Genomic DNA, 68221 nt, shown 5'->3' on the forward strand with positions numbered 1-68221 from the left:
GGCCAGCCGAGACCATTGAAAGGGGAGGTAATGAGCCACCAGGAGCAGCCTTCTTGAGCATCCAAAGAGAAAGAGCGAGTACAACGTGTCAGCCATGGAAGTATGGTGGAGGAGCAAGTCCAGGATGAACTGTCACCTTCACATTAAATGCCCACAACTAACGTCCTGGCCGCATTAATGAGAAGATGACCCCTGAACAGCATTGCCTTGGTTGCTGCAACCCACAGGAAGAATAGAAGGCGGCTGATAGGACAAGCATTCAAGTAGCGGCCTGGCTGATCAACAAATGTAGGGCTAAGATTAATTGAGAGGGGGATATATAATGTAAAGAATCTCTCTGGAAAGAGGGGGGAAAATCGGAAAGAGAGAATACGGTAGCGACCTGTATTTTCCAGAAACTCTTGTAACCAGTCACGAAGGAATTAATAAGAGCCGCAAGCTCCTGAGAGAAGGGCCGAGGAGCACCATTGCACATTCTAACTCAAGTTCATGCTATTCAATCCACATGCAACCACGCTTGGCCATTGCATCCCTCACTAGGACCTAGTTCTTAAACCCACTCTCTACAAATTCATTGTACTGGGCTAACTGGGCTTGAGTCCACCCTCTCAACAGTAGAAGTACTCAAACCCGACCCTACATATATATATATATATATAAAATCAAAACCTCTAAGAGTGCGTTTGTTTTGGCTTCAAACCACTTCCGAAAATGCTTTTCCGTAAACTGTGTGTTTGGTAGTTACTGAAAATTGGGTCAAACTGAAAATGTTTTCTGTGTTGACTGTAAAATAAGGGCTCATAGGTGTAAATGTTTTCAGGTTTTATTTTCACTTCAAACTAATTACACTCCTCACACAACACTCTCAGCTTCTCTCACACGTACTCCTCACAAATCACTGGTACTCTCCAAGCTCACTCACACCGAGCTCCACCCTCTCCATCACGTCAAACGCAACCGATCCTCTCCCTCACGCTAGTCCGAGCTCCACCCACAGTCCAATGAGCACCAAAGATCCACCCACGGTGAGTTTCCTTTTCCAGTTGAGTTTATTTCTCAGTCTGACAACCTTACCTCACCTCCGATCCACCCTCTATTTGAGTCTGACGACCTCACCTCACCTCACCTCTGATCCACACTCCTCCGACCCCCCCCTCTACAAAAGCCAATCCACATCCCTCAAACCCATAAACAACCCATCCTCCGACCCACCCTCTCGAATCCGAGCTATATATATATATATATATATTATATTTATTTATTTGTTTATTTATTTATTTATTTACTTTTTTTAATTATCCATTTTTTATTTAATTATTGATTTAAGAATTTAACTTTTGTTGGTGTTACAATTATATAGAAATAGGATGCAATGTGATTTGTTGGTGTAAATATTGATTGTGATGGTATTATGTTGTAACTTTTGTTGGTGTTACAGTTATACAGAAATAGAATGCAATGTGATTTGTTGGTGTAAATATTGATTGTGATGATATTATGTTGTGTACGTTGTTGATGTTACAATTATACAAAAATATATGTGCATAAATATTTTGGTACTCGTTATCAATGTGGTTTGGATGTTTTCTGTTTGTGGCTGTTTTTATATAATGTGTAATCAATAACATGCTTGTTTACATACCTCTTAGACCACAGTGTTTGTATTTTTTTAGATGAAGAAAAAAACCAAGCCGCAATTCTTGCCTCAGTTGCATCTGTCCTCCTTGTAGGGGTTGCATTGTTAAGGAAATTGCGGCGTAGACAACTGCCTAGAGCACCTTATGTTAATCATGCAACCGAGAGAAAGCATTACATAAATAGTATTTTGCATGGAAGTGAGAGACATTTTGTGAGTCAAATTAGGATAAAGCCTATAGCTTTCCACCACTTATGTCACATCCTCACTGAGAGTGAGCACGTACGCCCGACTATTCACGTGTCTGTTACGGAGCAAGTGCTAATTTTTTGTCATATTATTGGTCATAATGTGAGATTTCGTGTAATTGGTAGTCGGTTCCATAGATCGACTGAGACTGTTCATAGATACTTCAAGGTCGTCCTTAGGGGGGTCCTAAAATTATATAGAGCTCTAATAAAACTGCCTAGCGAAGATACACCCCCAGATATAAGGAATAGCAGAAGGTTCTACCCATATTTTAAGGTAAATATTGCGACTTGTGTATTTTTGTAAATTGTGAAGATTTGTGTAATTTTAAACCATTATGTCTGTAATTAGGATTGTGTTGGAGACATGTTCATGCATCTGTGCCACCTGAAATACAAGGAAGGTTTCGTGGTCGCAAAGATGGAACCACACAAAATGTGTTAGCTACCATTAGTTTTGACTTAAAGTTCACTTATGTATTGACTGGATGGGAAGGCAGTGCACATAATTCATGTGTGTTAAATGATGCATTTGCTAGGCTAGGGGGATTTTCAATTCCCGAAGGTATTATAGGATTACTTCACTTTTTTGGTTTATTAGTTTAATAAATATTGTGCATTTTCCTAAGCATAGTAGTGATTTGGTTTTATTTTTGAATATATGTAGGTAAATATTATTTTGGTGATGCTGGGTATGGTAATAAAAATGAAATTTTGTCACCTTATCGGAGTATGCGATATCACTCAAAAGAGTTTAGTAATCGTCCTCCTGAGAATGAGCAAGAATTGTTCAACCTCCGACACTCTTCATTGAGAACTACCATTGAGAGAGGGTTTAGAGTGTTAAAAATGTTTTCAAGTATTGGATGCATAACCATTTTAGTCTTTTGAAACCCAAGTGAAAGTAGTGTTAGCATGTTGTGTGATTCATAATCACATTATGGGGTTGAACCAAATGACCATATTATGGAAGCTGCAATGAACCAAGTAGAGTCTAGTGGCCCCCAACAAGAAACATTGTCACGTCGGGACTCCATTGAAGACAGTAGAGTGTGAAATGCTAAGAGAGATCAAATATGCCAAGCTATGTGGTATGATTATACCAGGAGTGGAGAGTAGTACTTTATTTAGATTTCTATGATGGTAATATGTGCTATTTTTTTTTTTTTTTTTCTGTAAGAACAATGTATTTACTATAGACTTCTGGTGGTGTAAGGAAAAAGTATTTTCAACATTACATTGTTATTTCCAGCATTACATTGTTATTTCCAGTGTTAGCATGTTTTATTCTGTTGTGCACATCTATAAGCGTGGTTGTATGTGCGTTTGATTTGTTGTTCATATTCCAAGCGTAATTACTAAATGCTACTCTCATTTTTAAATGCTACTATCACTATACAATTTTCATATGTAGTAATGTCGAAGGGAAAAGAGAAGGTGGGTGGCATTAAGCAGTTCAGGTGGCTGCTCCCCATGCACACGACTATGCTTAGGCTACTTGCCGAGGAGGCTGCGAAGGGCAACAAGCCTTCTAACACTTTCAAGGTCGGCTTCTTTGCTCTTGTAGCGAAGGAGATATCTGCTTAATTTGGGGTTGAGTGCCCCCCTCTTATGTAAATAATCGGTTGCAGACTCTGAGGACCATTTGGACCACTATTCAAACTATTAGGAAGAAGAGTGGTTTCGACTGGGACGATAACTTAAAAATGATAACATGCAATGCGAAGACATATCAAGAAGAAGTCATGGTATGGCTTCCAACTATATTTTCTTAATATAAATGATAATATATGTTTTTGGCTTTTATAATCTATGAATTGAGAACAAGACAATGCTGCTTAAGTACCCTCTTTATATGAAATTTATAGTGTCATTCTTTTTAGGATTCCATTGCTTTTACAAATTTTCAAATATAACTTTCATGTGTGGATCTATTGTAAAATCTGGTCTTAGCATTTGTACATTGTATTTTCTGTTGTACTTATCTTCAAAATCATGGGTTATGTCTCCTATTCCCTAACAGATTTTTTTGTTTATCATTGACCTAAATCATCTAATGGCATCTATATTGAATTGAATATTAAATTTATGAGTGAAGTAATTATTGCATTGTTATTATACGTTCCTTTCTCCCTTACAGGCGCATCGTAAGCATGCAGAGTATCTGAACAAAAAGATTGAGATGTATGATGAATTAGCTATTGTAGTGAGGAACGATACAGCACGAGTAGCTTTTCTAAGTGAATGTGGATATTGAGAATAAGCGAGATAATGGGGACAATACTGAGTTTGTGGCGGACAATGGGGAGGAAGGTGTGTTGGACAAAGGGAAGAATGCGGTAGAGTCATCCACCACTGGGTTGAGAATTTCCAAGTCCAACAAAAGAGGGCGTGCACCTCCCTCTGATGATAGTGTGCTGACTGATCTGTCTGATTAGTTGAAGGAAATTGTTGTGGCTCTGAAAGAAATCAACCGAGGGCCCATTGATTACACAGCTCTTTACTTTAAGGTCATGGCTATGGTGGCAGATTTAAGATTTAAGAATTGAGGCTAGATATTAGTTCAAGTTTATTTAAGATTTAAGTAATAAGTTGGGTTTGAAAGATAAGGGTGATGTGTTTGATGTTCCGTGCACCAATCCTTTTAATGTATTCCCTATTCAAGATACTCATGCTATCGGGAGTGGTATCAATCTAGATAAGGGAAGAAGAGCCCGAAGTGCAACTAAGAAAGTGGAATACATTTGGAATGATTTAAGGTCAACCAAAGCGCAAAAGAGTGTATAGTAAACCTGCTCACATAGTTATTATAAATTAGATTCTAAAAACAGAGTTATATAAAAATTCAAATGGTTTACGTCTTTGTAAAAAAAAAAACTTACTAAATAGACTAATTTGCAGCCCTCTGTTTGTGTCTTTGTACCTTACCCCTCGGAATCGTTACTTCTCTAAGAATTTGATTTTTGATAGATAGATTGCACGCGCTAAGAACTCTTTGGCTTCTGTAATCAGATTCCAAGTTAGAATATAAATATTTGCAAACTTCTACTTTGTCCATTTCCTATTTTTAATATCATTTTTATTTTGAGAACGAAGATGTAACATATGCTAATGTATATAAGTATTAAAATAAAATATTGGGTCTTATGAAAAAGTTCCAAAATTCTTTGATATGTCAAGTTGACTTATGCACAAATTTATTGGATTGCATTGAGGAAGCATTGGAATGGAATATTAGATAAGTTCAGATGAGATTCAAACCTCACATGAAGTGGTTGTTATCTAAGAAATTGTTGTAAGAAAATTTTCTTTTGTAACAGAAACTATATTTATCATTTCTATAATTCTATGTGAAATTCAATTTACATTTTTTTTTTAATTATTAATTTACTATTCCATCAAAAATGTTATGTACCTTTTCTTAGTTTTAAAGGTAGTTGATAAATTTTAAATTTAAGCTCTTTGTAACTTTTGTTATGGATTTGTAGTGACTGGCTAACTTTTAGGATTAAAAAACTAAAATTTTGAATTAAACAAAAATTGATAACTGTGAGCCTTTCCTTTAACAAAAAAGAAAAAAGAAAAGAAAAGGGAACAACACCACCTAAAAGAAAAAAGAAAAAAAAAACGTGGATGCAGCATTCATCTAAATTTTAGGATTTAAGCTCTTTTAAGCATCCTGGAGCCTTTCCTTTAACCAAAAAAAAAAAAAAATCAAAACAACAAAAATTTGAGCTTTTACCGTACAAGAAAAAAAATGGTAGTTACAAAATTTTAAATTTAAGCACTTTTAAGCTTTTTGTTATGGACGTGTAGTATATGGCTAAATTTTAGGATTAAAACACTACATTTTAGAATTGAACAAAACTTGATAACTGTCATAAATATATATATATATATTTTAAAAAGCATAAATAAAAACAAAAACAACAACACTCCAAAAAAAATTTTAAATTTAAATTTCAAATTTAAGGTCTTTTTAACTTTTGTCATCAATGTGTAGTAAGTAGCTAACTTTTAGAATTAAAAACTAAAATTTTGGATTAAACAAAAATTGATAACTGTGAGCCTTTCTTTTAACCAAAAAAAAAAAATTGTGAGCCTTTTGCCGTTAAAAAAAAAAAAAAAGTAGTTGCAAATTTATAAATTTAATCTATTATTTACTTCTTTTATGGATGTGTAGTAAGTGGCTAAATTCTAGAATCAAAAAACTACATTTTAGGATTATAAATGAATTTATAAGGATGTGTGAGTGGTGGGAAGGAATAAACTGTTTTAATAGATTTTTATTTTATTTTATAGGAGTATTGAGTAAAGGACGTGGGGTAGTCTTTTTTTTTTTTTAATAGGAATATTTTAAATTTTTTGCCAATTTACAATTCTAACCTCATATCTATATCTTTTTTTTTTTTTAAATGAAAATTTAATTAAATTATGAGTATTTGTTACAGTAAAAAAGACAATAACTATTTGTCTGAATCCTCTCAACATAGACTAGCCTCATCACACGCGCTTCGCGCATACTATGAGGCTCTTTTTTTCTGTTAGTGTTTAGTGTCATAATTTTTCATTTATTCCAATTTGAAGTTTACATATTTGTTCGTCGTATTATGCATTTAGAACTGCTAATACTGTTAGGAGTGTGATGAGGCTAGCTCCAAAAAATGAACATATCCAATACTATTTAGGTGTTCATTTTTGGGAGTTAGCCTCATCACACTCCTAACAGTATTAGCAGTTCTAAATGCATAATACGACGAACAAATATGTAAACTTCAAATTGGAATAAATGAAAAATTATGACACTAAACACTAACAGAAAAAAAGAGTCTCATAGTATGCGCGAAGCGCGTGTGATAAGGCTAGTAAATACTAAATAGGATGGAGATTTGGTCAATGGTAACCTATTGGGCCAAACCTAAGCCTGACCAGAAAGCCCAAAACAGGTTTTTTTTTTTTTTTTTTTAATTTCCCAAAGTTGAAAATTCATGGCCTTTGATCTGTGGTGTTCTGGGCTGAACTTTTAAGATTAAGAAGCCTATGGTATATAGCCCAATCTAGTGGTTTAAGGATTTTGATTGCGGCAGGAGTGTACATTGTAAAATTAGAATTTTCAAGCCACACTGATTGAAATGTTATAGGTTGGATAGTAAAGAGGGGATAATTTTGAGTCCATAATATTGAAATTTTTTGCAATATAATTGATTGTCATATTTATACTATTTATAAGAGGATTATTCTCTTTGGACTAAACTTTTATATAATTCAAAAATACCTTTAAACTTTATGTTTAATAAGGAAAAAATTTTGAAGACAAGCCGGTAAAAATATATCTCTAACTCCACTTAAAATACCTACAAAATATGACATTCTCCCACTAATCCATGTTTTCATAATAAACTTATCCAATTTTTATTTTTATTTTTATTTTTTTAGAAAAAAGGGAAATTATTATTAGAATTTGATGGCCTTTATTGCACTCCTTCATCAGCCCAACCCAAGTTTAATATCCAACCACAGACGTTTTACAGCCTTGTTTTTCGTTTGCTAATATGAGAACTGTTATTTAAAATTTGTATTTCAATTTTTTTTTTTTTTTGAAAACACAAATTTCCTTTTTTTTTTTTTTTTTTTAAGAACCGATTTTGGAAAACAAGTTTTTCTTTTTTTTTTTTTTTTTTTTTTTTAAGAACCGATTTTGGAAAACAAGTTTTCAAAACTGAAAAGACAATATATATTGTTTGGTCACAATGTTATTCCCAGAACAAAAATATAGGGAAATAAAAATCATTAGGTTATTATTTCCATCCAAAATAGTTGTATTGAAATGAGTAAAAAACAATGCCATGACAAGTGATAATATACAGGGGAGTGCTGATGTAATTAAACTTGGGTTGCTAATTTTAAATTCTCCTTAAGAATTATAACATCACTCATCTTTCTTATATGGGAAGTAGGTTGGAGATTCTAAAGACTGGGTTCAAATTTAGGGTCACCTATTTTGAAACTACGACAAAATGTAACTTTAAACTTAAAATTTGAAACAATGTCCAGTTTATCATGTATCTTGATGTAATTGAGCATAATTTCTTTGTTCAAGTGTTTAAATTTGTGACAAATACTCGAGAAAGTTTAGGTAAATTTCTTTCCTTTGTACTCTACAGAGTTGTAACAAAGATTTCTATTTTCTAGCCTTTAACCTTTAATTCTAGAAACCAAGACCTAACAAAATACTATTTCTTCTATGACCACAACTTTTGTATTGTAACGTTTGTCACAAATCTAACATAGTTAAGAGTGAGTGGTTGTCTACCACTTTTACTTGGATCAACCACTTTTTCTTCACGAAAGGAAATAAATTTGAGTGAGTGTTTCTACTTTGCTCACATGAATTATATTGTTAGTTTCATTGATGGCTATTTCCTTATCCAATAGCTCACAGAGCCCCTTAACAGCTTCCAGACGCTCAAAGGCTTTTTTGTATTTTCATTTCATTCCAATTTAGGACTTAAGCGTTTCTCCATTCAAGTCCCAAAACTAATTGAGGATGTCAAAAAATAAAAGCATAATTACATCCAAACGAATTTCTATGATTACAAAGCAAATGTAGTGAATGTGCATATATTTGGGTAGTATTATACGAACTCAATGAAGTTGGTGCAACTGATTTTGTGTAGAAAGAGTAGTTGAGAATTTTATAAGATCAGATAGAAGCATGAAAAACCAAGCTCTGTATGGATCTTAAATGAGTTTAACATGCCACTAGAGCCATTTGAGATTGTTTTAATCAATGATAATAGTGTCATGCAGGCTCCACATGTATTTTTTCGGTGTTGTAAAAGAAAAAATAAGAGAGAAATAAATCAAGTAAGAAAACCAAGGTTTTATATTTGTAGCGGGATCATTGTCCAAGTGAAGATCAATGCAAGCAGTTAAAAAGAGTGAATTAAGCATAACCTATTCCACAAGCACTTCAATATTCAAAGTTAGATTTTTTAAATTAAGGATCAATTTGGGTATTTCTCAAAGTTGTGTGGCTTCTAATTTCAGATTAAAAGATCAGGGGTTTAGTTTGATTTTGACAGAAAGTTCAGGAGGTTTTTTGCACTATTCTCTTAATCTTTTAGCTTGTACTTAATGTGTTCCCTTGTTTTCAGCTGCCTTCTCCACTATTTCATTTTTGTTTTCAAAATTTTATATTATTAGAAATCAATAATCTTCCTTCTCCATTATTTTGCATTCCTTTGACATCTCATCTCCTTCATTGTAGCATTCAATTATAGGAAACCACCCTAAAATTCAATAATCAACAAAAAAGGAAAGAAATTAACCCACCTAGTTTGAATCAATAGGATTGCTGAAATAATTTTGAAGGTGGATGGATCAATCATGATGACATCAAATTGAGAACTCAAATATGCCATATTAAGCCTAATTGATCATATATTTTTTTGGCGGGTTTGTACATACAGCAATATTGACCAATTAGTAAATTAAACCAAAAATGCGCCTTCCATTAAAGACAAGATAGAAGATATGTTTGATCATACCCAAGCTGTGAAAGTGATCTACTAATATTACCAGCTTGCTTTAAACCTGGCCCTGCTGCACCTAGTTGACTTTTGTTGCTTTGAACTAGCTAGATCAAGAAGATTTTTGCTTGTTTTGCACGTGCTTAAACCATCTGCCTTGCTCTACTTTGTGGCATAGAAATAATAAAGAAACAGAGGTATTTACAGTTTGTTTGGTTTGTTTAAGCATCCAATCCAAAATACACAAGAGTAAGGAACTGGGTACAAAATATATGCTAATTAGGGTAACGTAACACACCCCCTTCCTGGCAGGCCTGCCTAACAACCGACACCGAATTATGAGTCTTCCAAAGATAGATCAAAAGACAGCCCTAATAGAGAGTTCACATAATTTGAACCAAAGACATCTAACTAGGCTCTGATTCTGTTTTAACAAACAACTAACTAAAAAGACCAAAGCTGTTTGAAAGTAGGCCAACCAAGTTTTTCTAGTCAGGCAGGAAAGAGTATCCATGTACCAAAGATGGATGATCTGAAGGCTTTTCCTTGGTTTCACTCTCTGAAGCGGCGTGGCACAAAGCACATTCCTAGCTCAGTAGGAAAAAATAGTGTTTGGAAGAATTTTGTTATACATTCTGACATTCTTAGTAACAAGTTCATTATCAAATGCTGAAGTTAATAACTTCACAAAATGCCTGCTTACTAGGCTAGAAAAGCCCTGTGTTTTCATATTTTATAAATCTACATTTTCAGTCCTCTAATAGAACAAAATTTGACTCATGCACCAAAAAAGAGCAAATAGCAATTAATGACCCAATCATCTATAATTCTCAAGCATGGATAGTATTTAACTTGCATCGGGATTCAACACAAGTAAAAATAGCATGTGAGCAGGAACTCTAATTATTAATACTAACATTAATACAATCTTTGAGAAACAGTGGATCATCTTTTACTTCATTGCAAGTTCACACGCGCCTTATGGAGTGAAGTGTTTTTGATGTTTGGTTTGTAGTGGGTGATGCAAATGACGGTTGTTTCTCTTCTTTTTGCATGGGAGAATTATCTGGGGTTACACTCTTCTTCGGTCTGGAATATGGTTCCAGCCTGTTTGATGTGGCTAATTTGGAGGGAACGAAATACCCGCACTTTTGAGGACATTGAGAAATCTGCAGATTCTTTGAAGTCTTTGCTAGTTGGGACATTATTTGGGTGGTCTCGTGCTTGGGGTTTTACATAATGTATTTTCATTTTTGATTTCGTGCATTCTATCTCTGTTTGATTTGTTTGTATTTGTTTCTAGTACATTTTGTTCATCATCATGAACATGATGTACTTTTTTTAATGAAGATATCTATTACCTATCAAAAAAAAAAAAAAAAAAATCTTTGAGAATAATTGGAACAAGTTATGAAAAGTAGGAGCTATTAGCTTGAAATACTCTTTCTTAATAACAACTCTTTTTTTAATTAATCTCGCAAATGGCAAGCCTTATGCATAAACCTCATAGAAGAGTAATGAAACCAGATGTGAGACATGATGTTAGCTTGACCATATTTTTATGTTTTAATCTCATCCATGAAATATAGCCTACAGTTTAAGATGCTTGAGCCCTACACCTGGACATTCCAACACTTAAAATCTTGGGGCCCGGGGGACTTTAAGTTTTTATCCTTCAATGTCACAAAGTGATGAAGCAAAGATATGTTTTTTTCAAAAAAAACAACCTTCCAATCAAAATTTTGACATTCTTTCCCCTCCCCCTTGGATCTAAAACTAACTTAAATTATAAAAAATAAACCCTGAGATCTCCATTACCTATTTTTAATTAATATAAAGCCTAAGTATTAAGCTTCTTAGCATAACACTACAGCAACATTCTGCATCAAGGTAACTCCTTTATCAGGGATAAGAGCCTTGAATCACCATATTCAATTCTCTAACTTTGGTCAATTCCTTCCCTTTTTTTCTATTGTTAATAGGTAATTTAGGGTGCAGGAGTAGAATTTAAAGGCAATATTCTCCCATACAAAACTTGATGACAATTAGCACCATCATTCAAATTAATCTAAGGAAGCATCAATACCAACACAAGATAAAATAAGCATACGGATAAATGGCAACTCCTAAAAACAATATTCATCAACCCCCATGACCAGGAAATCATGATCAATTGATGAGTAGGTATAAGATCAAAGTGTATGTGTGTGTGTCTAAGAGAGAGAGAGAGAGAGTCTACTGAAAAACAAGAGAAGGGTTTTGACTCGTTCAAAGTGAAACCAACTAGTTTTTTTTCCCCAATTTAAGCAACTCCCGCATCAAGATCGTATCAAGGCCGTGTCTTTGATCGCATCCACAACATATCAGACTGTGTCCAAAATTTAAAATATTTTTTAATCTCTAGATACTCTTTGGAGACCGTATTGGATACATTTCCAGCCATGAGAGATACTTCAAACGAGAGGCCAATTTTCTATCTAAAGTCCAACACATGCATATTGGAGGTACTTCAAATTTGTCCTACTTCATTGTTACATCAACACCTACTAGTAATATTAACGTAATTTTGGTTTTTGCTACTGTTAACTTATGGTCAATTAGGATTCCATTGTTTTAAACATTTGAAAGGAAGCAAAATTTCAGCTATTGCTAGTTGTTGGACTTGAGAACAAGTGACAACTATATTCTATCACAAATAGCCATGGAACTAAATATTGCTAAGCGGGCCACTTAGACTAAAGGGTTTTGGTATGGTCAATAGCAAAAGCACAATAGAACAGAATGGCTTAGCCATCTGAAATCCCCATTTGATCATTCCTCAAATGTAATTTAGCTAACTTCCATTCATATTGAGAAATTTCTTAAACTCGAGGAAGGAAACATTTACAACCTTAGTTTCAGGATCATATGTACTAGCTAATTAGCTAAAGTTATATACAAATTAAGCAATACTGGCTAAAGTTAATTTTCACAATGATGGTGGCAAAACTGAGAGTGATAGAATAGCTAAAGTGAATTTTCACATTTACTTACCACCATCGAGTAAAATCAAGCTCTCCATTGAATTAGCTGTGCAACCCACCCAATCAGCATCTTCAATTGCAAGAATGTTTTGATTTCGACTCTCAGGGTCAATTGAAACCAGCCCAGTGGCAGTCTTAATCAGAAGTTCACCATTATCAGTGCAGCCATTACAATAGAAATGACTATTCAAAATCATTGGTACCATATATTTTTCAATCCAAGACTCGGCCACACCATACTCCTCCATAACCCATATGTGACAGAAGACATCCGAAAGATCATCAGTGTAAATGAAAACAGCCAGGGATCCCTTGAACACTGCAAGTTCAGTACAACATACACCATCCAAGTCTAAGAGATCAGGAGGCAACATCATCTCACGGAAGCTCTCATCATTGACGTTAAAGGACAGAATGAAACAGTGGCGACTAGTGGTTGCTACAGCGTGCAAAGCTCCATTAAAAAATATACCCTCATCAATAGTTCCAAACTTGGGTTCATACCCTCTTAAGGACTCCATCGATATTACAACCTTTCTCCACGAATCTGTACTCAAGCTGTAAATCTCGGCTTCAGCCTCTTGTCCCACAATAAAAGACACAAGTCTAAGAATCTTGAAGTCATTGTTTTGAAAATTATAAGCAAGTCCAATAACGCAGGTGTCTCCCTCGCCAGTAGAGGGAGTAGCTAGAAGCTTCTTAAACATTCTAATACTTGGGTTCCACAGATAAATAATGTGACAAAGTTTTTTATCATAATTAGCTAGGCAGAACAAGCCATTACAGAAACCAACTATGTCGCATTCGTCAAAATGCGAGGGCATTTCAAACCTAGAAACCTGGGTCAAAGTGCGGTCGTTGTTGCAAACAACAGTACACAATTGTTTAGAAGATGATAAACTATTCTTATCCTTTGTAGTATATAGCAAATACCCACTGTGAGTGTTTGTGGATATTAATGATTCGGATTGCTTAAGGCTGAGTTTCAAGTGTTTGGTAATGAAAGTGGGGTCAGTGATGATGGAGTCACAAGATTTAGAAACGCACCTGAAGCGGGTTAAGGATTTCACTGGTAGCTGACCCAGGATGTCTTCCACGACGTCTTCTGGAAGAAGCTCACGCGTTGTTGTTGTAGTGTTCTGAAACATCAGGAAGATTCACGAAGGGACCAAGTTTAGGGTTTTAGGATTTTTTCTGTCTCTTTCCCCTGTATGTTGCTATGTTGTCATACATAAGGAGGGGGAGGATGAAGATATGATAAGGATAAGTGAATCTATGGCATTTGAACTGTGGTGTCCTGGGCCTAAGCGGTTAGGCCTTGCCCAAAAGCCCAATGATATATTTTTTGACACAAGCATTGTAAAAATTAAATGGCCAAGAAAAACAAGCTCTTTCCTTGTTATATGTGGATTAAGAGTAAGCAGCTAGAGGCATATAATTGGACATGGCAGCAGAAACTTTATCAAAATTTAAAAGGTTTTAGAGACTGTGCTTGCAGAATTATCCCTCACATTTTTGCTTGGTAAGGATTCAGAAATTTATTCATAGATGAGCTAAGAAAATATTTTGTGACCTCAATGACTTCCATTTGATGAGCTAAGAATATATTTCTCTTTAATAATTCTAGACATTATGTAATGTCATTGGACAATTGAGGCTAGACTATGAATCATGACTCTTAGTGACTTCATTTGAGTCATGGGAGTTGTAGTCATTTGCTTTAACTCTACCTAGTTCATTTTGTTGATTCATTTCCCACATGTTCAATTTTGTGCATTGAGAAACACAAAAGAATTTAGTTACCACTAGCCGCTCAAAGGATTTTTTTTTGTTTTTCTTTGCCAATTTTTTCCTTTCATCCCCATTTACTGCTTGCATTGATGTTTTTCTTTATTTTCTAACTCGATATATTTTTCTCTTGATTTTCTATCTCGATATATATATATATATATATATATTAGTTTTTGTTCTACAATACCCACTACTTACATGTGGAGTCTGCATGAAACAATCATTAACTAAAATAATTTTTGATGGCTCTAAATTTTAATGGCATGTCAAACTCATTTAAGATTCATATAGATCATAATTTTTCTTGCATCTATCTGATCTTATTGAATTCTCAAGGCTCCTACCACACAAATTCAATTGCACCAACTTTAATGAGTCATATAATGCATTCACTACATTTGCTCTGTAATTGGAGGAATTCACTTTTCTTTTCTTTTTTCGATATCTTAAATTAGTTATGAGACTTGAATGGACAACTGCATAAATCCAAAAAAGAGTGCAATAAGCTGAACCTATTCCATATGCACTTCAATCCTTAGATTTTGATCCTTAAATTAATGATCAATTTCGGTATTTCTCAAATTAGAAGCTAGTGTTAAGTTTTACTTTGACCGAAAATTCAGGAAGTTTTGCACTATTCACTTCATCTTTTAGCTTACACTTAATGGGTTACCTTCTTTCTACAATTTTTCATTTTTATTTTCAAAAAATTATATCATTAGAAGTTAATAATCTTCCTTCTCCATTATTTTCCATTCCTTTGACATCTCGTCTTATTCAATGTAGCATTCAAATAATATAACATCAAACTCCATTCACACATTCTGTATCAATAGGATTGCTGAAATAATTATAAAGGTGGATGGATCAATCATATTCATATGATGACTTCAAATAGAGAACTCAAACGTGTGCTATGCCATATTAAACCTAATTGATCATAGATATTTTTGACAGGTTTATACATACCAATTGGTAAACTGCACAGAAAATGCATTTTCACATGAAAGAATATATATACGTTTGACCATACCCAAGCTGTTAAAAATGATCTACTAATATTCCTAGCTTGCTTTGAACTTGGCCCTGCTGCACCAGTTAACTTTTGTTGCTCTGAACCAGCTAGATCAACAAGATTTATTCTGCTTGTTTTGGTGCTTAAACCATCTGCCAATTGCTCTACAAAAACAATGGTTTACTTTAAAATCGAGAACAAATTATGAGTCTTGCACACATAGACCAAAAGACATCACCAGTAGGGGTTTCACATGATTTGAACCAAATAAATGTAGCCAGGCTTTGATTCTAGCTTATAAACAACTAACCAAAAAGACTAAAGAGCTGTTTGCAAGTGGATCAAACAAGTTTTTTGCTACTCATACAGGAAAGAGTATCCATGTATCAAAATAGGACGACCTAAGGGCTTTTCTTGCATTTCACACTCTGAAATGGCATGGCACAAAGCCCATATCCAGCTCAGTAGCACAGAGTTAGGCAGAATTTTATTACACATTCTAAGGAACAAGTTTATTATTAAATGCTGAACTCAATGACTTCACAAAATGCTTGCTTACTAGGCTAGAAATGTCCTGCTCTATTTTTGTTCAATACTTCCATGTTTTCACAAAAAGTACACTCTCTTTATTCAAATTTTCATTAAATTTTGATTCTTTTTGTGAGTTTTTGTCTGAGTTCTAAATGATTTATGAAAATTTATCTTAAAACATTAACACAGGATAATTGCAGCTTAAGTGTTTGATAAAATTCCCCAAAGAAGCAAACACACACACATATATCCTTTTATAAGTAGATCAGATAAAAAAAAAAAACCATGGTTGTCTTTGGGTTAATCTAGAGCTACAATATGAAGGGTTAGGCTATAAGAAATTTTATAAGCATTTGGGTTTGAGTGTATCTCGCACCCCTCACTCGAAATCCTAGCTCCGTCCCCGTTCTAGTTGCTGATCTAGTTGCTAATTGTAACATTGATAACACCTACAATATGCACAAAATTTCTGGATATTCCAGGCAATAATAACCAGATCCACACAAAACAAGTAGATGCTACTCAACGAAAATTTCCCCAAACCCCATTGACACCCACAATTACTTTCACCAGAACTCAGACAAAAACAGCTAAACAATTAACCCTCCTTTCTATATACATTATACAGTGCAAAAACACAGCAAAACAACTTAACATTTAAGACTCTAAACAAACCCAATACAGAAAGAAATCAGGCAAACAAACAAAAAAAAGCTAATCATTATTACGAAATGAAAAGAAACAAGGTGAACAAAAATAAGCATAAGTGTTAGTGGAAGTTAATGATTCGGATAGGTTAAGGTTGATGTTGAAGTGTTTGTTAATGAAAGTGGGATTGGTGGTGATTGAGTTACCAGATTTAGAAACGCACCCGAATCGGATTAAGGATTTTTTTCACAGTCAGCCGATTCAAGTGCGTTTCCAAATCTGGAACTCACTCACGCTTGAGAGACATCAGTGCCTTACTATGTTTGGAATGATAAAAGGATTAGGGTTTTTAAGGTTATAAATAGGATGGAGATTTGGTCAGTGAAACCTGTTGGGCCTAACCTAAGCCTGACCAGAAAGCCTAACAAGGGATTTTTTTTTTTTTTTTTTTTTTAATTTCCCCAAAGTTGAAAATTCATGGCCTTTGATCTGTGGTGTTCTGGGCCTAAACCAAACCTTAAAAGCCTAAAAAGGATTTAAGAGTAAGAAGCCTATGGTATATAGCCCAATGTAGCGGTTTAAGTGGATTTTGATTGTGGCAGGAGTGTATATTGTAAAATTAGAATTTTCAAGCCACACTGATTGAAATGTTATAGATTGGATAGTAAAGAGTTGGTGATTTTGAGTCCATAATATTGAAATTTTTCGCAATATAATTGATTGTAATATCTATACTATTTATAAGAAGATTCATCTCTTTAAATTGAATTTTTATGCAGGTTAAAAATACCCTTAAACCTTATGTTTAATAAGGAAAAAATTTTGAGGACAACCCGATAAGAATACATCTTTAATTCTACTTAAAATGCTTACAAAATATGACGTTCTCCTACTAATTCATGTTTTCAAAATAAACTTATCTTTTTTTTTTTTTTTAAATACAAGATAGAAATTCTACTCTAGCATAATCTAAGTGTATATGTGTGTGAAAACTCCTTTCTGGAGACTTAAACCCCGACCCTTATTCTATAAGCACTTATACTTGTAGAATTACCGTCGCACCAAAGGGTGTGTGGTGGTTCCAATTTTTATTTTTTATTTCTTTTATAAGGGGAAATAATTATGAGAATTTGATGGCCTTTATTGCCATCCTTCATCAAGCCCAGCCCAAGTTTAATATCCAACCACAAACGTATTAGAGCCTTGTTTTTCGTTTGCTAATATGAGAATTGTTATTAAAAATTTGCATTTGAAATTTTTTTTTTTCAAAAAACAAATTTCCTTTTTATTTTTTATTTTTTATTTTTTAAGAACCGATTTTGGAAAATAAGTTTTTAAAACTGAAAAGACAAAATATATTGTTTGGTCACATTTTATTCCCAGAAAAAAATATGGAGATATAAAAATCATTGGGTTATTATTTCCATCCTAAATAGTTGTATTGAAATGAGTGAAAAACAATGCTGACAAGTGATATTATACATGGGAGTGCTGTCATAATTAAACTTGGGTTGCTATTTATAATATAGTTGTTCTCTATTCAAAATTTTAAATTCTCCTTTAGAATTATAACATCACTCATCTTTCTTTACATGAGAAGTAGAGTGGAGAGTCTAAAGATTAGGTTCAAATTTAGGGCCACCTATTTTGAAACTATGATAAATATAATTTTAAACTTAAAATTTGAAACAATGTCCAGTTTATCATGTATCTTGATGTAATTGAGCATAATTTCTTTGTTCAAGTGTTTAAATTTCTGACAAATACTCAAATAAGTTTAGGTAGATTTCTTCCCTTTGTACACTACAGAGTTGTAACAAAGATTTCTATTTTCTAGCCTTTAACATTTAATTCTAGAAACCAAGACCTAACAAAATACTAGTTCTTCTATAACCACAACTTCTGTGTTGTAACGTTTGTCACAAATCTAACATGGTTAAGAGTGAGTGGTTGTCTACCACTTTCGCTTGAATCAACCACTTTTTCTTTACGAAAGGAAATAAATTTGAGTGAGTGTTAAACTTTGCTCACATAAATTATATTGTTAGTTTCATCGATGGCTATTTTCTTATCCAATAGCTCACAGAACCCCTTAACAGCTTCCTCATCTATTTTCATCTCTTCATTACCATCGTTATTGATACGACGTAATGTCAAATTCAAACTTCTACAAATCCATGACATTGAGTGATTTGCATTTGAGTCACGGGAGTTGTAGCCATTTGCTTTAACTCTACATAGTTCATCATGTTGATTCCTTTACTTAAAGTCATAGCCACATGTTCAATTTTGTGCATTGGAAAACACCAACCAAAAAAAGTTACTTCTAGATGCTCAAGGCTTTTTTGTTTTTTTCTTTTCATTCCAATTTAGGACTTGGCAGCTCTAAAGGGTAAGCAATTGATGCGGTCACCTCAGGCCCTAAGTAGAAAAAATGCCACAAATTTTAATTTAATTAAGCTCAATATTAGCCATTACATAATTTTTTTTTTTATAAAGTAGAAATGTTATATTCGTAACATTTTTCACAATATTTTTACAACAAATTTTAAATAATAGATTATTAGAGGCTCTTACTTATTGATAACAAAATATATAATTTCAGAACTTAGTTCAAATTAGAACCAGTAACAAGTTATTAGAGACTATTACTTATTGATAACAAAATAAATAATTTCAATGGTGAGTTTAAATTAGAACCAATAATAACTTAACAATTAGGATTTACTGTGAAAAATATTGTGAATGTAGCACACCTAAAAAAAAAAAAGCAATGCACCAAAAAAATTCACAACGTTTTCCACAATAATTTAGTTGACAAACTTTTATTAGTTTTTACCAAGGTCCACCACATATTACTCTTTTACTTATCACTATCAATGTACCGTATCAACAGGTGTGAAAGTTTTATCTATTTTTTGTGTCTAAAGACTTTCTAAAAAAAAAATTGACATTTTTTTTTGAGATTGTAAAATGGAGGCCTTTATGGTTATATTACATCCCCGGATAGGGCGCCAAGTGGCAACCGAGTCAGTGGGTCCTTCTTAGGTGCCGGCCTTCCCTTTACACACTTGTGTGAGGGTTACCCACCAAGGATGCCCACCAATGGACTCCTGCTGGTAGCGGAATTCGAACCTAGGTGTGGTGTACGAAGCGTCCGAACCTTGCCAGCTGAGCCAAGCCCTCGTTGGCCAAAAAAAAAAATAATAATAATAAAATTTTAAAATTTAAAATTTAAAATAAAAAAAAAAAATTGACATTGTTCATGTTTATTAGTAATAATTTTGCATTTAAAACAAAATAGTAGAATTTAAGTAATATTTATTTTTTTAAAGTCATATTTAAATATATAAAATGCCTCAATTTTAGTTTTTGCCTTAGGCCCCCAAATGCATCAAGCCGCCCTATACTTAAGCGTTTCTCCATTCAAGTCCCAAAACTAATTGAGGATGTCAAAAAATAGAAGCATAATTACATCCAAACGAATTTCTATGATTACAAAGCAAACGTAGTGAATGTGCATATATTTGGGTATTATTATACGAACTCAATGAAGTTGGTGCAACTGATTTTGTGTAGAAAGTGTAGTTGAGAATTATATAAGATCAAATAAAAGCAATAAAAACCAAGCTCTGTATGGATCTTCAATGAGTTTAACATGCCACTAGTTGTTTTAATCAATGATAATAGTGCCATGCAAGCTCCACATGGAAGTAGTCAGTGTTGTAAAAGAAAAACTAAGAGAGAAATAAATCAAGTGAAGATCAATGCAAGCAGTTAAAAAGAGTGAAGTAAGCATAACCTATTCCACAAGCACTTTAATATTCAGAGTTAGATCCTTAAATTAGGATCAATTTAGGTATTTCGCAAAGTTGAGTGGCTTCTAATTTCAATTTTAAAGATCAGGGGTTTAGTTTGATTTCGACAGAAATTTCAGGAGGTTTTTTGCATTATTCTCTTCATCGTTTACCTTATACTTAATGTGTAAACTTCTTTTCACCTGCCTTCTCCACTATTTCATTTTTATTTTCAAAAAATTATATTATTAGAAATTAATAATTTTCCTTCTCCATTATTTTCCATTCCTTCGACGTCTCATCTCCTTCAATGTAGCATTCAATTATGAAACCACCCTAAAATGCAATAAGCAAAAAGAAAAGGAAAGAAATCAACCCACCTATTTTGAATCAATAGGATTACTCAAATAATTTTGAAGGTGGATGGATCAATCATGATGACATCAAATTGGGAACTCAAATATGCGCTGTGCCATATTAAATCTAATTGACCATATATATTTTTGGCAGATTTGTACATACAGCAATATTGTCCAATTGGTAAACTATAACAAAAATGCACCTTCACCTTAAAGACATTAACGAAGATATGTTTCACAATACCCAAGCTGTGAAAGTGATCTACATTAATTCTTAGCTTGCTTTAAACGAGGCCTTACTGCACCAGTTAACTTTTGTTTCTCTAAACTAGCTAGATCAACAAGATTTATTCTGCTTGATTTGCAGGTGCTTAAACCATTTGCCCTGCTCTACTCTGTGGCCAACAAATAAACAGAGGTATTTACAGTTTCTTTGGTTAGTTAAAGCATCCAATCCAAAATACACATAAGTAAGGAAGTGGGTACAAAATATATGTTAATTAGGGTGACAACATACCTCCTTCCTGTCAGGCCTACCTAAAACCTGAGATCGAATTATGACTCTTCCACAGATAGACCAAAAGACACCCCTAATAGAGAGTTCACATAATTTTAACCAAAGACATCTAACTAGGCTCGGATTCCATTTTAACAAATAAGTGAATAACTAACGAAAAAGACCAAAGCTGTTTGAAAGTAGGCCAACAAGTTTTTCTAGTTAGACAGGAAAGAGTATCCATGTACCAAGAATGGATGGCCTGATGGCTTTTCCTTAGTTTCACTCTCTGAAGCGGCGTGGCACAAAGCATATTCCCAGCTCAGTAGCATCAAACAGTGTTTGGAAGAATTTCGTTATACATTCTGACATTCTAAGTAACAAGTTCATTATCAAATGCTAAAGTCAATAACTTCAGAAAAATGCCTGCTTACTAGGCTAGAAAAGCCCTGTGTTTTCATATTTTACAAATCTACATTTTAAGTCCTCTAACAGAACAAAATATGAGTCATACACCAAAAAATAGCAAATAAAAATTAATGACCAAATCATCTATAATTCTCAAGCATTATAGTATTTAACTTGCATCCGGATTCAACACAAGTAAAATAGCATGTGAGCGGGAACTCGAACCATTAATACTAACGGTAATACAATCTTTGAGAATAATTGGAACAAGTTATGAAGAGGAGGAGCTATTAGCTTCAAATACTCTTTTTAAATAATAGCTCTTTTTTTTTAATTAATCTCACAAATGGCAAGCCTTATGCATAAACCTCATAGAAGAGTAATGAAATCGGGTGTGAGACATGATGTTAGCCTGACCTTCTTTTTATGTTTTTATCTCATCTATGAAATATAGCTTACGGCTTAAGATGCTTGAGCCCTACACCTGAACATTCCAGCATTTAAAATCTTGGGGCCTGGGGGACTTTAAGTTTTTATCCTTCAATGTCTCAAAGTGATGAAGCAAAGGTATGTTTTTTTCAAAAAAAAAAAAAAAAAAAAAAAAAGAAAACCTTCCAATCAAAATTTTGACATTCTTTCCCCTCTCCCTTGGGTCTAAAACTAACTTAAATCATCAAAAATAAACCCTGAGATCTTCACTACCTATTTTTAGTTAATATAAATCTTAAGTAATAAGCTTCTTAGCATAACACTACAATGACATTTTGCATCAATGCAACTCCTTAATCAGGGATAAGAACTTGAATTACCACAATCAATTCTCTAACTTCAGTCAATTACTTCCTTTTTTTTTTTCTATTTTTAATAGGTAATTTATGGTGCAGGAGTAGAATTTAAAGGCAGTATTCACCCATACAAAACTTGATGACAATTAGCACCATGATTCAAATTAATCTAAGGAAGCATCAATACCAACACAAGATACAATAAGCATTCGGAGAAATAGCAACTCCTAAAAAAAAGAATATATATAATATACCCAACATCAATAGTGAGATGAGGAAGTGCCATTTATAACCAATACTCATTGGCTTTATAACTAGGATATACAACAATTAATTAACTCATCTATCCTTTTAGGTATATTTTATGTTATCAGATTCAAAAATAAATTACAAGCATCGAATCCTTCAAAAACATATTCAAAATGCACAAACTCCTTCAAAGTGCAAACACAGATTCAACAATATCCATCAACCCCCATGACTAGGAAATCATGATCAATTGATGAGTAGGTGTAAGATTGGAATGCACGGATGCGGCTCCAGAAGAGCCGCACCCGCGTTCGACTTGGCAGGACGCAGGGACGAGGGAGGGACGCCGCTGACCGCGTGTCCGTGCCACGTTGGGCCGCGTCCTGCCACGTGGATTCCCCGACTCACGCCGACGCGGCTCAAATCGAGCTGACTTGGGCCGTATTGGCCTCGTCGGCCGAAACCGTCGAAATGGCCTAGTCAGGCCAATATTAAAAAAAAAAAAAAAAAATGGTGCAAAACGCATTGTTTGAACTTAACCTAAAACCCTAAGACTCTCACGCACTCTCACTTCGTCCCTCATCTCTCTTCTCTGTGCTCTCCCTCTCTGCGAGTCTGTGGTGTGCTCGGCTTCAAGTGTGCTCTCTCTTCTCTGTGCTTCCGTTTTACTCTCTGTTTTTTACGATTTCTCTCTGTTTCTACTGTGTTTGTGTGCTTATTTTTTTACGATTTCGTCCAAACACTCTCTCTCACTCCGTCCAAATTTGTGTGCTTGCTGTGTTTTTTTTTCGCTTGTTTTTTCGATTCTTGTGGGAGTTAAAGGGTTTTGTAGTTGCAGGTTGTAATTTTAATTGTAGATTGGTGACAATGTTTGACTGCTCTGTACTGGTATTGTTGCAACAAATAAAACGATGGTGGGATTTGGGCCTTGTTTTTTGGCTTGAACCAATGCGGTATGTTTTGTTATTAGTCAGCTGACTCATCCCACAATCAGTGTGTATTGTTATTCTACTACATGTAGAGCTGATCCTCAATTCTTTCTTTTTATTTATTGAATGACTAATATGGCTGTTGAAGATTTCTAAATCTCTCTATCTCTTAAGTAATCTAGTTTACTTATCAATTATGTAAAAAACAAGTGCATTTTCTTAACTTTTCTGTAACTTTTATTTCAGGCTTGTAGGGTGAGAACCTGAGGTTTTGTTATTAATATGGCTGTTGTGATTTACAAATTTTATCAGTTAGGATAAGAATCTTATCCTAACTGATAAAATTTGTAAATCAGTTAGGATAAGATAAGATTTAAAAGTGATTTGTGAACCTGTGTATCTGTGATTTTTGAATCTTAGTTTTATTTAGTTAATAGTTATTACTTATTACTCATTGTGATTTGTGAATCTGTGAACTTGGGTTTGATTTATTATTAATTTATTTAGTTAATAGTTATTATTTGTAGGTTAAATTGAATCTATTGAATTTGCAATGGACGAAGTTACTAGCATTGAAACTTCACCTTCATCTAATCAATAAGTGCCAAATGATGAATCTCCTCTTTGGCAGTATGTGACTAAAGTAGAAAAACCACCTGGTGCTTCTGTTAAATCAAGTGGAAACACATACTTTAAGTGCAATTGTACGTCACCCTACACCAGAGCCCATTTGGGCCTGGGGACCTAGTATGGGTGAATGGCCCATGGGCCGTGCCCCTTTTTGCTAAAAATCACGTCCTGCAGCCGCACAGGTCGCAAGCCCATAACGTATCACTTCGAATTTTCTCGGCAAGTCGTCTGTCCCGTTCCCCGAGCATATGTGGACCACCGACGTTTGCCCGACCATTGAGTGTTCGGCAGTTCAGATAGCACCTCCACCGAGGACACATGTCGATGGGGAAAAACAAGTTCCCAGGTCACTCGCACCGCCTCCCACTACCACCTAACCACCCACTTATGAACAATAGTATTAGACCGCTTGGGGCACTAAATCCAAAATTAATCATAGCCACCCCACTCAGTAGGAGCTATAAATAGAATGGACAAAGGAACGAGAAGGAGCTGGGGGAAAAGAGAGCCAAGTAGAGAAAGAGAGGAAAGTGACCTTATTGGGTCTACGTATTGAGAACTACCCCATGTAGGAAACCCAAGCCCACCACACAAATAAGTTGTCAGCCCAAGTGAGCCTCAGTCTAGTCCAGTGGTCTCGCTTTCGGTGCGCACAGCAACTATTGTGGTATAGTTTATATGGGATCCTATTTTAGGGTTAAGGCTCATTTATTAGGAATTTTTGGAAAATGTATTAAAGCATGCCTTAAGGCGAAGAGCCATAGGCAGGAAATGCAGCGAATGCATGATCAAGTTGAGAATGATAAGATAAAGAGAGAACGGAGAAGTCAAATTCCCTTACCCCCACCTCCCCTAGGCTGTGAGCCTGCTATACCTATTTCCCCATTTTGAAGATAGGAAGGGAGTGATAGTACAAATCCGGTTGATGGTAAGAGGAGGAAGGTGACTACGAATTCTCCTTTGGAGAAAGCATTCCAGAATAATGTTAGACATGATTTGGATAGCAGAATTCCTAGGATGTTTTACATTGGTGGGCTTCCCTTTAACTTTGCAAGGAACTCACATTATCGTAGTTCCTATGCGTATGCTACTACCCATAACATTCTGGGTTATCTTCCTCTTAGATACAATGCCTTCAGAACAACACTTTTGCAAAAAGAAAGATCTCATGTTGGAAGACTTTTGAAACCAATTAAGGACTCTTGGCTTGAAAATGGTGTAAGTATAGTTTCTAATGGATGATCAGATCCACAAAGGAGGCCTCTTATTAATATTATGGCTGTATCAGATGGGGGTCCAATGTTTATAAAGGTAGTTAATGGGTCAGGTGAGTTCAAAGACAAACATTATATTGCTGGGGTGTTGAAGGATGCTAATCTTCGACTCTTGGTATATGTGCATTCTAATCTTCGCTGAGGATTTGGTATATGTGCATTGTAATCTTCGACTCTTGTTATGGCGCAATGAGGAGTACGTACATACATCAACAAAGATGTGAGATATTGTAGGAGACTCTTGGAACGAGAGCGACATACATAGAGGAGCTGGAATTGTTGAGAATGCAGCCCTTACACTTGATGAGCCAACGTTGGAGGCTATGGTTATTAGGAATGCTAACACTAGTACTACTACTAATGAAAGTGAAGTTTGAAGTGAAGCTATTGATATTGAGGATGATGATGTTGGTGTTTGATTGTCTTGTTAATTATCTTTTATTTTGTTTTAGTTTCAAACTTGTGAATTGTATTCTAATTTCCGAACATCATGGAATGTTTTAGTTTCAATCTTGTGGGTTGTATTTAATTTATGAACATCATGTTTTAGTTATTATCTATTATTACTCTTAAATTTGGTATATGTTTATATAATATGAAAAAGTATGCATAGCAATATATTAAAAATATAAATAAAAATATTTTTAATAATTTTTAATCGCCGAGTCCCGCCACACCCGCACCCGCACCCACACCCACCTTTTTCAAAAATTGCCGAGTCCCACACCCGAGTCCCGAAACGCACCCGTGCTTCCTAGGTGTAAGATCAAAGGGTATGTGTGTGTTTCTAAGAGAGAGAGAGTGAAAAACAAGAGAAGGATTTTGACTCATTCAAAGTGAAACCAACTAGTTTTTCTTCCCAATTTAAGCAACTCCTGCATCAAGATCGTATCAAGGCCGTCTTGACCACATCCACAACATAGGTATCCAAAATTTAAAACACTTTTTAATCTCTAGATACTCTTTGGAGACTGTATTGGATACATCTCCAGCCATGAGAGATACTTCAAATGAGAGGCCACTTTTCCTATTAAAGTCCAGCACATGCATATCGTAGGTACTTCAAATCTGTCCTACTTCAATGTTATATCAACACATACTAGTAATATTAATGCAATTTTGGATTTTGGCACTGTTAAATTATGGTCAATTAGGATTTTATTGTTTTAAACTTCTGAAAGGAAGCAAAATTTCAGCAACTGCTAGTTGTTGGACTTGAGAACAAGTGACCACTATAATCTATCACATATAGCCATGGAACTAAACATTGCTAAGCGGGCCAATTAGACTAAAGGGTTTTGGTATGCTCAATGGCAAAAAGCACAATAGAACAGAATGACTTAGCCATCTGAAATCCCCATTTGATCATTCCTCAAATGTAATTTAGCTAACTTCACCCATTCATATTGAGAAATTACTTAAACTCAAGGATGGAAACAATTACAACCTTAGTTTCAGCATCAAAAGTACTAGCTAAAGTTATATACAAATTAAGTAATACTAGCTAAAGTTAATTTTCACAATGATGGTGGCAAAACTGAAAGTGATATAATAGCTAAAGTGAATTTCCACATTTACTTACTGCCATCGAGTAAAATCAAGCTCTCCATTGAATTAGCCGTGAAACCCACCCAATCAGCATCTTCAATTGCAAGAATGTTCTGCTTTTGACTCTCAGGGTCAAATGAAATCAGCCTAGTGGCACTCTTAATCAAAAGTTCACCATTATCAGTGCAGCCATAGAAATTAACAACCCTAACTTGAATAATTGGTACAGTATATTTTCTATTCCAAGACTCAGCCACACCATACTCATCCATAATCCATATGTCGCATAAGACACCCCCAATACTCCGAGCGAAAGCGAAAACAGCTAGGGATCCCTTAAACAATGCAAGTTGAGACTTTGTAACCACATCTAAGTAATTAAAAGGCAACATTATCTTGCGGAAGCTCTCGTCATTGACATCAAAGGACAGAATGAAATGGGGGCGGCTAGTCATTGCTACAGTGTGCAAAGCTCCATTCAAAAATATACAGGGTGGATCAAACTTACCAATCTGAAAAATTCTTCCAAAGTTGGGTTCATTCCCTCTTAAGGACTCCATCGATATTACAACCTTTCTCCAGGAATCTGTACTCGAACTGTAAATCTCGGCCTCGGCCCCTCCCCAGATTACAGACCGAAGTCTCAGAATCTTGAAGTCATTGTTCTGAGAATTATAAGCAAGTCCAACAACAGACCTCTTAAATTTCTTATTAGCCTCGTCAATAAAGGGAGTAGCTAGAAGCTTCTTAAACATTCTAATACTTGGGTTCCACAAATATATAATGTGATCAAGATCATAGACACGACTAGCTAGACAGAACAAGCCATTACAGAAACCAACTATACTATATTTCTCAAAAAGTGAGGGGATTTCGAACCTTGAAATCTGGGTCAATGTGCTGTCACTGTTGCAAACAAACGTACAAAGATGTTTGGAAGATGGTGAACTATTCTCATCCTTTGTAGTATATAGCAAATACCCACTGTGAGCATTTGTGGATATTAACGATTCGGATTGGTTAAGGATGAGCTTGAAGTGTTTGATAATGAAAGAGGGGTTAGTTATGATGGAGTCCCAAAATTTCGAAACGCACCTGAATCGGATTAAGGATTTCACTGGTAGCTGAACCAGGAAGTCTTCCACGACATCGTTTGGAACACGCTCACCCATTGTCGTTGCAGTTCGAGACATCACGAAGGGTCCAAGGTTTGAGGTTTACTGTGTAAAATGAAGAGCAAATCGGCAATATGTGTCTGAGTCAAAGGGACTTGGGAGGAGAAAAAGGAAGAAAAACAGGGATGGAGATTGGGAAAGTGAACCCATTGGGCCTAATCTGAAAACCCAACAAGGCTTTTATTTGTTGATTATCCAAGGCATTTGATATTCGGTGTCCTAGGCCTAAGTCTAACCCAAAAGCCCAACAAGTCTTTATTTAGAATATTTGGGCAGTGCTACAGCTCCTTCCAACCCTATGGCATGCCAAATATTTTGGAACTGCTTTGCGGCTTAGCCTTACTTTTTGCACTGCGTAGCCAAACAACTTCATTTTCAAATTATGCAGCGAAATATCCCAGTTTTGGAACTTAACACTAGCAATGTCGTATTCTATGCATATTTTTTTATTTAAATTTTCTCAAATTTTTTTGTATAACTCAACATTAGGAATGTCAAGTTCCATTTTAAAATATGCATAAAACTTGACACTGATTATGTCGAGTTCCAATTAGAGCTCGACATCAGTAATATCAAGTTTCAAAATAAGAATATTTTGCTATATAGTTTGAAAATAAGGCTATTTGGCTACATGGTTCAAAAATTAAGACTAAATAGTTGTTTTTCCCCAAATATGTGATGGCATAGAGTCTAAATATACACAAGCACGATGAAGCAACCTTGTCCTTGGTGGTTTTGAGCAATTTCCCCCAGTCATTTTTGGGTTCTTATGTTCCATTTTAGCTTTGGCCATCTCATTTTATGGAAGCCAGATGCAAGGTCTTAGAGGAGGATTCTCATTGCCTCACTTTAGCTCTTTCTTGTTTTATGTGGATCAAGATTAAGAAACCAGTGGCATGTGGCCCAATTTGGTTGTTTGAATGCACACTAGGTTGTTAGGAATGGCTATAAGTGAAATTATGATTGTGGCAGGAGTGTATGTTAAAATTTTACTGAAAGTATTATACTATAAATACAGCTAAAATGTAGCTAAAATAGTACAATGAAACCCATGAATAGTACTAAAAAGTATAATAGAACCCATGATTAGTACCAAAAATAAGCTAAATGGTAGAAAAAATAGCTAAATAATAAAAAAAGTTGGCCTTTTAAGTTAATGCCAAATGCAACCTAAATCTCTTTTTCAAAAAATTCCTTTCAAAAAAAAGTTTTCAAAAATTGTAAAATTTGTGATGGACATTGTCATCTTGTCATTATTTGCTTATTTGGGAATTCTTGGACATTGTGTGATCTGGGTGAAAATTTATTGTTTATGGACGTGTTGATTTATAGGGCATTTTTGAATTGATGAAGATTGTCAAATTTGGACAATGTTGATGATTTATGGAGGGCACGTAAGTCCATTTGATGATTAAGATCTTTATTTGCTCAATTTGAAAATTGGAAATTTTTCCTGTAATGGACAAAAGAAAATTTATATTAGAATTTTGATGATTGAGGCTTTATCTATTCAATTGTCATGCATAATAGATCTAAGATAATTTATGAAGTTCCCTATATGAAAACATGAGATTTGATAGAAAAACTCATAGATTTTATTGATTATGAAAGCATGAGATTTGATAGAAAAATTCAGAGACTAGTAAAGCGAACTTTATAATTTATCTTAGATCTATTATGCATGAATCATATGAACATATAAATATATTAAACGTGGGAGAAAGACATGAATAATAATGGACATATATGCAATCAATCAAACATATGAATTATGAAAGTATAGAGAAAAGAGGACTTACAGACTAAGAACTTGCTTGCATGAATTTATTCTATGAGAGGGGATTGCGTTAGAGATTAGAGAGAATGAATTTGCTGACTTCTAAAGCAACCCTAGCTTATTTTTTAAGCAGATATACCTCTATAAATAAAGGAGAAAACCCAAAATTTAGCTCATCCCTCTCTTCCCCTTGCGTTAAAGAAATTCTGGAAGTTTTGGTTTAAGAATTTCTTTTCTGTTAAGTGATTCTAAAAAAGACCGGTGATCCATGGTTACTACTACTAGATTTTTGAAATGGGTTCTTGCATAATTTATTGTTTCATGGCATGCACAATGACAGCTAAAAGAAAGCTATAAATAAACAACATGGTATTTCATACAATATTTCATATTGAGTTAGGAACTATACTTGGACATGTTTGGGGCTCATATTTTTGATAAAATCCATCTTAACTTGATAGTTAAACCTTTAAAAAATTATCCCACAAATAATTATCCTAAAAACTTAATTATCCATTCAATTTTAACATTATTAGGTTATTTATTTTATTCCTATGCAACCAGACTTATTTTAAGCATAATAAACTACCAATCACAAAAAGTCATTTAATTAATTTAATTGTCGACCAATCAATATTAATTTCAATTAATTAAGCGTTCTTATTAATTTGAAAAATTACAATTGATAGAAAGAAACTATACATGGCTTTGTTTCCTAGTTACAATCTAGTAAAAGAATTACATAGCCTTATTTCCTAGTTACAGTCTACCAACAATAAAGACTATTCTCTGAACCTAAGATCTAGGTTCGGGGCTAGGTTACAGTATGATTAGAATTTGATGGCCTTTATTACCATCCTTCATCAGCCCAACCCAAGTTTAATATCCAACCACAAACGTTTTAGAGCCTTGTTTTTCGTTTGCTAATATGAGAACTGTTATTTAAAATTTGTATTTGATTTTTTTTTTTTTCAAAACACAAATTTCCTTCTTTTTATTTTTTTTTAATTTTTTTTTTTTTGAGAACCGATTTTGGAAAACAAGTTTTCAAAATTGAAAAGAAAAAAAAAAAAAATTGTTTGGTCACAATGTTATTCCCCGAAAAAATATGGGGAAATAAAAATCATTGGGTTATTATTTCCATCCTAAATAGTTGTATTGAAATGAGTGAAAAACAATGCCATGACAAGTGATATTAAACATGGGAGTGCCGTTATCAAAAAAAAAAAAAAAATGGGAGCGCCGTTGTAATTAAACTTGGGTTGCTATCTCTATTAAAAATTTTAAATTCTCCTTAAGAATTATAACATCACTCATCTTTCTTACATGGGAAGTAAAGTGGACAGTCTGGGTTCAAATTTAAGGCCACCTATTTTGAAACTATGATAAAATATAACTTTAAACTTAAAATCTAAAACAATGTCCAGTTTATCTTGTATCTTGATGTAATTGAGCATAATTTCTTTGTTCAACTGTTTAAATTTGTGACAAATACTCGAAAAAGTTTAGGCAGATTTCTTTCCTTTGTACTCTACAGAGTTGTAACAAAGATTTCTATTTCTAGCCTTTAACCTTTAATTCTAGAAACCAAGACCTAACAAAATACAAGTTCTTCTATAACCACCACTTCTGTGTTGTATTGTTTGTCACAAATCTAACATAGTTAAGAGCGAGTGGTTGTACCACTTTCACTGGGATCAACCACTTTTTCTTCACAAAAGGAAATAAATTTGAGTGAGTGTTTCTACTTTGCTCACATCAATTATATTTTTAGTTTCATAGATGGCTATTTCCTTATCCAATAGCTCACAGAGTCCCTTAAACAGCTTCTAGACGCTCAAAGGCTTTTTTGTTTTTTTTTTTTCTTTTCATTCCAATTTAGGACTCAAGCGTTTCTCCATTCAAGTCTCAAAACTAATTGAGGATGCCAAAAAATAAAAGCATAATTATATCCAAACGAATTTCTACGATTACAAAGCAAATGTAGTGAATGTGCATATATTTGGTTAGTATTATACAAACTCAATGAAGTTGGTGCAACTGATTTTGTGTAGAAAGAGTAGTTGAGAATTCTATAAGATCAGATAGAAGCAAGAAAAACCAAGCTCTGTATGGATCTTAAATGAGTTTAACATGCCACTAGAGCCATCTGAGATTGTTTTCATCAATGATAATAGTGCCGTACAGGCTCCACATGTAAGTAGTCGATATTGTAAAAGAAAAACTAAGAGAGAAATAAATCAAGTAAGAAAACCAAGGTTTTATATTTGTAGCAGGACCATTGTCCAAGTGAAGATCAATGCAAGCAGTTAAAAAGAGTGAATTAAGTAAGCATAACCTATTCCACAAGCACTTCAATATTCAGAGTTAGATCCTTAAATTAGGATCAATTTGGGTATTTCTCAAAGTTGAGTGGCTTCTAATTTCAATTTAAAAGATTAGGGGTTTAGTTTGATTTTGATAGAAAGTTCAGGAGGTTTTTTGCACTATTTTCTTCATCTTTTACCTTATACTTGTAAACTTCTTTTCAGCTGCTTTCTCCACTATTTCATTTTTATTTTCAAAAATTTATATTATTAGAAATTAATAATCTTCCTTCTCCATTATTTTTCATTCATTTGGCATCTCATCTCCTTCAAAGTAGCATTCTGGTGCGGACACGAGATACAAGCCCCCAATTACACGCACGTATAGGAGAAAGAAGATGGCCCAACCTGTGGCCTTATGGTTAGGGCCTATTAGTCATTGGGCTTGAGTTTCAACAAGCCCAAATATTTAATAATTAGGGTTTCTTTAGGGTTTCTTTATGTTAGCTATTTAAACACTTTTTGGGATTATTGTAAGACAGTTTTTGATGATTATTAAAAAAAACGTGTGTTTTCTTTTACTGATGCCGACTCCAGTTTGCTTGGTGCTGACTCCAAGCAACCCCTAGGTGCTGACTCCTAGGGTTTTATCTCTTATTCTATTGTTTTTGTGGTTGTCCTACGTCAGTTTTGGTATCAGAGCAAACTTCCAATCCATTCAATACAACAGTAGACAACCACGTGAAAGCCAAACTGTCAAAAGAGCAAACCAGCCAAGGATAACATTACCTTTCAAGTATTTGCCTCATGAAATCTTGAACAAGCCCAAACCAGCCCCTGCAATCCGCGTATATCCCGCAGCCCCACACGAGTTTTTCATCCCCAAGCCAACAGAGAAGCCAGTGACACCTCCCAAGCCGGTGACCACCATCCGTGCCCGCCTTTGATCACAGAACCCACATCCACAAACCCAAAAAAAAAAAAAAACCCACGCCAAGACCCATCGGCAACTTCGCTCCACCACCGCGGAGATTGCCCATCAGCCGCCAAAACCCCCAGATCAGCACCTAGACGCCGCCGATACCCTCATCACCGTCGACCACCGCTGCGGAGGACGTCGACCACTATCGTATCCCGTGCCGCTGCTGCCTCCCCTGTCTTCGCGCCGCCACGTTCGTCGGCCTACTCCTTGTCTTCGCGCCGCCGTGTCTAGATTTCCTTCCTTCTTCTCCATCGCCGAGCCGGTTATGGTGCTTCAGTACACTTGTCCAAGTAAGATCCAGTCATTTGAAGAAGCCAAGCACGTGACTATCAAGTGCAGTTAGTTGGCCACTGACCAGGGTACAACTCTTACTTTCTTTTTGGTGGATTCAACTTTGTCTCATTGAAAAATATTATCTTTATATTTTTTATGTGCATGTCCCACCATATCCCACTGGCCTACCCATTTTGTGCTTGAGTTCGTTATTTTATTATTTGTGCTTTCTTTCATACCCATTCTAAAAAAAAAAAAAAAAACCCTATTCTTTGAAATATCTGATTCTCTTTATTAATTGTGGAGCTTATTGGAAATTGACGTTTATTTGGGCTATCTTTCAATATTGTGAATACTGTCACTACCTGACTGCAATTTATTCCTGTGATTCATTGATCCAATCCCTACTTACACTATTGCTTGACCTTAATTTTACATTGAGAATTGGTTACTTGAGTTTTGTGAATCTCAATTGCATTCATATATATAGTGTGCATGCATCTACGTAGTGGTCGCATCATGTCAAACTCTGAACATCAATCCACTTCCGAGTCTAGAACCTCCTTAGAGGAAACCATAGCTGAACTAGCAAAAAATGTCCAAAATTTAATGGATAGGGTTGGACAAATTGAGGCATCTCAACGGGAGACCATTAACCATGAAGGAGATAATATGCTTAGGCAACATAACTTCGGTTACTTTAATAGGGCTCCAAACTTTGAACCTGATCACTATAATCACAATGGCCCTAGGGATTTTGATGATAGGATGTTTAAGGACAAGATAGATGCGCCCACCTTTGATGGCTGCCTAGACCCATGGGTTTTCACTGATTGGTTGCGTCAAATGGAGAAATTCTTTGACTATTACCATTGGGCTGAAAACAAGAAAGTGAGGTATGCTAGGATGAAGTTAATTGGTAGAGCTGACCTTTTTTGGGAAGACTTGGAGGAAACCCTTAGGCGACGACGTGAGCCCCCCATTACTGATTGGCTTGAGATGAAGAATGCACTCTCGAGGAATTATCTTCCTTCAACTTATAGGAGCTCCCTTCTTGAGGAATGGGATCGCCTAAGGCAAGGCAATACTCCTGTGGCTGAATATATAGAGAAGTTCATGGAGTTTAAGAGACGTATTCAAATAGTCGAGGAAGAGGTTGTTACACTCAATAGGTTCAAGAAAGGTTTAAATGCTAGCCTACTAGGAGAGATTATCACTCGAGGAGTCACTACCTTAAGAGAAGCATATGAGCTTGCTAGGAATTGTGAGTTAGCATCCAAATCTATCTTTTGGCGACGTTCTGAGCCCCGGAGTGTTCCCACCAACCCTCAACCTTTTGGTAGTAGACCTAGACTTGCCTTACCCCCTAAGGTCAACCCCAATAGTACCCCAATAGAAAAGGAGGACAAAGGAAAAGGTGTGGTCAATGAGCCTTCAAGATTAGGCTCTCGCCTCCAATGCTTCAAATGCAATGGGGTTGGACACATCGCAGCTAGGTGTCCCTCTAGAGCCCTTGTCATTCAAGAGGGTGATGAAAAGGTTGAAGATGTTGAGGAGCTAGTGTATGATCCAAATGTTGAAGGAACCCAAGATGTTGAGGCAGAATGGGAAGATGATCCTAGCTACCTTGCATGCATTAGAGCCATTTCTCCCCAAGTTGATGACTTCAAGGACTTTGGTGTCCCTAGAGTGAATGTGGTAAGGTGCGCTTTGACGGAGCAGAGAGACACTGGTGATTGGCGAAGAAGTGCCATCTTCCAAACTTACACTAAGTGTGGAGACAAAACTTGCAAGGTTATTATAGATAGTGGGAGTTGCATTAATGCGGTGTCCTCTAACGTTGTCTCCCGCCTAGGCTTGAAATTGACCCCTCACCCTAACCCATATAGAGTTTCTTGGGTGGATACTTCCTCTATAGCCATCAAAGAAAGATGTGTTGTCCCACTTCAATTCCTCACCTACAAGGCTGAAATATGGTGTGATGTAATTCCCATGGATGTAGGGCATATTATCTTAGGTAGACCTTGGCTTTATGATTTGGATGTCACCCTCTATGGGCGATCCAATTCTTGCTCATTTATGTTTGAAGGTAAGAAGATTGTGCTCAATCCTTTAAAACCTAAGCCAATCGACATGAGCAAGAAGAAAGAAGCACCAAAGGCGAAAGACCTGAACATTATAAGCCCTAAGGCATTCGAAAGGGTAGCGGTTCAAGAATCTATTGTATTTGTCTTAGTTGCTAGGGAAGTTCATGGAGAGACCTGTGAGGAGCAACCTGAGGAAGTGAAATTAGTGCTCCAGGAATTTAAGGATGTTTTCCCTGAGGAACTCCCCGATCATTTACCACCCATGCGTGACATACAACACGCCATAGATTTTGTGCCTGGAGCGACCCTACCTAATTTACCTCACTATAGGATGAGCCCTGCAGAGCATGCCGAGTTACAAAGGCAAGTAGAAGAACTACTTAGGAAGGGTTTTGTTCGTGAAAGCATGAGTCCTTGTGCAGTCCCTGCACTCTTGACCCCAAAGAAAGATGGAACTTGGAGGATGTGTGTTGATAGTCGTGCCATCAACAAGATCACTGTGAAATATCGTTTTCCTATCCCTCGATTGGATGACATGTTGGATATGATGGCTGGAGCAACGATCTTCTCTAAGATAGACTTGAAAAGCGGCTATCATCAAATTAGGGTTCGTTCTGGTGATGAGTGGAAGACTGCCTTCAAGACGAAGGATGGTTTATATGAGTGGATGGTCATGCCTTTTGGATTGTCCAATGCTCCTAGTACCTTTATGAGAGTGATGACTCAAGTGCTCAAGCCTTTTATGGGAAAATTCTTGGTTGTGTACTTTGATGACATCCTTATCTATAGTAAGTCTAGGGAGCAACATTTAGACCACCTAACTCAAGTTTGTACTACCCTTAGGAAGGAGAGTTTATATGGCAACCTCAAGAAGTGCTCTTTCTTCACCGATAAAGTCGTCTTCTTAGGTTTCATAGTATCCTCTGAGGGAGTTTCTGCTGACCCCCAAAAGGTTCAAGCAATTGTGGAGTGGCCCGAGCCCAAGAATATCCATGAAATTCGAAGTTTTCATGGGCTCGCTTCCTTTTACCGCCGATTCATCAAGGGGTTTAGTACCATCATGTCCCCCATCACTGACTGCATGAAGCAAGGGGAGTTTGTTTGGACTAAAGCTGCTACTAAGGCTTTCCATGAGGTAAAGCAAAAGATGACTGAGGCACCTGTCATGCGTCTCCCTGATTTTACCAAGCCTTTTGAAGTGGAATGTGATGCCTCAGGTATTGGTATAGGAGGAGTACTTAGTCAAGAGCGCCACCCGATTGCTTATTTCAGTGAGAAATTGAATGACGCTAAGCAAAAGTACTCCACATATGACAAAGAGTTTTATGCCATTATTCGAGCTCTTTGGCATTGGCGCCATTACCTATTGTCCCGAGAGTTTGTTATCTACTCTGATGATGAGGCTTTGCGCTATCTTCATTCTCAAAAGAAGCTGAATTTTAGGCATGGTAGTTGGGTTGAGTTTCTGCAACGCTATTACTTTGTGGTGAAACATAGGGCGGGAGTTGAGAATAAGGCCGCTGATGCACTAAGTCGAAGGGTGTCTTTGCTATCTGTCATGAGTGTTAAGGTTATTGGGTTTGAGCGACTTAAGGATGAATATGAGTCATGCCCAGATTTTGGGGAGCTCTACATTAGCCTAAGTAATGCCCCACGGCCAGTCCTGGATGATTATACCCTTCGAGATGGTTACTTGTTCAAAGCCAACCAATTATATATCCTTCGGTCTTCAGTACGAGATTTCCTAGTTTGGGAGATACATGCAGGAGGCCTTGCATGTCACTTTGGCCAAGACAAAACAATTGAGGAAGTGGAACGTCAATTCTATTGGCCTGGTCTTAAGAGGGGCGTTGCCAAGATAGTTGGTCAGTGTCGTACCTGTCAACTGGCCAAACATCGCAAGCAAAACACTGGCCTGTACACGCCTCTACCTGTGCCAGACTGCCCATGGCAGGATGTGAGTATGGACTTTGTGTTAGGTTTGCCCCGCACCTTTAGGAAGCATGATTCTATTCTAGTAGTTGTTGATCGCTTCTCTAAGATGGCTCATTTCCTACCTTGTTCGAAGACCTCTGATGCTTCTAAGATCGCAAAGCTCTACTTTGATGTGATTGTCAAACTGTATGGTCTTCCCAAAACCATAGTGTCTGATAGGGATGTTCGCTTCATGAGTTATTTTTGGAAGACCTTGTGGCATTTAGTGGGCACTAAATTGAAATTTTCCACAGTATTTCATCCTTAAACTGATGGACAAACTGAGGTGGTTAATCGTAGTCTAGGCAATCTCCTTCGGTGTCTAGTGGGTGAAGCCAATAGAAATTGGGATTCAATTCTTCCTGTAGCCCAACTTGCATATAATAGCTCTGTTAATAGGTCTATAGGCGCTAGTCCTTTTGAGGTTGTGCATGGATATACACCTAGGAAGCCCTTAGATCTTTTGCCCATGTCCCCACATGTTAGGGTGTCTGAGTCTGCTGAGGCATTTGCACGACATATTCATGATTTGCATAATGAGATTCGCAAAAAAATTCAAGCAAGTAATTCTCAATATAAAATTCATGCTGACACTCATCGGCATCATGCAGAGTTTTAGGTAGGGGATTATGTCATGATTCGGATTCGACCTGAACGGTTTCCCTCTGGGACCATTAAAAAATTGCAGGCTCGTAGTGCTGGACCATTCAAGGTATTGAAACGAATGGGCCCAAATGCTTATGTCATTGATCTTCCTCCTGATTATGGTATTAGCTCCTCCTTTAATATTGAAGATCTAGTTGCTTATAAAAGTCCCACAGCTATTCCTGATACCCCTTTTGATGAGTCTTTGCCTAATCCTATTGATGCCCCTGTTTCCACCCATTTACCCTTACATCTACCTTATGCACATAAAGAATCTATTGATGCTATTTTAGATGAACAGATTGTTTCTACCAGGGATGGAGGAGTTCACCGTTTCCTAGTTCGGTGGCGAGGGCGACCAGATTCTGATTGCACTTGGATTACTCGAGATGAGCTACAACGACTGGATCCTGACTTGTTGGAGTATTATCAGAGCTCTTCAGATTTCCACTCGACGGGGTCGAGTTCTTCTCACCCGGGGGGAGTTGGTGCGGACACAAGATACAAGCCCCCAATTACACGCACGTATAGGAGAAAGAAGATGGCCCAACCTGTGGCCTTATGGCTAGGGCCTATTAGTCATTGGACTTGAGTTTCAGCAAGCCCAAATATTTAATAATTAGGGTTTCTTTAGGGTTTCTTTATGTTAGCTATTTAAACACTTTTTGAGATTATTGTAATACAGTTTTGATGATTATTAAAAAAACGTGTGTTTTCTTTTACTGGTGCCGACTCCAGTTTGCTTGGTGCTGACTCCAAGCAACCCCTAGGTGCTGACTCCTAGGGTTTTATCTCTTATTCTATTGTTTTTGTGGTTGTCCTACGTCACCTCCATTCCTTCCACATCTACAACTGTAACCTCAACTCTATCGCCATTGCTGTTGCTGTCCAACATGTCAAATCTAAGGTCAATCAAACTTGACTACACCAACTATATCCCGTGGAAGCATCAATTAATCACTATACTAGAGGCATATTCCTTAATTGAACATATTGATGGTACTGCTTCAAAGCCATTACCTTTTGTTCTTGATGCTATAGGAAATGCAACATCAGTTGCTAATTCTGAGTTTCAAGCATGGAGAATCAGAGATAAGGCACTCCTATCTCTGATCAATTCAACTCTTACTCCACAAGTCTTTTCACTCGTGGTTGGTATCATTAGCTCAAAGGAAGTATGGAATACTTTGGAGCAGAGATTCACTTCCACTTTAAGAGCTAATATCTTGAACCTTAAGCTTGAACTTTAAGGGATCAAGAAAGGCAATGAATTTGTGAATTCATTTTTACAGAAGATCAAAGTTTCACGTGACAAACTTCTTGCTGTAGGAGTGCTAGTTGACAATGAAGAATTGATATGCATTGTACTCAGAGGACTTCCTAGAGAATTTGCACATTTCTGTTCTGCAATTCATACTAGGAGTGATCCAATCACTTATGAGTAACTTGCAATTATGTTGCAAAGTGAGGAACAAGTTATGACCAATCACTCGGACTCAATTTCTAGCTCTCTTGCTATGTTTGCCTCTCATGGTAAACCAGGTAATAATGCAGCACATCAGTCACAGAATCATGGTTCAAGAAGGGGTAGAGGAAGAAACAATAATTCTAGAGGAAGAGGTGGAGGTAGGTTCAGTCATGGTGGAAATCAATAGTTTTCACCTCACAATTTCTCTCAGAGTTCTCACAATTTCTCTCAGAACTCCCACAATTTCTCTCCTCAAGATTTTCATCCTCAGAATCTTCAGAATTTTCCCTCTCAGAATACTTCACATGGTTTCAAGCATGAACGGCCATCTTGTCAAATTTGTGGCAAGTCTGGTCACTCGGCATTAGATTGCTACCACAGGATGAATTTTGCTTACCAAGGCAAGCATCCTCCCACAAAACTTGCTGCTATGGTTAGTGCATCCAATGCTGCCATCACTAACAACCAAGATCCATGGCTGGCTGACTCTGGCACCTCAGATCATCTCACAGCAAATCTAAACAATCTCTCTATTCAATCTCAGTACAAGGGACCTGAGCAAGTTACTGTTGGAAATGGTCAATCTTTGGCTATCAACCACATAGGTAATACTACCCTACATACCAAATATCACAATTTTGCTCTTAAAAATGTTCTTCATGTACCAAGAATTGCCATGAATTTACTTTCAATTCACAAATTCTACCTACATAATAACTGTTCTTGTTACTTTGATGCAAATTCTATCAAAATCCAGGATATTCCTACGGGGAGACTCCTTTACAAGGGCTTGAGTGAGAATGGAGTTTTCCCAATCTACTCCAAGAATTTCGTCAAGCCACCATCTCATTTCAAGTCTGTTTCTTCTCCATGTCAGAATCATCCTTCTACTATTACTGTTCCTAATCTCCCTTCAGTTCCTTCAAGCTTTCATGTAAATAGACCAAATAAGTGGTTGCCATGGCACCATAGGTTAGGACATCCAATTGATAAAGTACTGAATATTGCTTTATCTTCCATTGATAATGTCTGTATCTCAAGTACTAATAAGCCTTTTTCTCATTGTAAGCACTGCTTGAGTGGTAAAATGCATCAATTTTCTTTTCCTATTTCAGATTTTCATGCTTCATCAAGCCATACTCATCAAGCACATGACAAGAGAAATCTAAAATTTCTCTCAAACAAAGCACGGCTTGAACTCTATTTTTTGACACACAACAATTAACAAGACTTCATTTATAAAATTTTATGTTTGCCGCATGAACCAATAAGGTTGGCTAATCATTGTGTGGAGTGCAAGTGATGTGGTGATCACTATCTGAAACCAAGTACACAGCCACATTGCTTAAACAATATCAAGCCACCAACTCAACAATCATAATCATAATAATTGATTATACTGTTAAATCAATGATACCATTCATCACAATAGCAATAAGGCATCTCTCTTCAAATCAAACATTTGATAGCTCATGCCATTGGAGATCATTTCCAAAATCCACATTGTCTTACATTAAAAGCATGACTGCAGATGATCTGCATGACTTATACTAATGTAGAGAACTGCATCAAAAGAGATTATCCTAATCATGGCCTGTCCAGTAAAATATAGTATGGACCAAAAAAAGAAAGTTGAATAATAATAATAAAATAACAAACCAACCTTTAAATTACCGTTGTTTTACAACTGAAAGCATCACCATACTATTTTTTTATTGCCATTTTAAACTCATTCTTCTGTTTGCTCCATTGCTATATTCACATACCCATCCATAAATACAAGAATACCTGTACATGAAGATTAAAAGGCATCATAATAGCCTGTGAATGTATATTTTCATAGGTCAGCAAGAAAATTAATAACAGGGAAATCTATAAATTTAAATCAATCAAGCATTAAAAAAAAATTCCGCTATTACAGTTCAAAATAAGTACCAGCTTGCAAAATGAAGGAAATACCAGTAAATGCCAGAGAAAAAGTCCTTCAGAAAAAGGTAGCTGATCCCTTTCCAGAGGACCTGAAGACAATTGAAAGTATTTTAGACAGCTTGGCTTTTCAGAAAATAATTTTGAAAAAAGAAGAATAATATATATAATTGGAACAAACTCCATGAACAATCTTAATCCATTTTGAGCAAAACTACATGACCTCAAATTGGGACAATGAAAGACATTATCATTTATAATTGAAGTGAGGCTATGTGCCACTTCCACCATAGGTAGACACTAGGATACTGAAAGATGGTCAGGCTCTAAAATGGGGTATCTTTAAAATTTCTTTGACATTGGAAAAGAAATTCTGTGAGATCAGAAACTACCACTGGCAGCTCTTGAATTGCCAAGTGCGACACGTGGTTCACTTAGTGACAATCTTTGAATTCGTAGTCCTATATTCAGCATTTCTTCCCAAAAGTTCCAGATATACCAGCATCTGTATATAGTATACGAACAACTAAAATTGTAATTAGAACAAAGGAAGGAATCTGACTGTTTTGAAAACCGAACCAAAACAGTAATGAAAACAGCACTCTAAAATCCATATTTCACCACTAAAACGAGAAACAAAAAAACAAAGATTTCAACTTGAACCCAAATACTAAACCTACGAAGAACATTGAAGGAGATAAAAGATCAATAAACATACCCTTTTGATTAACGTGCTTCATCTTTGACACAGAACATGCGCGCAGTTCCTTTTTGTGCTGGAAGGGAAAACCAAACTCACTGGGTCGCTTACTGTGTCCGTGTGTGTGTTTTTTATATCGGGTATGCAGCTGACGTGGAAACGGTTCGGGTCGGGTTTGTTGGGTCGGTTTGGATGTCTACATTATTACGGATCATATATTCTAAGCCCTATTTCTATCGCTGGCCCAATGACATAAATAGTGTAAAGTTGTTCACTCGAGAAAAGATTATACTGACGAAGTTGCTGAAAATTTCATCACATGGGACTATTTCTTTTTCTTTTTTTTTTTGGCTGAGTAAAAAAAATTCCCAGAATTAATTATTATAGTTGCTGAGGAAACTTTTGAACAGGGATAAAGGCTAAAGGCTTTTTATTTTTCAATTGTGCAGAGAGAGCGTTGCATTTTAGTCAAAGTTTCAGTTTGTGTGTTTTAGATTCTAGCTTAAATGCTCAAGCTGTTTCTTCTTTTAAATATTCTAACGCAGCTACGAAGCTCAGTTCCATCGCTGAAAAGAGTTTGTATATATATGTTCTGGAGCAGGGCTGGCTGACAAAAGAAAATGTGATACAATTGGCAAGGAATTGTGATGCACCACGGCTCTCTTTCATTTGTGCTTGTATATCTTCAACCAGGGACGGGCCCAGGTGGGCCCAAGGGGGCCCGGCCCCACCCTCCCAAAAATTTTTTTTTGGTTATAATATTTTTTATTTTTGTAATTATTTCCTTCCAAAATCCTATGTCCCATTTTTAAACAATAAGTTTAACTAATTTCATCCAAATAGTAATTATCCAACCAAAAAACTTAACAAAAACAATAAAAATATTCATAATGGTAATTGTATTTTAACAAAAGAAAAATCTATTTTTCCACCAAAGAACCAAAAAATCATGTGTTGTTGGAGAAGCCAAAACTAAATTTTTTGTAACTACAGTAAACTGGTATAAATATCATTTAACTGTAGTAAGTTATTAAAAATAAAATACAATATTTTATTCAGGATTATTTCTCTTCTTTTAATTAAAAAACTCAAATTTTCTCGCTTCTTTTATTACTTTAATGAATTATTTATATTATTTTAAATGAAGTTATAAAAAAAAGTTAATTAAATTTAACCCACCTGTGATTTGGGTCAAAGTTTGATCTACCAAAGTGTAATTTACCCACTTGGGTCTAATTTACACAGATTGTAATGACTATACTAAATTCATGACTCGTGAACCAAAACTAAATACAATTAGACCCAAGTGGGTAAAGTGTAAATTTTTGAATCAGGTTGTTAATTCATACTTGACCAGAATTTTTCCCCAAAGGAAAATACTTTTTGTAAGACTCGGAGTTTTCGTTTCTTTTCTTATACTTCCTTGCCATTTAAGCAAATTCTACCATATAATTCTAGTTTCTTTTGTATTAATGGTTGACTAACTACCAAACTTGGTTTCTATATAAAAATTCCTTCTTCATGTTCAGTGGATATCATCTTTGTTTAATAATAAAAAGGAAGTCTTATTTATTATTTATTTACATTTTATGCATGTTCTTGTAATCATTATTCAATATGTATCATTTGCAATTCTTCAATTGTTAATGTGTGTGTGAGTGTGGACTTTTGTCTTGAATTTGACACTTTAATCATTATCGTAATCTCCAACTACTTTTTTTTTTTATAATTACTTTGGTCATCAATGGAATAGATGCTATAATCCTTGTATGTTTTCGTTTGGTACTTTTATGATTAATTCTTCTGAACACATTCCCCTATAAAGGTTACAGTATGTATGCACAATTACACATTTCAATGTCTAAATTTGTGTGAATGGCACATGTAAAATTTATGGAAGATTCATTTAACCAATTTGTTATGGTTTAAAGTGAAGTATCTGGTTAGGGTGGATTCTGAACTTTTGTGGCAGACTAAATTAAGGTTTTCCTAGTATTGAGCTTTGTGGGCATGGAAGAAATCTGTAACTTCAAAGCAAATCAACTTTATGAATGTTCTACAAGTCATAGTAAAGAATATATGAAATTGATTCTTTTCCTATTTGATAATATAGGGTGTTCTGCTTTGTTTGTTTACATCTGTTTGGCATTCCTTTTCTGAAGAAGTTTGACATTATGATGCAAACTTTAGATCCCATTTAAGCAACTATATATCTAGATTTGTTTCCAACATAATCACTGTTTCATTAATATCATCGTCAAATACCATGCACACTTTGTTCCCTTTGTTTCATTGATACTCTTTTAATATCATTTTGAACTTTAGCCGCTTGCAATTAATTGACACTTCTCATAATCTGTTTTTATTTTGTATGCAGATCCTTGATTAGAATTTGATAGCTGTGCAGTACGTAATACCTAGTATTTAATGGCTTCATCAGATCTTGACTATCCCTGGCCATCCTCGACTGGTGAATCCTTCTGTGGATCTTTAATGTACACCTAGAAGAAGATAATCCAGCCGATATTTTACCTGTGCTGGAAGTTCCCTCCTCTTCTGTATCCTCTAAATGTAATATTCCAAAACCACCTTCTCTACCTAGTAAATCCTGTATTAGAATCAAATATTCCAATAGGCTTTCAGAGTGTAGCTCCGTCCCCAAGGAAACAAAGGATACATGGGACAAGCTTTTCAAGGAAGGATATGGTTCAGACGTCTATATTATTACAGAGGACAAATCATATATTCTAGCTCATTCCAGTATTCTGGTGAGTCGATTGAACTTCCTCTTATAATTTTGAGCTAGCCCAATTTTTATTGCTGTTCCTGACTTAATAGTGTAAAGACATTCACTTGAAAATATCATACTGACAAAGTTGCTGCCTTTTCAATTTCTAGAAATGGTGGTTTAAATGAGGCAATGGGCCTAATGGCTTTTTCTTTTCTTTTCTTTTCTTTTCTTTTTTTTTTCTTTTTTTTTTTTTTTCCTTCACTATGCAGAGTGTTGCATCTCCTGTGCTGGGGAATATTCTACAGCAATCAAAAGTTAAGAATGGTACGAGATACATCAAGATTCCCGCGGTGCCTTATCAAGCTGCCTATGCTTCTATCCGTTTTATTTACTCGTCCTGGTATGTTGGAGTTGTCCTTTTCCATCTTTTTGCATCCCCATCTCTCTCTCAGATAGCGATTCTAGCTAAAATGCTCAAAGTTATTTCTTCTTAATTATTCTAATGCAGCTATGAAGAGGATGAAATGAAGCAGTTTGTTCTCCATTTGTTGGTTTTATCACACTCCTACTCAGTCCCATCGCTGAAAAGAGTTTGTATATATGTTCTGGAGCAGGGCTGGCTGACCAAAGAAAACGTGATAGATGTACTTCAATTGGCAAGGAATTGTGATGCACCACGGCTCTCTTTCATTTGTGTTCATATGATTATCAGAGACTTCAAAACTATATCTTCAACTGAAGGTTGGAAAGTAATGAAGCGGGCTAATCCTGCACTTGAACAAGAACTTCTAGAGTGCCTTGTTGAGGCAGATTCAGTAAGTCAGTTCCTGTTCTTTGTTCAAGGAAAATTATATCTGTCATCATGAACTGAGCATGGAAATTTTAATGGATATATAAATATATGCTTTCTATAATTTATGTACGTTAACTATCTGTTGAATTTCATAACAATTAAGGCAACAAGGAAGGTTTTTGCACTGGGTATGTGGTAGATCCCTGGCTCAACAACCTCCTAATGGATCCACAACATACTAACTTCCTGGTTAGTTAACTTTTAAGCCTTGTAAAAAAAAAAAAAAAAATCCTACCTTTACTTTCTTACTGTTGGGATCTGCACAACATATCCTGCAATGGACTATCTACTTGGTCCTAGCGTGTAAAAATATCCAAATCTATGCCTTTCATAACATTAATATAGAAGATTATTTACTTTCCCCCCTTCCCCCACCCTTCTCACTACCCTTCACATACTAGTACAGAGGACCCACTCCATTTGTTGAAAACTACTCTTTATCTTTTTTAATCAATGGATTAACTCTATGTTTTTTCCCCTCAAATTAGGTAAAGTACATTAACTTCCCTTGTGTTTTGGGGAATGTTAGAAATCCACTTTGATTTTTAAAATTTACACTTACTCCTTGTAGTTTTAATTTTCTTCATATAACCAATTTGGATAGTAAGCATTATATTGAGGTTATCCTGGATGAGAATTTAATTTGAAAAACATGTATTTTGACTTCATTTGTAATGGACATAAATGATCTTAAGGACTTATTTGTTAATATAAATCAAAACCTCAAAGAGGTGGATTTTCATTTATAAAAATAAGCGGGTTTTTCTTACATTTCCCCAAACTTGAGGGGGCTATTATAGTTTACCCTTTTTAATTTTAGGTCAATTTAAAATTATTTACATTGTATACTTGTCAATTTGTGACTTTCGTAAGTAGAAAGCTCATATTCTTTAGTCATTGATAAACAATTTGTTGGACAACGAATTTTTTTGTTCTCAATCATCAGCTTACATTTCTTTCATAATAATTTTCTTTGATTCTTTGTTTCAGAGAAAAGAAGACCGATTGAAGAAAATGGAAGAGAAAAAGGTGTACTTGCAACTGCATGAGGCGATGGAAGCCCTCCTTCACATATGCAGGGATGGGTGTAGAACAATAGGGCCTCGTGACAAGGTTCTGAAAGGAAGCCAGGTTGCTTGTGGTTTCCTAGCTTGCAAAGGGCTTGAGACTTTAGTCTGTCACTTCTCCAGTTGTAAGACCCGAGTTTTTGGTGGATGTGTTCACTACAAGCGCATGTGGCAGCTGCTTGAATTGCATTCTCGCTTGTGCAATGACCCTGATTCTTGCAAGGTCCCTCTTTGCAGGTAAGCATGAAACTTCTATCTTTGCCTCTATGCCCTTCATTGTCTGGGGAAAGTATAAGATTAGTCCAATCCCCAGTTCCCAAAAAAAAAAAGTGATGAAAGATGAAGAATGTCATGTTGTGCACATGTCAGCTAGAGTCTCAGATTAACATTTCCTCAATAAGATCATTATCAAAGGTGAAAACCTCCTATTGAATGGCAGTCAGGTTGAATTTCACCTAAGTTATCGACAGACATTAAAGAAAAAAAAAATCTATTCTAGAGACTTGAGAGTAGTTAGTTCAATCACTTGGGCAATGCTTAGTTGGCATTGAACCGATGACTTGGTAACTGGGTAGTGTGCTAACACTGGAAGAATCCTAATCTTAGTTGTGTTTATTTTGAGTGATTGATTTGGGAAACATTCCTATATGATAAATTTGATAATTGTCTTTATAAGATTATTTTTGTTCTCCTGCTTCTAGGCATTTCAAGTAAAAAATGCAACAGCTCATTTTGAGTGATACGTGTGGACAGCATTCATATATGGTAAATTTGATGATATTGTTAATAAGTTTCTTTTTTCCCTCTTGCTTCCAGGCATTTCAAGGAAAAAATGCAGCAGCAGGCGAAGAAAGATGAGGCTAGGTGGAGACTGTTGGTCAGCAAAGTGATATCTGCAAAGAATTCACTGGGGCCATTCTCAAGTCGGCGCTCTACTTTTTTATGACCTTTTATATGAAATGCACCTTGTATATTCTAAAGAATGTGAGGCGATTAATAAAGCATTTTGGATTTGTTGGGGGAAAATGAATTAACGGGAGGTGCATAATCCCGGTCCTTGTATGAAATAATGAAAATTGTGGAAAAATTTAATTAGATTATGTGTCCTTGTGGACAAAGAGAGTTCGTTTGCATGCAAGTCTTTCAGGGACTAAAGTTATAAACCAAAATGGTTACCAAATTAAATTCAGTTCAGGCTGTGAACCATTGACAAACAAACTTATAAAATGCTTGTAATGGCAGCACAAGTGTTTGATTTTGTTACTGCATGATTGATGATGTTAAATTCTGTTGAATGTGCCACATACCAACCTAAGGCCATATTTGGCTTGACTTACATAAAGTGGACAGAATAAGTTTATTTATAAGGGTAACACTTAAATACAGTATTTTAGTTCAAGTATTTTAGGTGTTGTAGCTTGGGAATTTTCAATTAAATTCAACTAGCTAGCCATGGAAGCTGTAATTATACTCAAGGAAGTGCATTGGCCAAAAGTCCCATGGTTGTGCTACACTGTCATATATGTAATATGGTTGAATTTATTTATAGAACCAAAGATATAATGTCTTAAGGAAATGCACCAAGTTTTACCTTATCTATATAATTACGAAAGATGTTTCAAAAGCATCCACTATGAAACTTCAAAAAATTCTATTCCTTTCGTATATCTATCTTCCTTATGCAATATGATTTTTCATGAAATTTGAATTATCCAGAATGGAGCATAATGATGCAAGGGAAAACTAGATGTAACTTATGTATGCAACAAAAGAAGCTTCAACATGTTTGGGGTGAGCTACAAACCCTGACATCTTAGGTTCGATATTCACTAATAGTTCTTTTGAATTACTTGATACACGGCTTTGGTGGGTGGGAACGTGTATCCATAGTTTACTCTCTAAGAATGGGTCCAAAGGACCTTGCCTTTGTGAGGTTCTACGTCAATTTTTTTTATTAAAAAAAAAAAAAAAAGCGCTTCCCAAATGGAAATATATATGAGAGCAAACCTAGCCTATTTACGGTGGTATGATGCCCAGTGGGCAAAATACTCGGAGGCCTATAATGAATAATTAATCCATACTGTTCAGAAGACATAATGTATAAGCATGGCCTTCAGCATCTTTGCAAATCCTCACATGTTGAACCAGACATATATGTATATGATAGAATAGATGAGTAAAATAAAGAGCTAAAATGCATAAGAGATATAATATAAATAATGATACTTGTGGGGGAAAAAGGGCCCAGCTCAACGTAATGGGCCGAAGGCCCATAGGAGGGCTATTTTGCGACCGAGAAGAAGAAGATGGAAAAGGCAGGGCCTGGCTGGAAGTGGGACCCTCAAAAGGATGAATTATCACAATCCGAAGAGGATATCTTCTGTCCGAGGAGGTTGTAATCCTCTGACGCGATATCATAGATCAATTGAATGTGTGAAAGGCCAGAGTGACCTTCCGAGGACTCCACCTGATCAAGATAAGCTCTGAGTATGCTATGGAACGATAAGGATAGAGAAATATCTAAGGGGAAAGCTGCTACCACTGTATTTAATGCACTGCAGCAACTTTTTTGGCCACATTTATGTGGAGAAGACCCCTGAACAGTGCATCCTAACCTACCGCCACTCACACAGAGCTGAAAGAAGATGCCTGACGTGACATGTACTTCAGCAAACTCATGGATGAGGAACACGTGGACGATGGAGATGAGGAGAAGAGTGACTATATAAAGGAAGGAAGCTCCTAACAAGGAGGGGGAGGAAAAACTGGATTGTAACCCTAAGATTTTTGTTCATCAGAAAAACAAATATTATAGCTCTTCGGATTGTCAAATTTTACGTGAAAATTAATGTTGGCTTGTGTTTGAAAGCTGCGATCCATTGTTATCAATCTCATACTTAACCTAGCTCTTTCACCTATACTCTACAAATTAATTGTTCTTGGGCTTGGGCCACAAATACCAACCCTACAATACTAGTTCCCTTTTGATGTCCGATTTTGAAACCATAATGATACTAGTTCCTTTTTCTTTTAGAAACAGCTCTTTCAAATGGTCCATTTTTAGAAAGCTAAAGAAGTAAGTCGTAGCTAATAGGTATTAAATCATATATAGGAATTTGAACCATGGTTTTCCTAATAATTAAAAACAAGATATAATATTGTGTTATAAGGTAAATAAAATAATGAAAAACAAGATATACTATTGTGTTACAAGGTAAATAAACTCAAATTCTTTAATTATTACATACAACAGGTTAATCTGTATCTATAATAATATTATCTATATTTAAAAGCTAAATTGCAATACTTTATTGTTGCTACGTTTCAGTTGAACCACATTAGTGACTATTTTATCATTTTCTTTCAATTATTTCTTTAAAAAATATTTATATAAATATCAATATATGTAATAATGCATTATGCCTTTACTCCATCCCAAAACTAATTATAACTTATCAATCATGATATAATCATCAATTTTCACACTTGTCTTTGCACATTCTTGAACACAAGTTTAACTATAATAGAAAATACATGTAATACAAATACCTAGGATGGAGACATCATTTATTTATTTTTAGTTTATAGTCACTTTAAAAGAAAGTCTCATTCCATAATTGTATTCATATTTGTATGCTAATATGGTATTCAAGGCCAAGTTGTCTAGTTCCACTCTTATTTAGAGAACCATATGTCATTTTTCAATAACTTCAAGAGATAGAGATAATAAAGGCCAAATGATTTTTTTTTTTTTTTTTTTTCCGTTTCTTTCTGTTTTTGTATAAAATATTACATGCAAGTGGTTTTCTAAATAAGCTTTTCTGTGGTGTACCAACTTTCACTACATCTTTCAGAAGATAGGTTTGAGTTATCAGTTATTGAGTAATATCAATATTAATTATTTGATAATTTTTATTATTATAATAATCTTCTTAAAAGAATGAGAAATGTGAATAATAAATTTGAAACTTAAACATTTTAGTTGTACCAAAATAAATTAGGCAAATATAATGCATAAGAAAAATATTTAAAAAAAATATGGAACATTTCAAAAAAGAATAAGATCAATAAAAAACACCAAAAATGAGAAAATTATATATTTTTAAAAATAGTCATAAATTTCTTTTAAAAATTGTTTAATTTTTAGGGAGAACAAATTATTTATAATAAAATTTAGAAAATAAATCATACATTATACCACATCTCGAAATAATTATATATTCTTATATATTGTGTGAGTTTGCAACTACGCCGACTAGTAATCTATAATAACATTTCTTTCTCATTCTCATGTCACAGTTGCAAGGCCTTCTATAAAGTGGTCCTTGTGACATTGAATAAGAAAAATAATAAGAAATGAAGTGTGGTTTATTGATTTGTTCACAGTCAATGTATATGGCAATAGAAGAGTAAAAGACTTTTAATTTTCATATTACAGCAGATTATCATAGATTGTCCTCGTATATAATCATCTTTAACACTTACACCATTTTAACTTCTAATTTGAATGAAGGGGGAGGGGACAAAAAAAAGGAACATGACAAACATCTTGGCTTTAATCTAGCTTAGGCACCTATAGCAACGAAACCATGGGTTGCCTACCAGAGGGGGGGGGGGGGGTGAAGAAATCCATATTAGAAAACTGTTGATTAAGTAAATTGTACACATCTCTAGCAATTAATATGAATAAAAATTTCAAATTCTTTAAAATTTACATTTGTTTCAAACAAAGTAACTTCCTAGTAGAAAATGAAATTGAATATAGTCCAAGATATATATTTTTTTTTTTCTCCTTTTGTGAAAATGACTTGTTTTAACTAATGGGCATACACAAAAATTTTATGCTTGATAATTTTTTACCTATTGACTATGATCTTAACCATCAAAGTTAGCCAACAATATTGAAGGGGTGATTAATAAGATAACTAACCATTAACTTGCTTTAGGTCTAGGATAGTTAAAAGGTTAGCAGAGAACTATTCAAAGTCACATATGATTAAACATTTTCAAGTATTCTTCCCAAGCTTTGAATGTAAAACCAAATGTGATGTCCAAAACCATTTCCTTGAATCAAAGAGAGAACAATAAACATTCTCAGAGTCACCTATGATTAAAAATTCTAAACCATTTCCTCTAATGTTATTTTTGGATTTCCTCTTTTTTTTTTTTTTTTTCTTTCCCTCAACTTGAATAAAAGAGATATTGACTTTCAAGTAAAGGAAAGCGCAAGTTATGCATGTCATAGAAGTGTCTATTTACTTCTTAAAAAAGACTATTTTGAGACGTGGTGAATTGGAGTAATCCAATATACATCCATCCAACACATGGAAAGGGAATTACATAATGAACTCAAGCTCAGTGCAAAGAGTAGAGTAGTCAATTTCTTAAGTTCCAAGAAGCAGCTTGACCTCTATATAGAGATCTAATATATATAACCATAGAGTATTTGGCATTAGAGTATGGTGAATGGAACGGGTTAGGCACCAAATTGTCTAATTTGAAGATCAGCCTCTGTCAAGAAAAATAGCCAATTAATTCAACACACAATGTAATTATTTTCTTTTTCTCTCTTTGTGAAAATTCAATGGGTAATTGGGTATATCAAACAAACTAGCAAAACATAATAATCAATATTTAAGATTAATAAAAAAAAGTGTAGAAACAACCCACAATCAAGACACCAAATTTTTACGTGGAAAACCCTTCAATAGGAAGAGAAAAACCACGGGACCTAGTCCAGTAAAATCTTCCACTATAAAATAATGTGTTTACAACAATCTTTCTAGAACAAATGCCAGAGTCTACAAAGACTGAATAAAAAAAAATCCATTCTTGGATTACAGCAATAACAATAACAACTAGAAAAGATCTCACGAAGTGGGTCCTACCATCCGTGCAAATGGAGAGGGATTTCAAGCAACACCAGTCAACACGAGGCTTTCTTTGTCAGGAACAACATTCTGAAATTTCATCAAAATCAGGGTTGACCTTCCAATTTTGGCTTGAAAGCAGCTGGTTTTGTAGAAAAGTTTTCTGAAATCTTCAACTCTAAAAAGCAAATCAGAGTTTAATATTAATACGAACATGAAAACATGAGGGGAAGTGATAATTCAAGAACAGTACAAATAGGGCTAAAATTTAAGAATACACAAAAGCTATGCAGTAAAATAAGTTTAAGAAAATATGAATTAAAGGTTTGACACTAGACTCTTTGGAAATCATTGGCAATATATATAAAGCAAACAAGTGAAAGCAAAAAGGAGAACAAATCATGAACATTTAGTTGACTTCAAAGTGAAACAGCAAGAAGATACAAGGAGGTTTGAGAGAGCAAACCAGATTTAAATGATTTTGACCTTGGAGTTGGATGTGTCAAAGGTTTATCTTATTCACTGGAACATGAGCAATCTTAGACCATTTTGTGCTAAACTAAAAGACCTATAATTTGGGATAATGAAAGATCACCGGTATTTGTAATTTTGTGACACAATGACACTAAACACCACTATAGAAGATATTCTCACTATTCAGTTCTGTGATTTTCAAATATGTTACTGTAGTGTGTTCAACGTAGCTGAAGAGTAGAAAAGAAAATTAAGCCATCCACGTATATGATAGCCTATTTTTCACTATTGACATGTTATTGACTAGAGAAAAGATTGATTCTTGTACTTTTCGTTTTATAATACAGAAGAAATCCTCTGATGTGAGATTTTGGTTGTGTATTGTTGGTAAAAAGAAATTCAAGTGTGATGAAGAGGTTCAGAATGCATCAGGGTTGACAAAGATTTTACAATTTACTTGCTGGATAATCACTGATATCATTTATATATTTGTACAAGTACACTTTTTAGCAAGGAACTACTTTCTCTACATACTATAGTACATTGAACTAAAACTCTTAAGGCTGGATCTCTGATAATTAAGCATTAATTATTAAAAAAATTGTTCAAATGAACAAAAACTTGAGTGTCATTTGACACAGTTTAAACATTTGTGAAATAACAATCAAGTGTATGTATTAGTACTATTTCAGAACTAGGAAAAGATAAGTATAAAAAATAACTAACAAAAAAACATAGTTTCTCAAGCACTATGTTATGAAAAGAAAAATGCCTTAGAAAAAAGGAGAGATGAAGTACCTGGACTTGTTCCAAATAGATTTCAGCTATCCTCCCAGTTGAAAATAACCATCAAATAGCCGTTCAAAAATGTGACGCCCAAATGTGTTAATAAATTAATGAAAGTGAGTATATCAGTCAAAAAATACTAGATCACTTATTTTCATATATTTTAAAAACAATACTAGATCACTTATGAAACGCATATTTGGTATTTGGTTTCAAAGAAAAATATATAAAGAAGAGAGTAGGAAGTCAGCTTGTGAGGTGTTTATCACTTGCTTTATATGATGTTTGTATTATTTGAATTAAGGCAATCTTAGGACACAAGATACCCTTTCCCTTGGCATATCCTTCTTTTACATGAGGGCAACTACAAATCAGCAACATTTGTAATTTGGTGAAAAGGTTAAGAAATACGGTGTTGCAATAGGGAACAACTAACATATTTCAAAGTGAAACATTTGACAAAAGGACATTTGAGAGAAAAATCCAGTTTTTTTTTTTTTTTTTTTTTTAAGCTTAAATTAGGATTCAAAAGTTTATCTAGATATTCAAAACAAGGGAAATCTTGTTTGACATTGTGCTGAAGTGCACCTCTAATTGAGATATGAAGGATAACAGGCATCTATAAATAGTATAAAAAATTTAACCCAGAGAAAAGGGAGGAATCTTGGTAGGTTTTGTTGGAAGAGATTAGGGGGGAGGGAGGGTAGCCTTCAAATTAGAGTTGAAGTACCTGAAACTATTTGTGTATAAGTGGACCTCAATTCTCCTAGTTAAAAAAAGAGTACCAACTATTTCTGCAAACACATCATTCCCAAATTTATGACTAACTTCAAGAAAGTGGAATATGTTAGGAAAGATAAGCAGATGTTTTAGTAATATGAAAAAAAAAAAAAAAAAAAAAAAATTGAAGAAGGGAATGGTAGGAAGTCTGTTTTAGATTGACTTACCAGTGGATTTCTATGACATAATATGAACAATCTCTCTTTTTGTATTAAATATGGACAATCTTGGACCACCCTGGCTCTTTTCAGTTTTCCCTTGGCACATCCTTTTAATGGGAGACAACAAAAAATCTGCAGTTTCCGCTATATGGTGAGGCATTGTATCAGCTTTTTGCAATCATAATTACTATAAGCAGGTGTTAAAAAGAACCTTCATTTTCCTAATAGAGCAAAATATTAGCACCGTCAGTACAAAAAATTACTTTAATTCCACAATAGCTAAAGAAATCTTTTACTATGTACAAAGCGTGATTCTATGTTATGTTGATTCTAAATAACAATTCAACAGCGCTGAACAAGACAAACACAAAAGATTCATGAGTTCAACATTTTATATATTGTGTGGCCAAGTATATCCATAACATTTGGCGAACTAATTTTCTTAGTGCAAATTCAGGACAACCTGCATCTTTCCCTTCACACATCAGCAATAGATAAATTGGTTTTAATTCCACAAGTACCAAAAGATCTTTCTGCTATGGTCAAAGCATGATACTATTTATTATTATTAATTTTATGAATTTCAAAGCTCAAAGCAAGATACTATGCCATGAATATTCTGAATAATTTATCAAATATGAGAAACAATGCAGCAGAATAAAACTAGGCAAACACAAAAGATTCATGAGTTCACCATTAAAAATTGTATGCGGACAGGTATTAACATCCAAAGAAGTATGGGGAATATATTTTCTCGAGGTAAAGATCTAATCAAATCTCCACAGAATGAAAGAGTATAGTCTTGACTCTTGAACCCAAAGTGAAGAACAATCTTTTCAAGTCTTTAGAAAATGAAAAAGTGCGAAAATTTTACATAATGAAAATTTCAAATGAAAGTATCACTCTAAAATCAAGAAAGAGAATAAGGGTAAAGCTTCTGTCTAGTGCACTGGATGCAAGCCAACCTAAAGAATAATATAATTTAGGACTAAGGCTTTGCTGTTGTGGTTGTGGAAGGCTTAAAGTATAGCAATGACTAAATGATCAAATTTGAATCACAAAAAATTAATGAAACCACTTTTATCATTTTTAAAGAGCGAAAACGGAGGAGAAAAGAACAAGGTTGGTGGTGACTTGGCAGGTTAGATGGTTAATTGTATTGCATATTTGCATTATAAAAATACTATCTCAAGATATAGATTTCATAAAGGCTTGCCCCATTTAAGTAACAGCCCAGTACCAACACTAATCACGCCAGAATAATATTATGTAAAATACAAAAAAAAAAAACAATGGATAAACAATTTTTTTCTTTTTGTTTTGTTAAGTAACAGGTGAGTAAATATTGCGAGAGGGGGAAGAAAGATTAGAGAAAACTTACCAGCTCTTATGAGTTACGAACTTTCCGTTTTCCAGGAGCAGAACACAATAGGTATGCCATCCCCACTGCTTACACATTATGGTAAAAAACTGAGAGAGTTAAAATTCAGGTAAAATTATGTTGATTTAAATCAAATGAGGTTATCATATCATAAAAAAAGGAGAGGCGTATATAAGGTATGACTAAACTTACCACTTATCACTTTTGATATTTAATAATCTATATGAGCTTTAAAGTGCATCCTGTTTGACAATGTTGCCACTCATCTGTCTTGGACCAATCTGTGCTACAACCCTTCAATATATTTTCCATCAGTTTCAGACCACATGGTGCTGGTGTGTAAATTAGGGTGTGCTTGTAATCAAAGCATTCCTAATTGTTATAAACTACTTTATAAAAAAACAGAAAACACACTCACCAAAACAAAAATAAAAAATGATTTATTATAAGATTTTCAAACTAGAGTTTCAAATTATAAACATTGGGCAAGGATATGGCATTTCAAGCTAGACTTACTTCTATGAAAATGATCGCTCCAAGCATTAGAAGAAAAGTACAGAATATGGGCAATCTTAGACCACTCTGCACCGCTCCCTTCTGCACATCTTTTCTCCAATTTGGGGCACCTCCAAATTTCTAGTTGTTCTAGTTTGATGAGGCGTCGCATGGCTTGCGTTGTAGGCAGATACTTCATATTCTTGCAATTGTAAATGTAAAGCGTTTGAAGAGAAGAAAGGTTGCCCAACCAGTCGGGCAAAGAGTTCATTTCACCAAATTCAGATATTTCTAGAATTTGGAGGGCAGTGAAGTATTTAATTGCCTCCGGGAGAGAGTTGAGACTATCCCATCCATACAAGTGTAATCTTTGAAGGGGCGCATATGAGTGTAGGATGGAATTCAGACTTGGGAAAGAATTAAACTCCTTACAAATGTCACCGATCCACAAACACTTCAAGTGGGTGAGGCAGTCTAATCCGTCTGGCACACCCCTCAACTTTTGGCATTGGCGAATTCCTAAATGGGTAAGAGAATGCAATTCATGTATATCTGGAATTGATATCAGATTACTACAACCAGAAATTTTTAGTTGAGTAAGAGAAGGATATTCTTTTAGATCTGGAATCAATATCAAATTAGAACAATCCCAAATTTCTAATTGGGCAAGAGAAGGCAATTCTTTTAGATCTGGAATCGATATCAGATCAGGGCAACTGTAAATTTCTAAATAGGTAAGAGAATGCAAATTTCGTAGATCTGGAATTGATATCAGACGAGGGCAATTGCATATAATCAAATTTTGAAGAGACATACAGGATTGTAGTACTGGTAGAACTTCATCACTACATGATATTAGCAAGTTTTGAAGAAAGGATGAGATACTTGGAAAGGACCTCAGGTTACGACAACAATTTACCTCAAACTTCTCAAGGCAATGAAGGTTATGCAGTGCATCTGGCAATGTACTCAGTTTGTCACAGCCATTTATAGAGAGTGATCGGAGAGAGGTGCAGATGGGCCATACATGCTCATGTGGCAAGATTGACTCCAAATCAGCACACTCCCCTATTCTCAAATCCACGAGACTCCTATTTTTTTGCAAAAAATGCTCTGGCAGACAAGCAAGTTCTGAAATTTCACTAATCTTGAGGGATGTGAGTGTGGTAAGCTCGCTAATAATCTTTTCAAATGCCGAGCCTCTGATTTTGTAAAAAGATAATTCCTTAAGAGACGGAAAATGACGTGGAGCACCTATTAGTTTCTCACAGTCCGAAACCTTCAAATACTCAAGGCGAGGAAATATCATTCCTATTTCTGCTGTTGGTTCTGTCCATTCAACTAGATTATGCATGCTATTCAAAATAAATGTTTCCAAAGCAGGGAACAACACAGTGCTGCCACTACCACCTCTACTATTACTTGATCCCTCACCATTATAACCGTTGTAAAATTCAGTTCCTATGCATCTCACGTTATCCATTCCCCCTATTCGTAGAACTTTGAGACTGGGTAAATGTCCAAGTGTAGGAATTTTTTCACACTTCCTACAGTAGCTTAAGCAGAACTCCAATAGATGATCGAAAAGTAACAAGCCACCCCTAATATTATCACTCCGCAATAGCCATGAAGGGAACTTCTCACCATTGAAATATTCTATCTTTAAGCTTTTCAAATTTGGATGAGGTTGAAGGCCTTCCAATACATCTTCATCATTGTTGTTGCCTTCCCTTTTACGCCACGATCTCCAATGTAATCCCAATTTGTGTACTTTTGGTTTTTCTGCTAAATTTGCAGTTTTGCCTTCTTCTTTATCTCTCACATGCTCTAGATTGTATATATATACTTTTCCTCTAAGTTGGCTTAAGCATCCCAGTTCTTCAATTCGACAGCCAACATCTTGACCAACGATAAATAAAGGCAGTGTTTGAAGGCAAGTCAACTGCCCCATATTAATCGGCAATTGCTTTATGTAACAATGATCAATGTCAATATGTCTCAAGTTAATCAAGTTTTGTAGATCTTTTGGAAGCTCTTTAAGAAAATGACAATCCTTGATTACTAGAGTTTGCAAGTTGTAGAGCATGCTAACAGAATTGGGTATTAATTTGATGTAGGTGTCCTTGATGCAAAGAAGCCTTAAATGTCTCAACTTACCAATGGACTTGGGTAGCTCTTTTATGCATGGCCCATACAACGATAGACCACGTACGCATTTAAACTCCAATAATTTGTCTCCAAGATCAACACGATTAAAAAAAACCGTGCGCAATCTACCCATGCCATCTTTAGATAATGGGATTGCATATGTTGTATGGTCATTAGATTTAAGAGATAAACGTCGAATATGAGAGGCATCAATGTCATCCCCCAAATTGCCCTCCAAATGCAAGGTTTCCACTTTTGAAATTGAGAGTGCAAGATCGTGCACAAGATCATGCATCTTGCACCTTGTAATATCACCACAAAAATCCTTTTCTGGATCTTGAAATAAGGAATTTGCCAATAAGAAATCAAAATACTTGTTACCAATATCCTCTATCACCGAAAAACTTCTTCTAGATGTTTGAAGGAACCCTTCAGCCATCCAGTGTTGAACTAGTAGTTTCTTTTCAATAACAAAATCCTTGGGAAAAATTGAACAATATGCAAAACATTGTTTTAGAGATGGTGTTGGAAGATGATCAAAGCTTAACTTTAATATTGGAAAGATTCCATTATTGTCACCCATTGAATCCCAAGTTTTACTATTTTGAATCAATAACCATTCACTTTTATCCTCTTTAAAGCGCATCATTCCTCCTAGAACTCTTGCAGCCAATGGATTCCCTCCACATCTTTTAGCAATCTTTCTTCCAATATCCTCCAAATCTGGAGTTACTGGAATTCTTTCATTTGCAAATGCCTTTTCCTTAAATATTAACCATCACTCATCTTCTGATAGTTTTTCCAATTTATGTCTGTGACTTGTCTCCATGATTTGTGCCACATTGTCACTACGAGTAGTAACAAGAATGTTATTTCCATTATTTTGATTAACTCCCAACAAACTGCTCCTTAAACTATCCCATTTCTCATGATCTTCATTCCACACATCATCAAGTATGAGAAGATATCTTTTTCCCTGCAACTCCTTTTGAAGGCGGTGAAGTATAGCATTTTTATTTTCTAACCCACTACAATTATTGTCAAGGATTTCAAGAATCTCTCTTAAAATCCTTTTAACATCAAAATTATCAGATACACATACCCACATCTGCACATCAAAATGTTTCTTTACTAGTTCATGATTGTAAACTAGTTTTGCTATAGTTGTCTTTCCAAGGCCTGCCATACCCACAATAGGAATAACAGAGATAACTCGTTGATTATTTGCACCAATCAACAAGTTGACAATTTTTAAGACATCATCTCCTCGAACCACAACTTCCGAATCATCAATAAAAGAGTCGGTCTCCCGATCCAGACCGATCTTGGGGATTGGATTCGAAGACTCTCTTAGACCAAGGAGAGCTACATTAGTCTTAATTCTATCCAACGATTGGTTGATGCTTCTTATCTTGTTTCCCATCTTAAAGGGGAATACAATAGGATTGGAGGGTGAAAAGAAGCTGCGTACCTTCTTTCTCTTTTGAGACTCCACCTTTTGATGAAGAATCTCATACCCAAACTCATCTAGGACATTGTCAGCTTCGTAAGCTACATCTTTAAGCTCCAGTAGCCAGGTCTTCACAGACTCATCACTTATTTGCCTTTTCTCAGCATCATGTATCACAGCCTGAATCTTGGTTAATGAGACTTGAAGCTTACGTAGCTCCTCCTTGAAACCCCACGCAGAACCGATATGCTCACTAGCTAGTGACATCGCCTTGGCTAAGATTCCCTCTGCAACAACACTGAGGACAAATTCAGCCATATTTTCTTCCTTGCTCAGCACAAGAGAAAAGTGTTAATGAAGAGGTTTGCAAAGTATGGAGTATGTTTCTGTGAGAAATAAACGACTGCTTTATGTCAATCACTGGGTCCCACAGAAATTTATTGCAGAGCAGGGGTATGGAACGGCAATTTTGCCTACCCAGATGCGTGAAGATTGGTGAATATGAAGCAGATCTGAAAAATAAACCAACAAAATATTTGTTAGCAATTTCCTTATGTGAAGTAGTAGAGAGAGATATGATCAAACTTATAAAATGAGAACCAGCTTCGGCAAAGAAAAAATTAAAAATTAAACCGGACCTAGATGCGTGAAGAACAGAGCAATATGAGCAAACTTTTCCCACCTTTCGGAAGCTGAACAGAGCAATATGTGAAAGTGAAGAGAGGAAATGAGAGTGAATGCGGTGATTGCATTAAAGCTGAAATTGGAATAGTGCATGTGACCGTTAGCTCCATAAGTTCTCTGCACTTGCTCTGCATGGATGGGACTTGATCTTCGGCTGGGACCGACTTGACTTTAGTTAATTACAACTTTGCCACCATCACCCATCTCTAGTGATCCGGAAACCGTGAAAATGTGTTTCCATTTTTTATTACTGTCAGAGGTTATTTGGTTTAAGTGTTTTTATCATTCAATGCTCAGTTTTCATTGCTTAATATCTAAATTTGGTGGACCACACAGCAAGTTGTTTTGTTTGGAAGAATTTTGAGTCACGGTTTTCGTGACTTAATAGTCTGAATTTTTCTCTGAATTTTGAGTGATGAGATATAAAAATTGAAAATACATTTTAAATATTTTTAATTTTTAAAACTCTATTAAAATAGTATTTACGTAATTAAATTTACAATTTTTAACCTTTTAGCCGCAATGTTAGACTGTTTCGGTTTTTTTTATTATTATTTTTTTTGAAACAACGCTGTTGGCTGCAAAATTTGACTTTTTTATTATTATAATTTTAACATTATGTATGTAAAGTGTCCGGTTAATGTGTGCTCTTAGAACACACATTAGTAAAAAAAATTTCAAAAATAAAAATTATTGTGTACTCTTAAAACACACATTAATCAAATCCATATGTAAAACAATAACTCTAAAATTGTAAGTGAAAATAAGAACATATTTTTTTATATTTTAGTTAATTTTTTTATTTTTACTAATTTAATATATTTATTTAAAACTTTGTTGACAAGTAGAACCAATATTTCTCAATTGAAAGAACAAGGAGGCCCACTCACCGAAAGACTCCATTATTAGAACAAGAAGGACAGCCACTCAGCCGAATGAAGCTTGAATGAAATGGGTGCAGTTTTCAAAATTTTATATGTGAACATGAGAACTTACTGGATGCCATCCCCATGAACGTTGATGCTACCATTGAAGTTGCTTTCAATTTTGAATAGGTCTGACAAATTTGACTTATTAAATTAACGCGGTAATGACTCATATTTTTGGTAGAATTATTCAATGTGAAAAAAGAAGTAAACCGCCACTTCATTTATTACCTTCTTTTCTTTTAATTGATCTCCAAAAAATAATAATAATTTTTTTTTCGTTTGGAGTTATCTGTCAACTCAAAAGTTATGTTTAGTTAACTCATTTATTTTAGTTATAAATAAGGCTAAAATATAAACTACATTTTTAAAGTTTTGTATTTTTTAATTTTACAGTTAAATTTTGTTTGGATAAATAGTCCATTCATCTATATTTTTCGTTAAGTGCCACATAAGCTGTTATGTATATTTAGTTTGTCTAATAAAACGATATCATGTCATTTTTGTAGCCTAAATTTTTTAAAATAACTAAAAATAATTTAAAACAAAAATAAATTATAATAAAACCAAACCAAAACAAAACAAAAAAATTGAAAATGATATGACATCATTTTATTAAACGAACAAAATATGCATGACAAATTTATGTGACACTAAATGGAAAATATGTATTAATGAACTACTGAAGCAAAAAGAATAGCCCGTTTGGTAGCCCATTTCAAGCAACTTTTTGAGCATTTTAAACACACTTATACATATTTTCACCCACACGTATATCAAAAACACCCAAACAACATTACTCAAACTCCTCTACCAAACACCCCCTTAAAACTTTAAAATGTAAAATTCAAATAAACTTCTACGGTAAAATCCAAAAAGACTTAAATTTTTAAAAATGTAGTTTAAACTTTAGTCTATAAAATATAAATAAACATGTTAGCTGTCAATTTATGACGTTTAACTTTTAAGAACTACTTTCTCTCCAAAAAAAAAATCTTTTAAGAACTATAAAAAGTTCAAGGACAATATTTTTCATCAATTACAAGTTATGTTCAGAATAATTGACAAATGTGCTAAGTAAATCCAATAAAAATTTGACAATTGTGCTATTTATCAGCGATATTCAACAAACTTTAGGAAATTCTAGCAGTTTGCCCTTATTTTTTTAAAAATTTTTTGCAATATGTCCATATTTTGAAACTATTTAATTCCATGTCTTTGTTTTGAAACTCGATTTTGATGTAAAACTCGATTGGTTTAAAATTGAGTTATGACAAACGAAACTTAAAAATAAAAAATAAAAATTGTGGAACTCGAGTTCCTTTCAAAGAACTCGAGTTCTATTTTTTTTTTTTTTTTTTTTTAAAGTTTGATCGGCCTATACTCAATTTTCTACAAATCAAGTTCTACATTGAAACTCGATAAAAAGTAAAATGCTAAAATCTCCCAAACCCTAAGTTACGTGTACTTTTTTTTTTTTTTTTTTTTGAGGAACAAGTTACGTGTACTTGGTTTGCTATTCTTTTCTTTATAGGCTTCTGAAGAAGATATATGGCCCGCCGATGTTATGTCTCTTTCATCCTTGTGCCAACCGAAGGGAAAGGAAAAACAATAAAGTTTCAGGCAGTATGTCAGTTTGACTCAAAACATATTCATATGTTAAAAACTTGAATATTGTGTAAAAATTTCTCATCAACCAATGTATAAAAACATATTTCAATAATAAAAAGAAAAAAAAATTCTTTTATTGCAGTTGCAGGCTTGCAGCGTGGACGAAAACAAAGAAATTGCATTCTGCATACACAAGTGACAGCATAATTGAATGGGTAGTTGATCTGGCTGTAAAGCATTTATCAAAAGCCGTACAACACAATAATGTGATGTGATCTAGCTGGAATTCAATAAATGTGTTTTGTTGGGCGTTGGAACTATTTCGTATTGAAATGAAGTTTCAGCAGGAAGTTTAACAGACTTGTCTTCATTTAATGATAAAAATTAATTATTAAGAGTCACATTAAAACTATTTTTCAAAAAAATAATTTTTATGATAAAGAATTTTAACTTTGTTTTGGGTATAAAGAATTTTAACTTAATAGTATAATAAGTTAAAATTCTAGAGTTATATAGGTGATGTACTTTTAAGTCCTACAATCAAATTCAAACATACAACTGTATTGACCCGTACAAATACAAATAAAAATACTTTTTTCCCAAAGAGAACTAAAGTTAATACTGTGAATTTAAATTTAGTTAAAAAAAAAAAAAAAAAACCTAAGGAATTGTAATGGCATGTCAAGTGATTAGAAATGTCCTCCTTTATTGAGTGTCTTGTTAGTAATGGCTTATTTGAGTTTGTCTTGAGAGGAAAGTGATGCAGTAGTCTGATGTCCTAGTGGAATGTGCTGAAACTTTTGGAATCCGTTTGCTAAGAGATTTCTAATAATGTTGTTTAAGTATTATAAAAATACGTGTAGGTGAAAAAATATTATAGAAATATGTGTTGTGGTGTTTAAACAATGAAAACTGTTGTTTAAACAACGTTACCAAACAGACCTTGAGTTTCTCATTTGCCCAACTAGTGTTTTGCCTTCAACTAAGGTGGGCTTTTGAGTAAAGACCCCCCTCCCCCCCACCCAAAAAAAAAAAACTTCACTCTTCAGATTTAAAGGACTTATATAATATCAAGACCTTAGGTAGATTCTGGTTAATTTCTCCATCTATTGATGAATTCCCACCTGAACAATGTCATTCACATTAAATTGCAAGATAAGTGTACAATTTATTTATTTTGGTACTTGAGTACATAAGATTGTTATAAAGAATTTCTCAAAAAATCTTCAATTTTTTAGGTTTTTCAATTTTCACTTCATAAAAAAAAATTAAATAGAATAAATAAATTATGTTACACTTGCAAACCTATTATTAATAAGTTAAGATTTTGTTAGTGTTAAGGAAGTAAGGAACTAATATTATCACTTGCAAACTAACATTAAAAATAATAAAAAAAATTAATATTATTAATTGATTTTCCAATTCATCCATCCACTAAAATTGTTCACTTCTCCTCTCCTTTCAATTTGACTTGTTCGTGTCAATCATAGGAGCGATACTGTTGCCATACTGATGATTAGCTAATAACAATTCTCTCTTTTTTTCTCCAACTCAGCAAGATCTATCTTTCACTTAACGATGACTTCCTCAAATCAAACTCTCTTTGTGATAGGTAGGTGGATTTTTCAAAATGAGGTGTTAGGATCTTAATGCGTTAACATATTCCACGCCAAAGTTTTCATGTAATTAAACACTTAATTTGTCTTTAAATTTGTATTTTGTGGGTCTATTCGTAATTGGGTTGAGGTTTCAAATGCTGGAGTCAGAAATACAAAGGTAGATTTTTTGTGGTAATCCCATGCTGCTAGTGTTGAATTGCTAATCACTAANAGTCCTTTAAATCTGAAGAGTGAATTTTTTTTTTTTTTTTTTTTGAGAAGAAAATCAGCATACGTTTTATTAGAACTCTACTTAAATTATATACTTTTGGATTGGGTTTTCAACCATTGGAGGGTCTCTTCTAGTTTTAGCCAATAATGAAAATCATCTACCTCTCGTGCATATCTTGCTAAAAGCATGTGCTATCTCATTCCCTTTCCTTCTAACATTCCTACCTCACCCCAATTTCTTCCGCAAAGCTTTTGGCTTTGGGCTGAACGAACCACCTTCTTTCATTTCATATGGGCTTTAGGCCAATTAATTATGAAGCCCTGTGGGTCCAAACCCTTCCACTAAATTCTACTTCATGGGCTCATACCATACCTTCAATGTAAAACTAAAAACAAAGAGGTTTTTAAAAACCCTTTCTCCAAAATCAAAGAGAGAACAATAAATTATACTCAAGTAAAATTTGAGTATAATATAAGTACAATGCAAAATAGTTTACTTGTAATCAAAAGTTATCTCCAAACAAACAATACCAAAAGGGAAAAATGCTTCTAAAAGCTAAACAGCAAACTTCTATGAATAAATTTATCTATTAACAACAATATTTGCAACTATAAGTAAAGAAAATGGTCACCAATCACTATGCTCCTCTTGTTTCTTTAGCAAAATTTGAGTAAAACTAAAGTTTGTTGCAAAGTATTTTCTTACAATTCTAGGTAATCTCAAAAATAATATGGTGTCTCCCTAGCAACAATTTTTTCTAAGCTTAAGTTTATTTAGTTATGTACAACTTTTATAACCTCACTCTTTTGTAGGTACAAAAATAATTTAACCAACTTTCAATGAATAAATTACAATACAACCATAAAAATAATAATAATTGCAAATGATTTACACGATTTTATAAAACTAAAAGGCCGAGAAAAAAAAACCCTTAATAGAAAGGAAATATATTTTATTTTAAGTTGCAATATATAAAGTATAATAATATCATAACCAAAACTGTGAGACCTTTTTATACATAAGGCCTAAGGTAATTACCTAAATGGCAATATGGGTAGTAGCTGCTCCAGCCCCATTGTTGTAGCCTTGTAGGCTTGTAGCATGTCAATTTCTGACCAATGAATCCCACATCGATGAGCAGTGCACAGCCCTCCAAAGCTTCTGAACTTGGGCTGCACGACCCAAATTCTTTTCATTTCGTATGCACTTTTGACCCACTGCGTTTTTCTTTCTTTGTGGATAATGGGTCGTGCATGTAAGTGGCTTCGAAAAAGGCCCATTACCACTAAAGCCCTGTGGGTCCAACTCCCTTCCACACAATTCTCCTTCATGGGCTCGTAACATAAGCCCATCATAATCCTCATCTTAGTTTTATTTTGAGTGATAAGATGTGGGTAACATTCATATATGATAATTACTTTTTTGATATACATGTGGGGCTTGTTAGTTAAAAAGATATAGTAATCCTCAGAAGTGAGCTCGGAGCCCAACGGCCCAATCTGAGGACACTTAGTTATCCGAGGATAGCCTAAATTTTTTTTTTTATTATTAAATGGATAATATAGGAGAAAGGAGTGGATATTGTATACAGCGGCATAACACACGTTCGAGGACACCAAAGTCCGAGGTGAATGTAACTTTCATTTTATTGAGGAGACTCCGCAAAGTTGTATCTGAACTGGAAATTGGGTATAAACCTAAGGAGGAGTCGGGGAAGGTAGCAAATATCTTCCAAGACCATCACTTCCACATTAAATGTTTTCCAGCTAACCCTCTGGCCGCATTAATGTGGAGGTGATACCTGAACAGTGACTAAGCAGCTTTATGGCCACTGAGCAGAAAGTTCCGGTAGGTGCTGGATGGGACAGAAAGGAATTCCCACGATAAGAACTACACGTGTACAATGGAAACAGAGGGGAGAACAGAGTATATAACATAGAAACGAATGAAATAAAGGGGGACTTTTTCATAAAATTATAAAAAAAAAAAAAACTAATTCAAAGCCTTGTTCAAGCATCATTCCCCTGACCCTGGCGAGTCGGGCTCTTATTTTTCGCCCACGGTGGTACTCCTCCTCACACGAAAAAGATTCGGTAGGTGGAGTTCTCGACCTTTGCCTGTAACTGGTGTCATCCGACTCCTCAGAGGAGTGCTAGAGTTATGAGCCTTACGCCTTCGTCGCTCATATCGCAATTCCCTCTTCAACTTGTTTAATCTCATGCTACAAATTTCCTCCGCTCTTTACAGGGGAAGCATGACCTTTCCCCGAGAGCGGCTTCTATCTGTATGGGTTGTTCGGGTACTCCCCTCATGATCCCCCTCGTGTTCGTGGTCTACCAACGGATTACTGTGCTGAGAGCCCCTAGACTCTGCCTGGTGCTGATTAGCATCTGCCTGTTGCGGGCCCGTCAATGTTTGCTGCGGTACTCCCTCTTCCATCGTAAGTATCACACCTGCCCTTCTTCTCACAAATCAAGTTCTTCCCCAGACGGCGCCATTTGTAGGGACTCAATTTGGATTTGACCCTGAGTATGAATGGGTTTTCAGCCCAACAAGCCCAAACAATAAATTTTTAGAGCATGGGTACAAGAACTAGTACTGTTTAAACAGGAAAGGTATACTTATCAAGTAAAGGGATATTTTAGGTTCATTCCTTGAAAAAAACTCTCTTTGTCTCTCTTTCAGTCCGTCTCTCTTTTCTCTCTCTCTTTTTTTTTTTTTTTTTTTTTTTTTTTTTTTTTTTTTTTTTTTTTTAAAACTTC

The 68221-nt window shown here is 34.9% G+C and overlaps 4 protein-coding genes and 2 long non-coding RNA genes across 12 annotated transcripts; 1 reads left to right on the top strand and 5 right to left on the bottom strand.

Annotated features, from left to right (window-relative positions):
- Positions 1 to 9309: 9309 nt before the first annotated feature.
- Positions 9310 to 13698, bottom strand: LOC112024570 (F-box/kelch-repeat protein At3g06240). Of its 3 annotated transcripts, none has more exons than XM_065773000.1 (2): positions 13487 to 13698; positions 9310 to 12997 (listed from the first exon to the last, which is right to left on the bottom strand). In XM_065773000.1, the coding sequence occupies exons 1-2, from the start codon at positions 13585 to 13587 to the stop codon at positions 12442 to 12444; spliced, it is 657 nt and encodes a 218-aa protein (XP_065629072.1). In that variant the 5' UTR covers positions 13588 to 13698; the 3' UTR covers positions 9310 to 12441. The 3 variants fall into 3 exon arrangements, with proteins under 3 accessions (XP_065629072.1, XP_065629075.1, XP_065629068.1); XM_065773003.1 differs by having other exon boundaries at positions 9310 to 13017; XM_065772996.1 differs by having other exon boundaries at positions 9310 to 13278.
- A 13013-nt stretch (positions 13699 to 26711) lies between these two features.
- On the bottom strand, positions 26712 to 28317 carry LOC112024572 (F-box/kelch-repeat protein At3g23880). Its single transcript, XM_024057194.2, has one exon. It carries the CDS (start codon positions 28090 to 28092, stop codon positions 26926 to 26928), a length of 1167 nt encoding a protein of 388 aa, XP_023912962.1. The 5' UTR covers positions 28093 to 28317; the 3' UTR covers positions 26712 to 26925.
- A 12717-nt stretch (positions 28318 to 41034) lies between these two features.
- On the bottom strand, positions 41035 to 42487 carry LOC136067333 (uncharacterized). Of its 3 annotated transcripts, none has more exons than XR_010628812.1 (5): positions 42231 to 42487; positions 41905 to 42017; positions 41522 to 41604; positions 41250 to 41374; positions 41035 to 41149 (listed from the first exon to the last, which is right to left on the bottom strand). It is a non-coding gene; the product is annotated as an uncharacterized LOC136067333 (long non-coding RNA). The 3 variants fall into 3 exon arrangements; XR_010628809.1 differs by having other exon boundaries at positions 41546 to 41604; positions 42231 to 42471; XR_010628811.1 differs by lacking the exon at positions 41905 to 42017 and having other exon boundaries at positions 41546 to 41604; positions 42231 to 42465.
- Positions 42488 to 44624: 2137 nt separating this feature from the next.
- Positions 44625 to 48113, top strand: LOC111997394 (BTB/POZ and TAZ domain-containing protein 3). The gene is given in 6 exon segments (XM_065773012.1): positions 44625 to 44697; positions 44700 to 44980; positions 45213 to 45343; positions 45452 to 45758; positions 46787 to 47100; positions 47680 to 48113. Coding segments are annotated over 6 exon segments (1221 nt in total). The 5' UTR covers positions 44625 to 44639; the 3' UTR covers positions 47810 to 48113.
- A 4424-nt stretch (positions 48114 to 52537) lies between these two features.
- Positions 52538 to 58013, bottom strand: LOC111989217 (uncharacterized). 3 transcript variants are annotated; one of them, XR_010628801.1, is made up of 6 exons: positions 56832 to 58013; positions 56508 to 56609; positions 56316 to 56380; positions 54941 to 55066; positions 54006 to 54787; positions 52538 to 52911 (listed from the first exon to the last, which is right to left on the bottom strand). It is a non-coding gene; the product is annotated as an uncharacterized LOC111989217 (long non-coding RNA). The 3 variants fall into 3 exon arrangements; XR_010628804.1 differs by having other exon boundaries at positions 54941 to 55078; XR_010628800.1 differs by having other exon boundaries at positions 54941 to 55155.
- Positions 58014 to 58121: 108 nt separating this feature from the next.
- On the bottom strand, positions 58122 to 60726 carry LOC136067575 (putative disease resistance protein RGA3). The gene is made up of 3 exons (XM_065773655.1): positions 59821 to 60726; positions 58285 to 59721; positions 58122 to 58151 (listed from the first exon to the last, which is right to left on the bottom strand). The coding sequence occupies exons 1-3, from the start codon at positions 60724 to 60726 to the stop codon at positions 58122 to 58124; spliced, it is 2373 nt and encodes a 790-aa protein (XP_065629727.1).
- Between the last annotated feature and the right edge of the window lie 7495 nt (positions 60727 to 68221).

Source organism: Quercus suber, unplaced genomic scaffold (genome assembly GCF_002906115.3).
Source record: "Quercus suber isolate HL8 unplaced genomic scaffold, Cork oak 2.0 scaffold_6, whole genome shotgun sequence".
Taxonomy (NCBI): domain Eukaryota; kingdom Viridiplantae; phylum Streptophyta; class Magnoliopsida; order Fagales; family Fagaceae; genus Quercus; species Quercus suber.

Excerpts from the sequence above, each read along its gene's own strand:
- LOC112024570 (XM_065772996.1), bottom strand. The coding sequence starts at position 13,263 with ATGCCCTCGCATTTTGACGAATGCGACATAGTTGGTTTCTGTAATGGC.
- LOC136067575 (XM_065773655.1), bottom strand. The coding sequence starts at position 60,726 with ATGGCTGAATTTGTCCTCAGTGTTGTTGCAGAGGGAATCTTAGCCAAG. Across the intron at positions 59,722-59,820 it reads ATAATGGAAATAACATTCTT|GAAAAGGCATTTGCAAATGA; the intron begins GTTACTACTCGT and ends TTAATATTTAAG. Across the intron at positions 58,152-58,284 it reads GAATAGGGGGAATGGATAAC|TTGAATGGACAGAACCAACA; the intron begins GTGAGATGCATA and ends TGCATAATCTAG.
- LOC112024572 (XM_024057194.2), bottom strand. The coding sequence starts at position 28,092 with ATGTCTCGAACTGCAACGACAATGGGTGAGCGTGTTCCAAACGATGTC.